This window comes from Primulina eburnea, chromosome 9 (assembly GCF_022965805.1).
Source record: "Primulina eburnea isolate SZY01 chromosome 9, ASM2296580v1, whole genome shotgun sequence".
Taxonomy (NCBI): domain Eukaryota; kingdom Viridiplantae; phylum Streptophyta; class Magnoliopsida; order Lamiales; family Gesneriaceae; genus Primulina; species Primulina eburnea.
The window spans coordinates 30340071-30411271 of NC_133109.1; the positions used below are offsets into that span (position 1 = coordinate 30340071).

The 71201-nt window shown below is 33.1% G+C and overlaps 9 protein-coding genes and 2 long non-coding RNA genes across 17 annotated transcripts in view; 6 read left to right on the plus strand and 5 right to left on the minus strand.

Annotated features, from left to right (window-relative positions):
- Nucleotides 1-6835: 6835 nt before the first annotated feature.
- LOC140840527 (uncharacterized) lies at nucleotides 6836-7645 on the plus strand. Its single transcript, XR_012120014.1, has 3 exons — nucleotides 6836-7120; nucleotides 7210-7252; nucleotides 7387-7645. It is a non-coding gene; the product is annotated as an uncharacterized lncRNA (long non-coding RNA).
- Nucleotides 7646-9813: 2168 nt separating this feature from the next.
- LOC140840528 (uncharacterized) lies at nucleotides 9814-10623 on the minus strand. The gene is made up of 3 exons (XR_012120015.1): nucleotides 10339-10623; nucleotides 10207-10249; nucleotides 9814-10072 (listed from the first exon to the last, which is right to left on the minus strand). It is a non-coding gene; the product is annotated as an uncharacterized lncRNA (long non-coding RNA).
- A 641-nt stretch (nucleotides 10624-11264) lies between these two features.
- On the minus strand, nucleotides 11265-16491 carry LOC140841589 (probable isoprenylcysteine alpha-carbonyl methylesterase ICME). Of its 5 annotated transcripts, none has more exons than XR_012120232.1 (4): nucleotides 16005-16491; nucleotides 15734-15805; nucleotides 14622-14751; nucleotides 11265-11480 (listed from the first exon to the last, which is right to left on the minus strand). XR_012120232.1 is itself a non-coding variant. In XM_073209119.1 (4 exons), the coding sequence occupies exons 1-3, from the start codon at nucleotides 16253-16255 to the stop codon at nucleotides 14651-14653; spliced, it is 429 nt and encodes a 142-aa protein (XP_073065220.1). In that variant the 5' UTR covers nucleotides 16256-16491; the 3' UTR covers nucleotides 11267-11480; nucleotides 14622-14650. The 5 variants fall into 5 exon arrangements, 3 of the variants coding, with proteins under 3 accessions (XP_073065220.1, XP_073065221.1, XP_073065219.1); XM_073209119.1 differs by having other exon boundaries at nucleotides 11267-11480; nucleotides 15734-15810; XR_012120233.1 differs by lacking the exon at nucleotides 11265-11480 and adding an exon at nucleotides 14965-15134 and having other exon boundaries at nucleotides 11496-14751; nucleotides 15734-15810.
- Nucleotides 16492-20207: 3716 nt separating this feature from the next.
- Nucleotides 20208-25070, plus strand: LOC140841591 (uncharacterized). 2 transcript variants are annotated; one of them, XM_073209121.1, is made up of 9 exons: nucleotides 20208-20604; nucleotides 21225-21345; nucleotides 21452-21552; nucleotides 22983-23108; nucleotides 23200-23320; nucleotides 23407-23491; nucleotides 24082-24195; nucleotides 24309-24348; nucleotides 24699-25070. In XM_073209121.1, exons 1-9 carry the CDS (start codon nucleotides 20425-20427, stop codon nucleotides 24849-24851), a joined length of 1041 nt encoding a protein of 346 aa, XP_073065222.1. In that variant the 5' UTR covers nucleotides 20208-20424; the 3' UTR covers nucleotides 24852-25070. The 2 variants fall into 2 exon arrangements, with proteins under 2 accessions (XP_073065222.1, XP_073065224.1); XM_073209123.1 differs by having other exon boundaries at nucleotides 20462-20597.
- A 1055-nt stretch (nucleotides 25071-26125) lies between these two features.
- LOC140841593 (isoprenylcysteine alpha-carbonyl methylesterase ICME-like) lies at nucleotides 26126-30055 on the plus strand. Its single transcript, XM_073209124.1, has 11 exons — nucleotides 26126-26616; nucleotides 26812-26888; nucleotides 27283-27352; nucleotides 27437-27517; nucleotides 28123-28197; nucleotides 28321-28422; nucleotides 28818-28955; nucleotides 29050-29115; nucleotides 29198-29341; nucleotides 29461-29551; nucleotides 29629-30055. The coding sequence occupies exons 1-11, from the start codon at nucleotides 26363-26365 to the stop codon at nucleotides 29788-29790; spliced, it is 1260 nt and encodes a 419-aa protein (XP_073065225.1). The 5' UTR covers nucleotides 26126-26362; the 3' UTR covers nucleotides 29791-30055.
- Nucleotides 30056-30868: 813 nt separating this feature from the next.
- Nucleotides 30869-33788, plus strand: LOC140840529 (protein GAMETE EXPRESSED 3-like). Its single transcript, XM_073207707.1, is given in 10 exon segments — nucleotides 30869-31037; nucleotides 31258-31445; nucleotides 31540-31783; nucleotides 31786-31853; nucleotides 31939-32185; nucleotides 32258-32629; nucleotides 32713-32745; nucleotides 32833-32892; nucleotides 32970-33112; nucleotides 33226-33788. Coding segments are annotated over 10 exon segments (1926 nt in total). The 5' UTR covers nucleotides 30869-30931; the 3' UTR covers nucleotides 33691-33788.
- A 297-nt stretch (nucleotides 33789-34085) lies between these two features.
- On the plus strand, nucleotides 34086-36276 carry LOC140841594 (transmembrane ascorbate ferrireductase 2-like). Its single transcript, XM_073209125.1, has 4 exons — nucleotides 34086-34471; nucleotides 34600-34648; nucleotides 35646-35845; nucleotides 35967-36276. Exons 1-4 carry the CDS (start codon nucleotides 34328-34330, stop codon nucleotides 36270-36272), a joined length of 699 nt encoding a protein of 232 aa, XP_073065226.1. The 5' UTR covers nucleotides 34086-34327; the 3' UTR covers nucleotides 36273-36276.
- Nucleotides 36277-41104: 4828 nt separating this feature from the next.
- On the minus strand, nucleotides 41105-41756 carry LOC140840530 (small polypeptide DEVIL 6-like). The gene has a single exon (XM_073207708.1). It carries the CDS (start codon nucleotides 41580-41582, stop codon nucleotides 41442-41444), a length of 141 nt encoding a protein of 46 aa, XP_073063809.1. The 5' UTR covers nucleotides 41583-41756; the 3' UTR covers nucleotides 41105-41441.
- A 13460-nt stretch (nucleotides 41757-55216) lies between these two features.
- LOC140841595 (calcium uniporter protein 2, mitochondrial-like) lies at nucleotides 55217-57269 on the plus strand. The gene is made up of 2 exons (XM_073209126.1): nucleotides 55217-55852; nucleotides 56539-57269. The coding sequence occupies exons 1-2, from the start codon at nucleotides 55289-55291 to the stop codon at nucleotides 57025-57027; spliced, it is 1053 nt and encodes a 350-aa protein (XP_073065227.1). The 5' UTR covers nucleotides 55217-55288; the 3' UTR covers nucleotides 57028-57269.
- A 5497-nt stretch (nucleotides 57270-62766) lies between these two features.
- Nucleotides 62767-64142, minus strand: LOC140841596 (fatty acid elongase 3-like). The gene has a single exon (XM_073209127.1). It carries the CDS (start codon nucleotides 63886-63888, stop codon nucleotides 62995-62997), a length of 894 nt encoding a protein of 297 aa, XP_073065228.1. The 5' UTR covers nucleotides 63889-64142; the 3' UTR covers nucleotides 62767-62994.
- Nucleotides 64143-70889: 6747 nt separating this feature from the next.
- Nucleotides 70890-71201, minus strand: part of LOC140840531 (vacuolar lysine transporter YPQ1-like) — a 3229-nt gene continuing 2917 nt past the window's right edge. For both annotated transcript variants that reach the window (XM_073207711.1, XM_073207710.1), the window contains exons 11-12: nucleotides 71153-71201; nucleotides 70890-71065 (exon numbers count right to left, since the gene is read on the minus strand). The exon at nucleotides 71153-71201 is cut by the window's right edge. In XM_073207711.1, coding sequence (XP_073063812.1) covers nucleotides 70988-71065; nucleotides 71153-71201 — 127 coding nt within the window. In that variant the 3' untranslated portion in view covers nucleotides 70890-70987. The remainder of the gene's footprint in view (nucleotides 71066-71152) is intronic.

The window sequence follows — 71201 nt, forward strand, 5'->3', positions numbered from 1 at the left end:
TGCTAATTAGCGACGGTTTAACATACCATCGCTACAAGTTGCGACGGTTTGCCATAAACTCCGTTACTAATTTTAACGATGGTTTTTCATGATTTCCGTTGTCGTTGTGCGTTGTTGATTGTAATTTTTCTGGTAGTGACTAGTTCTAGGATGGTCCAGACTTTCGCCAATTCAAAAATGGTCTTGTACAGCATCCGTCGCCTGCTATCTTGTGGGTTACATTCTTTTAGCATATATAAAGCCTTTGGAGTATCTCCTAGAACATGTTCCGTCTTGGATGTTTTATTGGATGGCCAATTATGCTGGTTATCCTGAAAGTTTGTAATTTGGTCAAATCCAAAGTTCAAGAAGAGGCGAGCTATCGATTTAGAGTAGGATTCATGATTTTTCAGCTGGCTCTAATGATTATATTCAATGTCAGTGCTACTATATTGTCCTCGCATATCAAGGGTGAACTTGGGATTTGGACATGCTCACTAATGTTGGCCTCCATCAGCTTGATGAAAATGATGCTGATGGAGGATAATGATTATAGCATGACCGAAATGGTCTTGGCCATTCTTCTTGGTACGACAATTTCAATGGTCACAACTCAATTAATTATGTATCATGTCGTTGCTCTTTGTTGTGTGCGAAAAGTAGCACTCTTCGGTATGAAGGAATACACTGAGATGGGAAGGAATCCACAAGCACGATGAAAGATTTGCGAGCTTTATTGAGATGGGAGCCACTCTAGACCATGTGAGTAATGCAATCCTGAATCTCCATGGAGAAGCAATCGTAATGTCTCTGGAGGTGAGCAAGTTCAAATTGATTGAACAAAAATGAAAAAAAACTATTAACGCATCTTCCCAATTCGCATTGAACATTTTCCATAGAATTTTGAATTTTCGGTAATTGTTGCCTTGAGCTTTTGTTAAGTTGTCATTACTCATTACCGGATAGGTCTCTTTGCTATAGTTTGTTTATGATCGATGTTACTTAACTTCTTTTCCGTTCATATTTCTCTATAAATACATGACAACACAAAAAATACATTTACTAAAAGAAGGTACAAATAAAGGAGCAAATTTGTGTTTCTAATTAATAAACGATGAATATATGTTTTTCTTCAAAGTAATCTTCCCTCACACACACACACACACACATATATATATATATATAATATTCATGTGCAACTCACGTGGGGCACAAAGACAGAGAATATGTTTTACGGATGAAGTGAACACTTAAATAACTTAATGAACCATCTCTTGATTTTTTTTCTTGAATTATCCTTCCTCTAGTAGAAGTAAGCTCAACAATCATTTTAATACCTTGGATCTCTACTGTATATTTCGCATGCTCATAATGTTCTGTTGTTGTTGAGAAAATAACATTTTTAGTCATATATATATTTTTTCAATTTTTAGTTTTCTATTTATGTTATTAAATTCAGTTTTAGTCTTATATCTTCTTCTTTTTTGTTGAAATTCTTAATTATTTTCTTTGGGAAAGATGCTACTCCAATGTTACACGTCAATGTTGTCACACCCCAAGGACGGGGTTGGTCGACATCGGCGTTGCTCTCAAATTCACGTTCGAAAACAACGAACCTCAGAAGTAAAAAAGTTCATAAACCAATATTTTTATTCATAATACTGAAAATTTCATTGTCTGGTACAAACTCAAGTAACTAATATTTTACAGCAAAAATGTAAAAACCAGACATAACAATGTCTTAAAAGATGCAGCATAAAAACATAAATTAGAACTCAGAAACAACAGTCTTATTCACCAACCCTAGAACTGATTTTGCTCTTTTTCTTCTAACGTTTCTTCCTTGTTCTTATCTGAGATGTGTTTGGAGGGTGAGTGATTTGATCGTCAACCAATAAGCGGGGGCGGGAATAACTCCTAGTTTTCAAAACCATTTTCAACAGAAACAATAATACAAATAATATACAGAAACTCTTACTTTCAAAACATGAAACGGTATTTAGGAATAACATGTTTCAGAACAGAAATCAGAACTTAAAATTTAGCAAGCAAGCACTGAGCATGTTTGTGAATTTCATGGCTAAACTGATATCAGTCCCCATATGTTCTCTTCTCTAAGGGGTGAGGCCAGTAAACAGTAATCAGAATTCAGTAATCAGAAATGTTTTAGAATATATATTCCTACCATTAGTTCACTATGTTTCAGTGCTTCAAAAATTAGAGATAAAAAAATACATATACTTTGCTTCAAAACAGAAGAAGAGCAAAATCAGTTCTGGGAAAATCAGAGATAAAAAAAAGTACATATACTTTGCTTCAAAAATTAGAGATAAAAAATACATATACTGAACACCTTGTACTATAATGCTCGTGAGAGCCTAGATTTGTATCCTGTTTTTGGAAGAGCTTTCAACAAACTTCGGGGAAATTAAATCTGCCCTTGATTGAGTTCGCTCACAATAATAGTTATCACAACAATATTGAAATGACATCATAAGAAGATCTTCATGGAGAAAAATTTCAATCACCACTATATTGGGATAAAGTAGGGAAAAATTCTATAACTGGACTCGAGCTGATCCAAAAAAACAGTTGATAAAGTTACTATCATCACAAAGAGACTGCACAAGATCGACAAAAAAGATTCATTGACATAAAGAGAAGATCGGTGGAATTTGAAGTGCGTAAAAAAACACATGTGAAAGTGTCAACCATGAAAGTTGTGAACCGATTCAATAAGGCTGAGAAAGTGAACCTCAGATATGTTGGACATTTTGGAATTCTAGAGAAAGTGAGAACACTTTCTTATAGATTAGCAATCCCACCCGACATGTTTAGAATTCTAGTTTTCTACGTTTCACAACTAAGAAGATATATACATATCCAAGTCATATTCTTGAGTTTGTACCACTTCTGATGAAAGGAAAACTGAATTAATAATTAAGGTACGAAGAAGTTTCCATCGAATCGTGGATACCAAGAGTCAAGTACTTAGGTGACGAAACATTAAAGTACGAGGAAGTTCCCATTCAAATTTTCTTCAGTTCTCTTGAGTTTCTCTCCCCTTTCTAGTCTATAAATACTACCCCAAAGCTGAAGGAAATCATATGAAACACAAAATATTTCTTTTCCTATTTTCGAATTTCCCTACACCAACATTTTTGAGCAAGAGTGCTGCTACTTTCGAGCGAAAAATCTGACCAAACTAGGGTAAGAAGGTGATGTCCATTATATAAATTTTAGAAGTTGATTTCTACCATCTTCGAGCAACCATTTGTAAGCAAAGTTCTGGCCACTTCGAGCAAGGAAAAACAACCACTTTCAAGTTCTCAAAGAATAGTTGTCTTCTAGGAATTGTGTCTATTTTAGCAACCTTTCCAACAACTTTGTTCACGTTATTCTCAACTTAAGATTAAATAAAAAGGCTTGTATATGTATTTTAAAATAATGATGTTTCAGTTTTTAAAACTCAACCGTACATTATTTGTTTCATATCCTCTGATTTCATATATGTTTCCTTCCACATGATTATTTTGTTATGCTATGAATAATAAAAATACACTCTTATGATTCAAATTACAAGTGGTAAGAAAATTTCTGAAACATGATAAAAGAAGATAAAGCCCTGAGGTGGTGGGTTATAATAACGGATATATGGTCTCGCCGTCTTAGAGTAGTAATAATTAGGGACTCATCAGTATCATTGATAAAAAGATGAATAAAAGTGCGAGTTTATTCTTCAGTTATGATATGTTTTGATGTCTTGTTTTGAATTTTGTTTGTCTCATGTCTTGATTCATGTTGCGATATATTCTGTGACGTCACATTTGAACTCATATTACATGTATATTTTGATATTTTTGTGTACGATTGTTCCCACATGCTGAATGTTCTGCGGCACTCCTCCACTTACTTCCCTCCCTAGATAAAGGTGAAAATCAATTGGAAGATGATGGACAACACATGTTTTGGGATTGATGATCAAGTTCGAGACATGAAGTTTCAAGCATCGATTTTATTTTTATTTTCAATTATGTTAACGTTTCCGCATTAATGTTATGTAAAAACAGTCTTGATTTTTGTAATAGACTGACTTTTGGTTATTTTATGTAATACACGACTTGTTGTTGTACAATTTTAAATTGTTAAATAACACCAATATTGTGTCTCGGTTTCAGGGCGTGACGTGTATTACCATCATCATGCTATATCGCATATTCATGATGTTTTGCCCATTTCCGGACAAATATTGCTGTCTGAGTTCTCAAGTTATCGGCGTATGTAGCTGAAGACAAGGGATTGGGCTACTAAAGTCAAAGTCGCCGCCGCTGCAGCTCGTGGATTAACTTATCTTCACGAGGAATGTAAGTTTTAAGCTTCTATCTTCAGAGTTAATACATTTTCATACTATAAAATGTGAGGTAGGATATTATTTGAAAATGATATGCTATATGGCCTGCAATTTCTTTTAAATTTTTGCAAGGAATCACTCGCGTTTTGGTTGTCTTTATCAGTTCAACCACTTATCATTCTACAGAGATATCAAATCCTTAAACATTCTCCTGGATAACAACTTCGAAGCTCGGGTATGTCAATTTCGAACACATAAATACATTCATACATCATAGCCTAGCATTATAAGCGTTTCTGAAGTAATTTCGTTCCACAAATGGACAGGCTTCAAAGCTGGCATTCGAGTTGGATTCACATAACCATGTGTCAACAAGGGTAATGGGAACCTTCGGGTAGGTTGCCAGATGCTTTGTTTTGACTAAAATTTGGAGAGATTGAAATATTTCGAATTATAAGTCCAATTATTCTTGTAATGAATTGGCATACGTATTCTATATTCATTCGTTTTTTCAAAAGTATTTGGATCTAATACAGATACTTGACTCCTGAGTATGCATCAACTGGTAAATTGACCGAGTAGTCTGACGTTTTTTTCATTTAGTGTTGTGCTTCTGGAGCTCATTACTGGTCATAAACCTATCGATGCAGCTAAACCTTTAGGAGATGAAAGCCTGGTTAAATGGGTGAGGTCCATCGCCCCTTCTTGTTCGTTATCTTTTTGGTAAAATGGTTTATATCCTGTTGAATTTCCCGAAATTTGGATTCTTATAAATTTTGTTTCATCAACAGTAAGAGTATAGTATGTTCGAATCTTGGATCATATTAAGCCCTGCTCTTGTTAGCTAGATAGCTTTTCATTGTCTATTCTTCAGGCTTGTCCTTTACTCGCACGAGCACTCGGAGACAAAAGATTTCAGTCACTTGGTAGATCCAAGGTTGGACAAAAACATCCTAGAAACTGAAATGTTCCGGATGGTTGAAGCGGCCTCGGCTTGTGTGCCATTCCGCTACAAGAAGACCTAGAATGAGCCAGATGCAATATGTTAATTCAACTTCTTGAACTTTGTGGATGCCTTTCCAACCCATTCTCTTGGTTTGCAGAGAGTGAGAGCTTTGGATTCAATAAAAATCTGCAGATTTGAGTAACGGGATGAAACGGGGACAAAGTGGCCTTCATGATTCAAGAAATCATTGTTCTGCTCAAATCAGAATGTGCCAAAAGATGATCTTTGGTAGTCTATAAAAAAACGGTAGGAAGACGAACAGCCACCATACAACGTCTAGGAGCTCAGACAATCATCAAAACAATTTTTTTACTTAAATATTTAATTCTTCTTTTTTATCATCTCCATGTTTTTACAATAATTCATCTATATCGGATTCAAACTCAAAATCAATGATATATTCATCTTTTTTATCTATTACAAATTGATTGAAAAATATATGTGGAACAATCTTGAGTGAGTCTCATGTGAGACTGTCTCACGGATCATAATCTGTGAGACGGTCAACCCTACTCATATTCACAATAAAAAGTAATACTCTTAAGTCTTAGCATAAAAAGTAATATTTTTTAATGGGTGACCCAAATAAGAGATTCGTCTCACAAATACTACCTGTGAGACCGTCTCACACAAGTTTTTGCCTTTTCTTTACTATATGTATATTGCTTTTTCATTTTTTTTATAGAAAGATGAGTGAAGTTAAAACAAAACTACATAGCATTAAAAAAATGTTACTCTTTTTGAAAAAGATTACTTTTGATTAAAAAAGTATATTGAATACTATTATGTTAAATATAAATTTAATTTTTTAAAAATTAATTTTGTATTATTAAATAATTTAATAGTTAATATTGCTCAAATGTATAAAATATTTTATTAATAAAGTTTTTGGCTTATTTCCACATTAGTTAAAATAAAATAATATAAAGATATATAGAAATTAATTAACAGTAGTAAAATTTGGTGGACAAAAATAATAATGAGTTGACACATGTGAAAAAGTAATTGACTCAACAGGCATGCATGACTAATCACTCACTCAAGCTCAGCCTAACAAATTTTTGTTCTCACTTCGCCATTATATATGTATGATCAAGGATTCGTTACTCAAAAAACAAGAATGAAGAAGGAACTGGAGGTGGGTGAGTAATATTTACATGCACACACATATATTGATAAATCTTGTTTCCTTTTGACACCGACCATCGATCATAATTTTTGTTAACACTTTTAGCAGTTGAATGGTATTTCAAAATGAGGAGCGAGCTAAGACAAGTAAAGAGCTATATTTTATTTTAATAATGTTAAACTTTTAAAAAAGAACTTTTGAATATATTGAATGATATTATATTAAATATAAATATTAATTATTAAATAATTTAATAGTAAATCTTTTACTATTTATTAAGTTTAAGCACCACATAGAAACTGTCGTGTCTTGGTCTGTTTTCTAATTACCCAAAATTGCCCCTAAACCCACGCACATTCCCTCACTTTCTCTCATTCCACGTCTAAAGAAATTAATTCAATTTCAAAATATCAACCCCATAGGACCACCGGCCCACCAACCACGTTACCGGAAGAAAATGCTTCATTTTCATTTCAATTTCAAAATCTCCATCTCTCACCCTCCTCCACGTTCGAGAGCAAACTGCTTCAAATTTAAAAAACTTCACCCGTCCCATTTTTAAAGAAAGAAAACTGCTTTGATGTCAAAATCTATCTTTTTGAGATATTGGACACTGGAGATTGGACAATGAAGAACAATTTTCCTCTCCAAATCGGTAATTTATATTTCATTTTCTCATTCTCACTTTCTCAATATCTGCACTAATCTTCGCATATTATCTCAATTCTATTTTTGAAATTTCAGTCCAGGTACAAATGGCCCTCTACTCAACTCTGCAGCATCTAAGGTTTAATCTTTTATCTATTGTTCCTTTTATTATATAAATTAGTAATTTTGCATTCTACTTTCCTCTCTAAGATGTAAACTTATCATATTATTGCATAAATTTATGTTTTAATCCTCCAATTTTGCTTTTCATAGTTGCTCATAAAATTGCTCTCGACATGCTCGATGAAATGTGAGAAAGAATATTTAGTAGAAGATGTAAACAAGTATTAGTAAAAACGATGCATTATCCTAGGTATGACATATATCAGAGATTCAGAGTCATTTTCGAAAGTGTTTGTTTTCAATATGATGTATTTAATTATTTGCATTAATATACAGTGTTATTAAGGAAATACATATTTTGATTTAAGAAACTCAAAGATTTTGTGGCGAATTTTATAGTCATTTTGAATGATTTTGTGTTATCTATTTCTTTTTTGTTATAATTTTTTTCCTTATGTTCGCGTTGATCTAATAATTTCTTTAAACTAGCAACTGATGCACATTCTCGAAATTGAGACATTGATAGAATGCATTTCTCCTCGCAAAATATTATTATATATTTATAATTACCTCTTGCTTTACAATATTTCAATATTTTTTTTAACTTTCATAATATAAATTTTGAAATAAATACATTCTTTACCATTTTTTCTACTTTTAGGTACTTCATTTTATTTTTATTACATGCAATTCCCCACTGTCTTTTCGAATTCATGATTTCGTATCATTATTTATATTCTTGGATGTATATCTATTCATCAATTGATTTGGATTTCACACTATATTTAAAGTCACTTGATTTCACAATATATTTAGTACTACATCTTTTTTGAATCTACGATTTTGTATAATTATTTAGCATTAAAATGCAATAACATAAACTTAAAATGTTAGATGACTAAATACAAAAGTCATATTTGCAATGAATAACATTAACTTTACTAAATTTGTAGCCTATCAGGACGCAAATTATTGATTTGGGTTGGAAAATCTTAATCGGGATGAACATAGCAACAATAAGACATTCACTTATATTATCTTACACACTTATATTAAAGTTTATGTATCCAAACAATAAGACATTCACTTATTGTTCAAGTGCATATGTAGCTTACATAAAATATATATATATATATATATATATATATATATATATATATATATATATATATATATATATATGACATTCACTTATATTATCTTACACACGCAACGCGTGTGCATCAGTCGCTAGTATATAATATTGCTCAACTATATAAAATATTTTATTGATAAGTTTTTGGTTTATTTTGACATTAATTAAAATAAAATAATATACAGACATATAAAAATTAATTGATAGTAGTAAAATTTTGAAGAACAAATATAATAATAAGTTGACACATGTGCAAAAGTAATTGGCTCAACAAAAAGAAGTGGAGCAAATTACTGCTGGTCTGAATGACTAATCATTCACTCAGGCTCGGCGTAACAAATTTTTGTTCTCTCTTCGCCATTATATATATAATCAAGGATTCGTTAATCAATAAACAAGAATGAAGAAGGAACTATAGATGAGTGAGTAATTTTTACATGCACATATACAATTTTGATAAATCGTGTTTCTTTTATACACTGATCATCGATCATATTCCTTGTTATCCTTTTAGCAGTTGGATTTTATTTCAAAGTGAGAAGCGAGATAGGACAATAAAGAGCTTGGCACCATCAGTTTGATAACATTCAGCTGCTAAAAAGGTAACAAAGAATATGATCGATGTTATGTGTCTAAAGGAAACAAGATTTATCAATACTAGCGACTGATGCACACGCGTTGCGTGTGTAAGATAATATAAGTGAATGTCATATATATATATATATATATATTTTATGTAAGCTACATATGCACTTGAACAATAAGTGAATGTCTTATTGTTTGGATACATAAACTTTAATATAAGTGTGTAAGATAATATAAGTGAATGTCTTATTGTTGCTATGTTCATCCCGATTAAGATTTTCCAACCCAAATCAATAATTTGCGTCCTGATAGGCTACAAATTTAGTAAAGTTAATGTTATTCATTGCAAATATGACTTTTGTATTTAGTCATCTAACATTTTAAGTTTATGTTATTGCATTTTAATGCTAAATAATTATACAAAATCGTAGATTCAAAAAAGATGTCGTACTAAATATATTGTGAAATCAAATGACTTTAAATATAGTGTGAAATCCAAATCAATTGATGAATAGATATACATCCAAGAATATAAATAATGATACGAAATCATGAATTCGAAAAGACAGTGGGGAATTGCATGTAATAAAAATAAAATGAAGTACCTAAAAGTAGAAAAAATGGTAAAGAATGTATTTATTTCAAAATTTATATTATGAAAGTTAAAAAAAATATTGAAATATTGTAAAGCAAGAGGTAATTATAAATATATAATAATATTTTGCGAGGAGAAATGCATTCTATCAATGTCTCAATTTCGAGAATGTGCATCAGTTGCTAGTTTAAAGAAATTATTAGATCAACGCGAGCATAAGGAAAAAAATTATAACAAAAAAGAAATAGATAACACAAAATCATTCAAAATGACTATAAAATTCGCCACAAAATATTTGAGTTTCTTAAATCAAAATATGTATTTCCTTAATAACACTGTATATTAATGCAAATAATTAAATACATCATATTGAAAACAAACACTTTCGAAAATGACTCTGAATCTCTGATATATGTCATACCTAGGATAATGCATCGTTTTTACTAATACTTGTTTACATCTTCTACTAAATATTCTTTCTCACATTTCATCGAGCATGTCGAGAGCAATTTTATGAGCAACTATGAAAAGCAAAATTGGAGGATTAAAACATAAATTTATGCAATGATATGATAAGTTTACATCTTAGAGAGGAAAGTAGAATGCAAAATTACTAATTTATATAATAAAAGGAACAATAGATAAAAGATTAAACCTTAGATGCTGCAGAGTTGAGTAGAGGGCCATTTGTACCTGGACTGAAATTTCAAAAATAGAATTGAGATAATATGCGAAGATTAGTGCAGATATTGAGAAAGTGAGAATGAGAAAATGAAATATAAATTACCGATTTGGAGAGGAAAATTGTTCTTCATTGTCCAATCTCCAGTATCCAATATCTCAAAAAGATAGATTTTGACATCAAAGCAGTTTTCTTTCTTTAAAAATGGGACGGGTGAAGTTTTTTAAATTTGAAGCAGTTTGCTCTCGAACGTGGAGGAGGGTGAGAGATGGAGATTTTGAAATTGAAATGAAAATGAAGCATTTTCTTCCGGTAACGTGGTTGGTGGGCCGGTGGTCCTATGGGGTTGATATTTTGAAATTGAATTAATTTCTTTAGACGTGGAATGAGAGAAAGTGAGGGAATGTGCGTGGGTTTAGGGGCAATTTTGGGTAATTAGAAAACAGACCAAGACACGACAGTTTCTATGTGGTGCTTAAACTTAATAAATAGTAAAAGATTTGATATATATATATATATATATATATATATATATATATATATATGTGTGTGTGTGTGTGTGTAAAGATTACTCATTCACCTGTATTTCTTTATTCATTCTAGCTTTTTGAGTAATGAATCTTGATTAGATATACATAATAACGAAAAGATAACATAAATTTGTTACGCTGAGCTTGAGTGAATAATCAATCATGCAGTCCAACAATAATCTACTTCACTTCTTTCTGTTGAGCCAATTACTTTTACATATGTATCAACTGATTATTATATTTGTCCTACAAAATTTTACTACTATTAATTAATTTCTCTATGTCCTTAAATTATTTTATTTTAACTAATATCGAAATAAGCCAAAAACTTTATCAATAAAATATTTTATACATTTGAACAATATCATACATTTACTATTAAATTATTAATAATACAAAATTAATATTTAAATTTAATATATTCAATATATTTTTTAGTAAAAAATAGTTCTTTTTAAGAAGTTTAACATTTTAAAAATATAATATAATAATGCTCGGTAACTCTATTTAACTTCACTCAAAGTTAGGACCATCTTAGAACTAGTTCTTAAAAGCGTCTCATTCTTTTTCTTGTTAATCTAAAAAGAAAATATTGATTATGAAATTTATAAATCAATAATAGAAAAAAATCAGAAACATTGCAAAAAGATGAAGACAAGTATATATTCTCATTTAATTGAGAGAATAGATAAATGGCTTAACAATATTATAACCAACCTCTTGCAGGATCTTTTCCACTGACATATTAATTTTACCAATAAGAGTTAAATTATCTTTTGTCATTCGATCAAATTCCATAAGATAACTCAATAATTGTATACATTTTATAAAAATATACGTCATATTACCACACTAATATAGAATTTGATCAAATTGTGTTAAGTGGGAGGAAATCCTGCAGGAGGTTGGTCATAATGTTGATAAGCTATTTATCAATTAAATGAGAATATATACTTGTCTTCGTCTTTCTGCAATGCTTCTAATTTCTGCGCATAATATATTTATAAATTTCATAATCAAAATTTCTTTTTAGAATAGCAAAAAAAAGAATGAGACGATTTTGAGAACTAGTTCTAAGATAGTCCATACTTTCGCGAATTCAAAAATGGTCTTGTGCAGCATCCGTCGCCTTCTATCTTGCAGGTTACATTCTTTTAGCATATATAAAGCTTCCGAGAACATGTTATCTTGTTCTGGGAGTTTTCTTGTATAACTAATTATGTTGGTTATCCTGAAAGTTTGTTATTTGGTCGAATCCAAAGTTCAAGAAGGGGCTAGCTACCGATTCAGAGTCGGATTCTTGATTCTTCAGCTGGTTCTAATGATTGTATTCAATGTCAGTGCTACTATATTGTCCTCGCATATGTGAACTTGAGATTTTGACATGTTCACAAATGTTGGCCTCCATCTAACCTAATGGAAATTATGTTGATGGAGGATAATGATTATGGTATGGCCGACATGGCCTTGACCATTCTTCTTGGTGCGACAAGCTCAATGGTCACAACTCAATTAATTTTGTACCATGTCGCTGCTCTTTGTTGTTTACGAAACGTAGCAGTCTTCAGTACGAAAGAATCCACCTTCCTAGATGATATACCAAGCAACAGAACTTTTATCAGCTTTACGAATAGCCAAGTCCTCCTTTCGAGGACCCAATAGAACCAAGTACATGATGACATCAGTTACGATAAGCACGATAAAAAGTTTGCAAGCTTTACTGAGATGAGAGTCACTCTAGAACGTATGAGAAATGTAATCTGGAATCTCCATGGAAAAGCAACCTGTAATGTCTATGGAGATGAGCAAGTTTAGATTGGTTGAACAAAAATGAAAAAAGCTATTAACGCATCTTCTTTGCATAGAACATTATCTATAGAATTTTGGATTTTCGGTGTTTGTTGCCTTGAGCTTGGGTATTTGTTGTCTTGAGATTTTGTTAAGTTGTCATTACTCATTACCGGATAGGCCTCTTTGCTATAGTTTGTTTATGATCGATGTTACTTCACTTCTTTTCCGTTCATATTTATCTATAAATACATGACAACGCAAAATACATTTACTAAAAGAAAGTATAAATAAAAGAGTAAATTTGTGTTTCTAATTAATCGATGAATATATGTTTTTGCTTAAAGTAATCTTGCCACACACACATATATACAAAGACTACCCATTGACAATTAATTTTATATTTGACATATTCATTTATTCTTTTTAAAGGAATAATTTTTATGTCTTCGGGTTTTGCGAAAAGAATTTCTTGATCATTTGGAATTTTTGGTAAAAAATTTCTTTGGCTTTTGAAAAAATAATGTCATTTATTTGGGTAGTTAATATGCTTAATTTTGTAAGTGGTCTGAAGAAAAATCTCGTTGGGCTCATTACCTTCCCATCCACCCCAAGTTTCCTTTTGTAAATCTATTTTCTTCTTATGGAAACAATTCCACCGTGCGGATCTACTAAGAACCATACTTGGTTTGAATACATAGAGTCCATCTCTGACTACATGGCTTCAAGCCATTTAGATGAATCAGCATCAAACAATGCTTCAAGCCTTGGGACCATTTCGGATCTCCTAGGAGTTTGTGTTTCTTCAACTACTTGTTGGGGTGTTAGTTCAACTATTTCAGAAATGGATGGATCTCGAATCTCTTCGAGTTCTATCATCCCGCATTTTCTATCCAATAGATACTCATTCTTTAAGAATGTGGCATTCCCTGAAACTTACACAGTTGTTTCATTGGGATCATAGAAATAATATCCAACATAATTCATTGGATATCCCACAAAGTAGCAAAATTTGGCTTTACAACCCAATTTATCTCTCGTTGTCTGCTTCACATAAGCAGGGAACCATCATATTCTTAAGAAAGAATATTTGGGTGGCCTCCCTATCCATATCTAATATGGAGCTTTATACACAACCTTTGCTCAACCAATCTAAACTGGTTCATCTCAAGAGACATTACGGGTTGCTTCTCCATTGAGATTCTGGATTGCATCTCTCATACGTTCTAGAGTGACTCTCATATCAGAAAAGCTTGCAAACCTTTCATCGTGCTAGTCGTAGCCGATGTCATCGCGTACTTGGTTCCATTGGGTTCTCGAAAAGAGGACTTGCCTCTTCGTAAAGCTGATAAAAGTTCTGTTACTTGGCATATCATCCAGGAAGATGGATTCATTCATACCGAAGACTGCTACTTTTCGCACACAACAAAGAGCAACGACATGATACAAAATTAAATGAGTTGTGACCATTGAGCTTGTCGCACCAAGAAGAATGACCAAGACCATTTCGGTCATGCCATAATCATTATCCTCCATCAGCATAATGGCTGATGGAGCCCAACATTAGTGAACATGTCCAAATCCCAAGTTCACATATGCGAGGACAATATAGTAACACTGACATTGAATACAATCATTAGAACCAACTGATGAATCAGGAATCCGACTCTGAATCGATAGCTAGCCCCCTCTTAAACTTTGGATTCGACCAAATTACAAACTTTCAGGATAACCAACATAATTGGTCATCCAAGAAAACTCTCAAGACTGAACAAGACAACATGTTCTCGAAGGTTTGATATATGCTAAAAGAATGTAACCTGCAAGATAGAAGGTGACAGATGCTACACAAGACTATTTTTGAATTCGCGAAAGTCTATACCATCTTAGAATTAGTTCCCAAAACCGCCTCATTCTTTTTCTTGCTATTCTAAAAAGAAAATTTTGATTACGAAATTTATAAATCTATAATATCCAGAAATTATAAGCATTGCAAAAAAATGAAGATAAATATATATTCCCATTTAATTGAGAGAATAGATAAATGACTTAAGCAATATTATGACCAACCTCCTGCAGGATTTCCTTCCATTAACATATTAATTCCACACATAAGACGATGGTGTTGATTGTGGCGAGGGTGCTGAAGATTTTGCAGGTGCGGTCCTAGTAGTCATGGTATCCACAGTAGATCTGGATCCTGGAATATAATGTACATCAACTTAGCTTCAAAAAATAAGTATCAAGAACCAGCATGCATAAACATTCTCTTAATGCCATATTCAGAGTAAACATTCCAACTAATATTCACACTGAAAACTCGATCTCCCATTTATGCAAGACCAACTATGATAACGAGGAAAATCCAGGTTCATACACTCCTAAATTTATAATGGCGAACTGGTCAACTGACCAGATCCCATGAAAAAGAATTCCAATAAAACAAAATTCCCAGATTTTCATGTTCATGCTCGTATGATCTTCACCAGCTGCCCATCTAGACCACAAAATGATCTGGGCCAGATAAAACTCGTTTGTTTCGTTGGACAAACACCGAACTAAGCAACTCAAATCATCATTCTTCTGTACATGGGAAAAAAAGGAAAATAATTAAAATAATTAAACTGTATAGATGTAGCCAAGATAAATCTTCAACCTTAAAGAGGGAGTAAGAGAAATTAAATCTCGATGTGATTCTTTCTACAAATCAAGACCTAATTTTGACAACCAAAAACCTTCACCAAGAAACAAATTAACGAAAAGCAAAAGAATATCCATCCATATCAAAATCGATTAAAAAAATGAAGACGTGTCGCTTTCAAATAGAGGGAGGCGTGCCGAAAGTGTCCTTATCTCTAAGACATCTGACTACCAAAAACAGATACAGTCAAAGTACTTGCAGAAAACCGTACCCTATTTCCATCTAAAGAGAAGAAAATATATGAACCGTAAAAGTATCAATTGCAGTTTCCACCGAGGAGATTCGTAAAAAATTAAAAAAAAAAAAAGACAAATGGAAACATTTGCTTATTACTTGCTAGTACTCTACCTAGTTATGCATTATCAAAATGCTTTTCAAGATTTCTGATTCATTAGCATTCCTTAGTAAAAAGGATTCTCTACACGCCCAATTTACAGAATAATTTGAAGAATAGGATAAAAGTTTGACAATTGATGCTCACCTTGGAGAAATCCAGGCAAAAGAAACATGGCATAAAGAGCAAGAGAAAGGAGTCTCGTGATCCATCGGTAGCCTACCCTGAAAACAGATATTATTAGTGAACATTCATAATAAAAATCTCTCCTTGCAACAATCCAACCTTTATTATTATTTTCTCTGAATATACAAGAACTCTTTATTCGAACTACGTTGCATCTAAAACCCAATAAGCTCAGAACTTGCACAGAATCATTGTCCAGAAATAGAACAGTGATTTTGGGAATAGCATATACCCAAGATAGCGAAGGAGCTTGAAGCTGAGCCTGGTAATCAAATAAGTCTCCGCCGCAGCGTGGCCGACCTCACGGCCAAACGACCTCTGGCGAGCAAGCAACGACGACGTTCTCCTCCCACCTCTCCTCCACTGCTGGTCCGGTGAACCACTCGGAACACTAGAGACCCTGAACAGAGGATCCGATGGCGGGTCTTGCTCTACCAGTTCTTTTGAAGAAACATAAGGCGGCAGAGACGCCGTCGCCTCCATACCCGCCGATCCGACAGATTCTAATTATTCCGATGGAGATGATTTTGTACTCTTCGGAAAAATGGGTTCTCACGGGGATTTGCGAAAGAATCCTATCTTTCGGAAAGCTTACACCAACTGTGGGATCTCGCATTGGGTAGCGAGGTTCAAAATATTTATAGAAGATGGACACAACTGTAAAGAAAGGGAGGTTTTTTACAAAGTAATTCAAAGTGTCGTCGTCTCAGAATTTTCGATTTAATATATGTTCCACCTTTCCATCATCGGCCCTAAAACATTAACCAGTCATAGTAGATAGACCAAAAATTGAATTAAATATACATTTATGCCCTTGAAGTGATTTTTTTCAAATATATATTTACTTCTTTTTTATATAATATAATATTATAAATATGAGTTTGGCTTATGATTAATGGAATCTTTCTTGTCATAAAAAATTAATAAAGTTGCTTTTGGTCATTTTTTTAAAAAAATGAAAAGTGGTACCTATTATTTTAATTTGTTCATTAAGTGTTTATTATTTATAGATCAATTTGCTTTTTGAATGCTTAAAATTAAAATTTTACAAACCAAAAAATTCAAAACTTTGGGTTTTTTAATAAAATATTACAAAATTTAAATACCTAACAAACCCTTAATCATTAATCGGATTTCCCAAAATTTGGGTTCCCTTTCTTTGTGGGCCGGTTTAGCAAAAAAGAATTATTTTAATGAAAATTGAACTCGGATCAAATATTTTTTTAAAAAAAATAAATGAATTGTTACTAAAAAAATAACATATATATAATTTTTTAAAATTATATATATAGGATCCAAACAATTTTATATAATGTAGTTTGGCTCATAGTGGTGTACGACATTCAACTCCAGTGTAAAGCTGTCAAAATAGGAGCATCAAATCTCTGAGACTGAATTCATCAAATCTCATTTCTATTGACATTCATGAATAGAGATATTTCATGAAGATTATTTCTTACCACTTTCTTGAATCTCTCACAAGACAATACACCTTAAAAATGCATGAATGTGATGATGATCAATCAAGAGAATAATGATCTAAATCCTTTAAAAAAATTGATGTGATTGATATATTCAAAGCTTATCAGCATAAACGTATCTATGTTGAAGCAAAATTGGGCTCTTGCTCACTACAAATTTCCAAATCCAACTTAGTATATTTATGTGTTTAACTTAATTTAAATACATAAATTATTCATGATGAATTAAAATGTTATTAAAAAATATCAGACACAAACAAGATAATGTAATTTTGTTTATAACAGTCAGAGTGGTTTGCACATCGCAAAGAATCCAGCCTTTCATTACAGTATTAAACACATTGGAATACAATTTCACTTTTTACCAAGAATAATAGATGAATGAAGTATGGTTATGCAGAAGATCCATACAAAAGATAACATAGCTGATGTTCTGACCAAAACTATAGACACTGATAAGTTTGAATGGTGTAGATCCTCAAATGGCCTAACAGAAACGTCAGAAACATAGAATGATAAGATTGAAAAGATACATGAAGATGTGTTTGATTCTCAATCAAATCTCCAAGTGGACATATTTAATTGGTAGGTGGTAGCGGGTGAAATCAAACGGAAGTTGGACAAAATTGTGCAGTTGACAAGTTGCAGATGAATTTGTGAAATCAGACGGAAATTTCTCATGCAATCTAATGTTCAACCATGGAGCTTAGCTATAAATACATGCACAAATCAGAACATTTGAATAATTTCATTCTCAATTCTATATTCTTTCATTTTATAGCTTTTGAATGTATAAATTATATAGTATTTGTCATGTATTTGTTTTTATGCATTAAAAGTGTTTTCTATTTGGAAACATGGTGAAATGTTATAACACACAAAATATTATTGTAAAAATCTTTTTATCATGCTCGTGATTTTTAATCCGATAATTTTTAAGGGTTTTCACGTAAATTTCGGTGTCCAATTTTATTCTTTATTTTCATATTTATATATCAAGATGATGCACATGAAAACCAACAATATTGACTATCAAATGTCATCCAATAAATCGTTCTGATTGGATCATAGCGATTTCTGGAATCATGAATCCCATTTTGTCTCAGTATCATCCCATTGCTCAAATATGCAGATTCGTCCATCAAATCTAAAGCTCTCACCATCATCAAAACCAAGAAGATTTCAGTTGGTAGGAAGTTTTTATCCAACCTTTGATCTACGAAGTCATTGAAATCTTCTGTCTGAGTGCTCGAACGAGTGGAGGACTAGTAAGATGTCTTAATGACAAGCAAAGTTCAATATGATCCAAAATTTCATATATTTTTACAATGGATGAAACGATATTATAAAAAAATATAAAATTCCGAAGAGTCGGTTTCATTTAAAACCATTTTATCAAAAAGATAATGAACAAGGAGGGTGGTGGACCTTGCCCATTCAACCAAGCTTTCATCTCCGAAAGATTGAGTTGCATCTACAAGCTTACGATCAGTGACGAGCTCCAGAACCAGAAGCACTCCAAAATGCAAGAATAATTGGACATATGAAAGCACAAGTAGAAATATTTCAATCTCTAAATCATACTCGAAATGAAGCATCTGGTGACCTACCCAAAAATTCCCATGGCATATTATTTTTCAAAAAAGTATCCTACCACACATTGTATATTCTAAAACCATATTTCAAAAGATTATACAGTTAGGCATAGTTTGGTGTGTTTGATAACTAAGTGATTAATAATTTATCACTCTTCAACATATGTTTGGTTCACTTTTTAAAAGCCCACAAAAATTAAATGGGCCCGTGATATTGGTGGTCCATCATGGAGAAGACATCCCACCAAATGTTAGTGATATCTCCATGATAAAAGAATAAATAATATGAAATGACATTATTAGCCCCCAAATTTTCCATCGGCAACAACCCATAATTTGGCTTTCTTGTTTGGTATCTCTTTGTTTAAATATTTTAAATCATTTCAGTTAATTTTAAATGTTTATTAAATACATACATATATACAAATATATAGATACATATATATACACACAAAAAATACACACACACACACACATATACTTCACTTTGGTTTTATTTTTTTAAATATGCGATGGTTTTAATTTGGCTTTCTTGTTTGGTTTCTCTTTGTTTAAATATTTTAAATCATTTCCGCTAATTTTAAATATTTATTAAATACATACATATATACAAATATACAGATACATATATATATACACACACGCATATACATGTTTGTGTGTGTATTATATATTATATAGCATAATTTAAGAATTGAGACATGCAATTACAAGATCTTGATAAGAATGAAATATAAGTTTTTATAGTAAGGTTAATTTTGTCATTACAATACAATATATAAATTTAATCACTCATGTTAAAATCATACCAAACATTCAACATATTATCTTATCATTATATTTATCTTTGATTTATCCTTATACTATATATCCCTTAGTTATCCTATACTATGTACCAAACTATGCCTTAGAGAAGAATGAGGCTTGAAGATTGTTTTTCATTTTTTTCCCCTTCAATTATCTCTAAGTAAAACAAGATTATATAATAAAATTACGGAGAATTTTGCAACGGGAAAAAAGGAAGCAATCTTTAAGTTTCATTCTTCCCGAACTACGTAATATTTTGAAATCTCTGGTTTTAGAATATACAATGTGAGGTAGCGATAGGATTGATTGGGAGATAATCGTTGACTACAATAGCTCGTTTTTTGAAATATTGAACATCAATGAATTAAATCGCGTTTGGTTTTTAAACCAAGCGGAATACACTTAAAATAATCATTCGTAGAAATCGAATAAACATTTTGGTAAGACATTTAATAACCAAAATTTGTAATATTTTATTAAAAAAACCCGAAATTTTTGGTTTGTAAAATTTTAATTTTAAGCATTCAAAAGCAAATTGATCTATGACACTAAAGTCGTGAATCACACACCAGCGATTTTAAGTCAAACCGGAGATTGTTAGAGCAAAACAGGATAGCAATTCTGGAACTGGTACCAAGGAACGCCGATGAATCTAGTACAAATGTGACCACGTTTTAGTGAAAGAGTGAGGCTTAAATTCCGAATTCAGATTGAGGGTTTCTCTCTTCTATAATAGGCACGAAGAAATTTCTTGGGCGGAGAGAAAATCATGGGTGGCGGAGAAGGAGAAGATCCGCAGAAGTTGAAGCGGATTGGGGCCGCCGCTTACGATTATGAGAACGATACGCGGTGGGCGGATTACTGGTCAAACGTTCTTCTTCCTCCTCACATGTCTTCCAGATCTGATGTCGTTGATCACTTCAAGCGCAAGTTCTACCAGCGGTACATTGTATGCCTTCTTTCTTCATATTTTTTATTTCATCGATTTTGATATGGATGGATATTCTTTTGCTTTTCGTTAATTTGTTTCTTGGTGAAGGTTTTTGGTTGTCAAAATTAGGTCTTGATTTGTAGAAAGAATCGCATCGAGGTTTAATTTCCTTTACTCCCTCTTCAAGGTTGAAGATTTATCTTGGCTACATCTATACAGTTTAATTATTTTCCTTTTTTCCCATGTATAGAAGAATGATGATTTGAGTTGCTTAGTTGGGTGTTTGTCAAACGAAACAAACGAATTTTATCTGGGCCCGATCATTTTTGTGGTCTAGATGGCAGCTGGTGAAGAAATTTTATGTGCTTGACGCGAGCATGAACATGAAAATCTGGGACTTTTGTTTTATTGGAATTCTTTTTCATGGGATCTGGTCAGTTCGCCGTTATAAATTTAGGAGTGTATGAACCTGGATTTTCCTCGTTATCATAGTTGGTCTTGCATAAATGAGAGATTAAGTTTTCAGTGTGAATATTAGTTGGAATGTTTATTCTGAATATGGCATTAAGAGAATGTTTATGCATGCTGGTTCTTGATACTTATTTTTTGGAGCTAAGTTGATGTATATTACATCCCAGGATCCAGATCTACTTGTGGAGCCCATGACTACTAGTACCGCACCTGCAAAATCTTCAGCAGCCTCGCCACAATCAACACCATCGTCTGCTTCTGGAAGTAATCCTCGTCAACGAAGTTCAGGTCTGAAATAGTTTTATTAATGAGACGTGGTGATGATTTGCCAACATATCTTATTCATTCTTTACTTCGATGTTAGGTGATTTTTTTACTTGAACTTGCCATGTAGGGTCTGCGAGTAGAACATCAGGGACACCTGCAACTCCACCTCCTAACACTACATCATTGCGTTGGGATAGTCAGACTATCCAATTTTCTGTCAATGCTTGGGTATGTTGAATTCATTTGAAATTATTTCATTGTTTAACTGCTTTTCGGTAGGTGCAAGAATGACAACTTTTATGGCCAGATTGGAGCTGGCATCATGTCTTGCTTTATTGGTCTATATTTGATTCACTGTCTGCTTTAAATGTTCTTAATGTGTTCACGGCTTTTATTATATTGTGCAATTTCTTGTCTAGTATAACTTCCAAACATTTTGGGCCCTCGTCTTGGAAGGATGGGTCCATTTTATCTGATTTTGATCAAGATTTGCAAAATCAAGTTTACCCATAGTTGTCAAAGGCGAGCGCCTCTCGCCTTGAGGCGAGAGGCGCCACCAGGCGCGGGCGTTGCTACTTGGGCAATCCCAGGCACAACAATTTACAAAGGCGAGCTCAGGCGCGCGCCTGGGCTCGCCTTGGAAGGGCTCTCGGGCGCGCCTTAGGCGCGCCTGAGATTGTGTTTTTTTTTAAATTCAGTAACAGAGAAGTTGCATTTCTCTGTTTTTTTTAATATTAACTTAAAATGTAAAAGGCCCAACCCAACCCCAAACCCTAGCAGCCCAGTTAACAAATTAAATAACAGAAAATGCAACTTCTCAGTTTTTTTTTAATATTAACTTAAAATCTAAAAGGCCCAACACAACCCCAAACCCTAGCAGCCCAGTTAACAAATTAAATGACAGAAGGCGACGAGCTGTGCAGACTGCAACAGAATTACATAAGCCAACAACGTGACAGCGTGCTACTTATTATTATGAACTTAATAATTATTTGTTGTTTTGTGTGACATTGTGACTTAATTATTTCATATTTTAATATTAATATATTATTCTAAGATAAATGTATTTTTTAAAAAAATTAAAAATGTGCGCCTTGCTTCGGTAAGGCTCGCGCCTTGCGCCTCAGGCTCCAGAGCCCTTGTGAGCCTCGGTGCGCCTTGCGCCCTTGACAACTATGAGTTTACCTAGATCTGTAAAATTATTTTACAATAGCACCTCTTGGCATGTTATGGGTGCATATATACATAATACAATTTTTTAGTGTTAAATAATTTTTTGTTATTTTTAAATTCATGCCTTTTATAATATTTTTTTACGTTAGGAGTTGTATGATAATTGAATTTAAAGATTTAAAAGTCTGGATTAAGATAAATAAATATTTAAGTAATTTTAATTTTTTTTGGGAAAGTGGATGAGATGATAGTTATAACTGAAACTCACTAAATTAGATTTTCTGATATTTTTTATTAAATAAAACGGGGTATTTTTGTAATTTAGAGGGTATTTTTGGCATAATAAAAATTACATCATGACACTAAAGTTAGTTTCTGGAAATCTCTCAACGGCTTAAACTTTAATAATGTTTCCCAGGGTTTTTTCTATCTTCATTAAATATTCTATTTTTGGATAATTGAAATTTTTTCCCCTTAATCTGCAGTCATTTCTCGTGGGAGTTCTTTCAGTGTTTCCATTTGCGCCAAATAATCTATCAAATCGGGCATATCGGCTTTCGTTCTTGGGAACTGCTTGTTCTTCTCTGTATTCTCTATATTCATTGTATGGGGTAATGCCACTTAGTTCTTTCTTTGTCTCGGTGCATGAATTGTGTTCTATTTATTGGTTTACTGCCTATGGTAACTGATTGTCGCTTGCAGAAACCAAGAGCATGGAACTTGCAGGCTTTGCAGGTGTGGTTTCAGTCCGTGGTGGCTACCAAAGATTTTCTCTATGCCATTTACTGTATTAACTTTGTTTCCTCAAATGTTTGCCTCAAATGTAAGTATTACTTGTGCACTTACTAATTTCTCAGTCATGTTTCTGAATGCGCGATATTCTGAAAGTACCAAGTTCCATGTTGGCAGTTGCTTTAATTCCCATTCTGTGCCGGGCACTTGAGCATGTTACAAAGTTCTTGAGGCATAACTTTAGCCATTCCACCTTGTACAGGTGAGAAAGTCGGTTTTTGGCTGCGCAGAATATTTCCAAATTCTTATATCGCACTCACTGTCCTTTGGTATTGCTTATTGTCACAACCCTTGATTGAGGATGACATCAAGTGGACTATGTCTAAGCTACAGTCCTTCAAATGTCTAGTATATAGTATTATAGTTGCATCTCTGTTGGGACACTATCAGAAATTTATATACCAAAAAATTGGCTAATTTCCTGGGAATATGGGTTATCTATTGAGTTTTTTTTGGAATTTTATGTATTCATTCATCCTGCTTTGATATATAGAAGGATCGTACGGCAAAAGTTGTTTAACCTATAGATTCTTGAACGATATTTATCGAGAAAAGGGAATCTAAGGTGATTATTAGATTGAAATAATCATATCCACTATATGTTTACCGAATATCTACTTTTATCATTGATGAAGCTCTAGCTTCAGAGCGTGTGTTTAAAGGCTCAGTTTTCCTTTTTCCTAGATTTGTATTAAATTTCCTTTAATAATCATTAAACGGTCATAAATGAAAGCCTAATTTGTGTTTAATTTTGTTCCTCCTATTTGAAACATTCTTGATGATCCTCCACAGGAGGTACTTGGAAAAGGCTTGTGTTTGGGTTGAATCAAACACGACCACACTTGGGGTTTTGTCATCACAAGCTGAGATAGGAATTGGGTTCCTTCTGATAATTTCTCTCTTCTCGTCAGTATCCTCTACATTTCCTTTATTAACAAAATCTGATTCAACTCATTATTTTATAACCGTGTTTGAATTATTCACCAAATTGATGTTTTGTGCCTTGAATTAATAAACAGGTGGCAGCGGAATATCATACAGGCATTCATGCACTGGCAGGTATTTGTTGCTTTTGAACTGAAACTTGAAATTGTTGTTTCCGTGTATCTAATTCTTGTTAAATATTGGCGAGTTTCTGTTAAACATTCCATTATTGTTGTCCACTATCCTGTCGGTATGAACTCGTGCAATTATTTCGAAATTACCGTCACTTGGTCCTCTTTATTATTGCCGTCACTTGGCCTTGACTCGGTACTTATCTCAGAGAATCCCGTGCCCAAAATCCTACCAATACTGTGTATACCTTGAATTCTATGATATTTATGGATATTCCTTTGTCAAACGTTTGATGGACAAAAGATCTCCAACTTATTGAAGTTGATTCCATTCTTGAATTGTCTTCGTGGCAGCTTTTGAAGCTGATGTATCATTCTCCTGTTACTGCTGGATACCATCAAAATACATGGGCCATGATTGGGCGTTCTGTGAATCCATCAATACAGCAGTACGCTCCATTCTTGAACACTCCAATATCTGCCATTCAGAGATGGTGGTTTCGGTAAAAAGTTGGGTCTGAGGAAGAAAAGAGATAGAAACAAGAGAAAAGATTGATCACTGCAGCATACTTACTCTTTTAGGCCACTAGAGGCGTAATCTTGATTCTAGAAAAAGAATTGTGCAAGGTATCTCAGAGTCATAGTTTAAACACAATTAACTGATTGCACTGTATGATACGGTTGGTGGATTCAAATATAACTGTAACCTCACAATACGGTTGTCGATATCGATGACTAATAATCGATCTGATAGTAAAGTCTAAGTTTGCTGATGACTTATAATCGATCTGATAGTAAAGTCTAAGTTTGAGACGAAGTTACAAGTTGGAGATCCAATTGCGAGAAATCGCTTCTAGGTCAAACAAAAAGAAAATACGATGTCAAATTACGTTTGTTAATTATTTCGTGACATTTTTTGTTGATTGATAATTTTGTTAAAGTACTCAACTTACATCGAATCATCGTGTCCAAAACTCATCTAAAACAATACTAAGTTTTATTCGCAGTTCATCCCTTGACTCTATTTCGACATAATTCTAAACGGGTCCTGTTTTTAAGAAAATGGAATTTTTAAAAAAACATTTTTTTGATTCAAAAAAGATTATATATATCAAAATAAATTATTTTTGACAGTTTATAAGATATTAAAAATTCGTTAAGAATGCAAAAAAGTCACTTGTAAATAGGAAAATTCCAAAATTCAGTGAGCAATAAAATAAGTCAGGGAAGTTGACTCAAATATAATAATAGAAACTTAACTTTAATATTCTTCTCGAGAATTCGATGAGAGTTGACAAAATAAACAGACTTTACAAATTTACAATACCGAGGGAGTTACTTAACCGTACGTTTGCGTCTTCCAATATTTTGACAAATGTGTGCACAAAGTGACACGTGATGCTTATTTTAATATTTATTTTATGGTTTTTTTATTCCTATTATTGGCGTGAATATACTTTTCCACCCTCCCATTTTTCATAAAATTTGTAAATACAACTTAATGAACAAATTAAAGTAATAGGTGCCACTTTTTCATTTTTTTACAAAAAAATGACCAAAAGAAACTTTATTTTATTTTTATGACAAGAAAGATTCCATTAATAATAAGCCAAACTCATATTTATAATATTATATTATATTATATAAAAAGAAGTAAATAATATATTTGGAAAAAAAATCACTTCAAGGGCATAAATGTATATTTAATTCAATTTTTGGTCTATCTACGATGACTGGCTAATGTTTTAGGTCCGATGATGGAAAGGTGGAACATATATTAAATCGAAAATTCTGAGACGATGACACTTTGAATTACTTTGTAAAAAACCTCCCTTTCTTTACAGTTGTGTCCATCTTCTATAAAGATTTTGAATCTCGCTACCCAATGCGAGATCCCACAGTTGGTGTAAGCTTTCCGAAAGATAGGATTCTTTCGCAAATCCCCGTGAGAACCCATTCTTCCGAAGCGTACAAAATCATCTCCATCGGGATAATTGGAATCTGTCCGATCGGCGGGTATGGAGGCGACGGCGTCTCTGCCGCCTTATGTTTCTTCAAAAGAACTGGTAGAGCCAGACCCGCCATCGGATCCTCTGTTCAGGGTCTCTAGTGTTCCGAGTGGTTCACCGGACCAGCAGTGGAGGAGGAGAGGTGGGAGGAGAACGTCGTCGCTGCTTGCTCGCCAGAGGTCGTTTGGCCGTGAGGTCGGCCACGCTGCGGCGGAGACTTATTTGATTACCAGGCTCAGCTTCAAGCTCCTTCGCTATCTTGGGTATATGCTAATTCCCAAAATCACTGTTTTATTTCTGGACAATGATTCTGTGCAAGTTCTGATCTTATTGGGTTTTAGATGCAACGTAGTTCGAATAAAGAGTTCTTGTATATTCAGAAAAAATAATAATAAAGGTTGGATTGTTGGAAGGAGAGATTTTTATTATGAATGTTCACTAATAATATCTGTTTTCAGGGTAGGCTACCGATGGATCACGAGACTCCTTTCTCTTGCTCTTTATGCCATGTTTCTTTTGCCTGGATTTCTCCAAGGTGAGCATCAATTGTCGAACTTTTATTCGATTCTTCAAATTATTCAGTAAATTGGGCGTAGAGAATCCTTTTTACTAAGGAATGCTAATGAATCAGAAATCTTGAAAAGCATTTTGATAATGCATAACTAGGTAGAGTACTAGCAAGTAATAAGCAAATGTTTCCATTTTTCGAATTTTTTACGTATCTCCTCGGTGGAAACTGCAATTGATACTTTTACGATTCATATATTTTCTTCTCTTTAGATGGAAATACGGTGCGGTTTTCTGCAAGTACTTTGACTGTATCTGTTTTCGGTAGTCAGATATCTCAGAGATAATGACACTTTCGACATGCCTCCCTCTGTTTGAGAATGCATAGTTCTATTTATGTTTATAAATTTGCCTATTTGTAGTTGGATTTTGTTACTTCTTTTCAAGCCAAGTCCATCGAAGTATTGTTTACGGAGATCGACCAAGAAATAGGTATGTTTTTGCCAAAATAATTCTCCTTCTTACTTTATTTACTTTCATGGTGCCGTGAGGCGTGAACATGAAATAATCTTGCAGATTGGATTTGTATTTACCAAAAAATAGTGATGGCCTAAAGCCTATTGTGATATTTGTAACTGGTGGAGCTTGGATCATCGGGTGAGTAAGCTAGAGGTCATTTCCTCTCATTTATATTCGGGTTCTGAGTTTGAATATTAGCTTGTCCTTGGAGATATCACTTTAGAGTTTCAACATGCTTGTTCTTTTGGTACAATTGTTAAGATTGTTTTAAAAGTAAAGAGGTGTTGCTAATTTCACTATCTTTCGGCTTCTTATGTTATAAGTTGACTAAACTACCATTATGTTTGTATTAATTGCACAATTCAAAATATACATTTTTACGACAGTAGTTACTTGTCAACTATTCAATGCTTGAAGGAAAATCTTGCCTACTTCAAATGTTTTTGTTATCCCATGCATAAAAGCATATATAAAGAGTCAGTTATCTAAATTATGTACATGAACTAAGTTTAAAACTAAGCCGCCGAAGAAAGCGTCTGTTAAATATTCTTTCCACTTAATCAAATTATATGTTAAGTTCAGGGGGTGTATTCTTCGATGTATAAAGTAAAAAGCTAAATGGAGAGTGATCAACATTACATAGAGTGTAACTGGCACTACCATCATAAAAAACATGCAGGCTTTCGTGCTGAACCAAGTAAAACAACTCTATCCAAAACTATAAAAATGATTTATATTTGCAGGTATAAGGCATGGGGGTCTCTTCTAGGATTACAATTAGCAGAAAGAGACATCATAGTTGCTAGCATTGATTACAGGTATCTGGCATGGTTTGAGTTATAGTTAATCCTATTATCCATAATAATGCATTTTCTTTTTGGAATAAATATACCATCTTTGAGTTTACACGATACTTTCTAATATATACATCTGCGATTCAGAAATTTTCCACAGGGGACAATTAGTGATATGATTGACGATATTTCTCAGGGGATCTCTTATGTCTGTAACGATGTTGTTGAATTTGGAGGCGACCCGAACAAGTGAGTCATTTAGTCTTTTACATTTAGATTTAGTTGCTTCTTAATGGGAGAGTTCGGTAAGGATGAAAGGGCTCAAATGGCAAATCCTACTACACTTGATAGGCGATAGCTCGATGTATCATCATTGAAGCCCTACATTGGATAACAGGAATTGATTTCATAATTTAACGGCCAACACATTCTGACCTCAATAGTTGTGATGCTGGAAGCAGTATGACATTACTCTTTGTCTTGTAATATGACGAAAAACAACGATAAATGATAAACTATTTCTGCTCTATTTCTTTGTGTAAAGACCAGTATTGGTGACAAGTGCTAGGCCGAAACACAACATATGATAGATCAGGTACGACCATAGATCTTCTAATACCAAGTTTATCCATTTGATTTCTTAGGATCTATTTAATGGGTCAATCAGCTGGTGCCCACATTTCTGCGTGTGCTCTTCTACAACAAGCAGTCAAAGAGTCCAAAGGAGATGACATTTCTTGGAGTGTGTCCCAGATAAGAGCTTATTTTGGTTTATCTGGGGGGTGAGTTAAATGGGATAATGATAAAAAAAATTACACAATGATAGGCACCGTGCTATTTGGTGGGCATTATAGCTCCTAATTGATCAAACAACAGGTACAATTTACTCAAACTGGTGGATCATTTCCATGGCCGAGGCTTGTATCGCTCCGTCTTTCTAAGGTGCTTGGTTTTTTATCTTAACATTTGGCCTATAGCAAATTTTGTATGTTTATTTCTTCGTCGTCATGCTTTTTTTTCACAGTATAATGGAAGGGGAGAAATCATTGAAGCACTTCTCTCCTGAATTTATTGCACGAAGTCCAAGCTTACATGATGCAGTTTCTCTGCTGCCTCATTTTATCCTTTTCCACGGTACCTCAGATTATTCCATACCATCGGATGAAAGGTTAGATTTTTTAAGAAAGCCGATAATTTTTTTACGTTAAAAACAATTCAATTTCACGCCATCTCTTGTATAATCAAGACGTTCTCTGTTTTGCTGTCTAAACTTGGTTGTGATTACAGTAAAGCATTTGCGGAAACGCTCAGGATAGCGGGGGCTCGAGCTGAACTTATCTTATATAATGGGAAAACCCATACAGATCTATTCCTCCAAGTAACTAATGATTCTATTTCTGCTTTGTTTTATGTAATTCTTGGTCTCTGGATTCTAAAGTAAGTTCCTAAATTCAGGATCCTCTTAGAGGCGGAAAAGATGAGCTTTTCGACTATATAGTAGCCTTCATACATGCCGACGACAAGGAAGCTCTTGCTAGTGATGCTTTGGCTTCTCCAAGAAGACGCTTTGTCCCAGAAATTTTGTTGAGATTGGCTCATCATCTTAGCCCCTTCTGAGATAAAAGCAATATAGAGCTCTTCGGACCGCAACCAGCCGATTTTGAGCCCCTCGAGTTCAAGATTCTTCAACTCGCAGATCCGCAATGAGCGCTCACCTTGCAAGTTGCAACTGTTGAGAATTCTCTGTTCGATGTATTATATACATATTTCATATAAATTGTATAATTGAAAATTTCCATCTTGATACTTCACATAGGATCCACCAAATCAGCCCCAGTGTTTTAAAGATTAATGTAAAAATATGCTTGGTAGATGGAAATTACGAACGTGGATCAAGAGAGTGGAGTGGGAAAAAACTACGAAATCAGCTCCTACCCACAATTTCCCTCTCATTTACAGTTTCCCAATAAGTGTTTCATGTTCTTTTCATTATTGCCGTCTCACTCAACATCGCTTAAGCTTGAAAAGCTTGGAGAACGATATCCGTGCTTCGGAGCGCTTGACGTTTTTAGAACCTTGCTCACTATTGCACACCATCACAAATCATTCGAAGCTCAATTTCTTGCAATATTGTACGAAATCAAGTAGAAAAATAGTTTGTCTAATCAAAATTAGTTTAACACAGAGGACAAGATCCGACAACAAAATTCAAAGTTGATGGCGTAATTTAGATAACTTAAGAATCGCCTTTGTAGACTTCAAAGAAATAAATTTTCTTTTTTTTAACTATAATGTAATCCTTAATTTTAAGGTGATGGTTAGTAACTTCCTGTTGTTTTTAAAAAACCTAAAATCCCCCACTCTCTACATACTATTTCTATACTAGTACAAGACGCACGGTTGTGCTTGTACGATATGTTTTATAATTATGTATTATATTAAATGAGGATAATTTTAAAGAAATAAGTGGTATTATAATTTGATATATCTAAAAATAAATTAAAAAGACCCGCATTGAACTACAAATGTTAGAAAATACTTATTAGATACAACTTTCAAAGTAATCTGCATTTTGTAGGACTTCAAAGAAATAAAATTTTTCTTTATTATTTTTTAAAATCATGTAAATAATGTACATAATTTATTAAGCTGAATCTGTTTCCCGCCATGAAAAAACGGTTATATTAACCGTTTCCGGATAAGGATTTCTTCGTGGGTAATTTTCGGATTTAGTGCTTTCCGAAATTTAAGAAGAGAGATGTTTATTCTTCATCCTTCTGTAATAATCTTGGCCGTTGTTGTCCAATTGCCGCTCGCTGTAACCTATAATTCTCAACACTTCAAGAGACTGGCATTATTTGCAGGTACCCTTCTATCTTCTCCAGTTCGGGTATTTTGTATTTTGCTCGCTTTTCGGTTTTTGTATGTTCGAGTTGGAATTGTTTCCTACCGGAAAATTGAGACAAAAGTGCGCTTTAATGAATTCAGGAGCGAACCTAAGATTCTCAGAAAATTAGATATTAAACTTCTAAGATTTGGCGGATAGAGGGCGTGTAAGTAGTCTGGAGAATTTTCTTGTTTCAGCAGAGAAGCCTTCCAAGAAAGCCGGTGGCCAACTTTTCAAAAACTTCATTGGTGATGACGGGCGGGTTTTTGCATGTTCAGACAAGAGCTTTTTCGCCTTTGAAAAGAATGGATCCATTGCTTGGACAGTACATTTAAATTATACATGCCGTGCTGATATAGCTCCAGTTCATGGGGGTTCAAGAAAGGCAAGGCCCTCCCGATGCTCGTTTTCGTTACATGAAATTTTAATTTTTGTGACGTATTTATAGTGATCACTGATATTTTCGAGCCCAACGGCAGATATATTTGGTTGCTGAGAACAGGGTACTTAAAATCCATCCTTTTAAAAATGGAACTACTGACTCTGCGGTTGAAGTGTTCTTTGGTCCGGTTGAAACAGATATTGTTGGAATTGCAGTAAGTATATCTAGCTCATGTGTTGTTATAAATGTTAAGAACAGAGGCCTCTTTGCACTTAGATTACATGGAAAGCTTCTCTGGAGTGCTGGTCCGGTGCTTTATCGGCATGGCTATCGCCAAGGTTGCGGAAATGTACCACGGATTGTTATTTTACTTCTGTCCCAGTCATTGATCATTGTGAAGCTAGTATATATGTAAGCCTTGATCATCATATATTTTTTATCCTTTTTTTTAGTTTTAAGGTTTGGTAAGTATGATGTTTTCTTGTCTGCTTGCAAGGTCTCAAACACTGTCGGAGAACTCTACTCGTTATCGATTCGTGGTCCTCATTTCAAATGGATCCAAGATTTTAGTTTGTATGGAAACAAATTTACCATCACTTCTGGGAACAACGGTCTATTGTACGTCATTATACCCGATAAGACCCAAATTCTAGCCTTGGAAGTTTCCATGGGAAGCATTGTCTGGGAAGGAAGTATTGGACCTTTAAGTTCAGAAGATTACGAGCCAGTTGTTGATGCTAACGGTAATATTACATAGTACGAGTAAATTAAGTTTATTATGAAGCTTTGAAACCAAAGCTGATCACATAAAGCAGGGTGGATATCCATTGGATCATTGGATGGATTCTTGTACTCATTTTCACCAACTGGATCTCTCAAAAAGTTCCCACAATCAACGCGTGTGAGTTCGGTTATTCAGGTTAATCCAGTACTTGACTGTTCCGGTTATGCAGTTTATGTTTCTCAGACAGAAATGCAGGAAAGAGAAGCCAATATTATAGGAGAGAACACTTATGTTGCAGCAATGAAACCTAGGAATGCTGTATTTACATTGTTGGTTCCAGTTTTGGGGTCCTCGTACTGGTCTGAGAGCGATCATAGTAACTTATTGTTCAATCTGTCACAAAGCGATATGAAGCATTTCTCGACGGATGAAAGAACACTTCTGTCATTTTTTGCTGTTTCAAGTAAGTTTTCAAAACCTCAATCCTAACTCGTTATACTTTCTTAATGATTAGGAGCTCATTATTCAAATCATTTCATCTTGCAGGAAATGGCAATCCATTCCCTTGTCGTTCTACTCGTAATATTCTTCTGTCGGCTGAAATATACTTATACTAAGTAGAAAAAACATACATAAACGTCTTATATTTTGCTGCTGTTGCTCCAGGTCAGAAGCTTGCATCTAGCTGCTCACTGATTAAGCCCAAGAATATCGGTATCTACACAGGTAATTTGGTTTCAAGATATGGATCATATTTGTTGAAGCGACACAAAGCTTCGGTCTGATTTTAACATGTTACACAGGTAACCCAAGCACGATTGTATTGTTTCTATTATCAGAATCAGTACTGCTGGTTTTACTGGCAGCATCTGTCAAGTACTGCTGCGTCTTCTGGAGGAAGAAAAGGCTTCAAATTTTGAATCTTGGAACATTTCTTGAAAAGAGAGTAAGCTAAATTTCTTGCATTATATATGACCACACCGTTTCATGATGTTGGCAGTTTCGTCAAACTAAATTGGGTTTATCGCAGCTAAGTGCAGTACTCTTTTGTTTAACCAGCGTTCGCTACGTGTGCAACAGAAAGAATTTGACAGGGCAATAACGAAGCTTGAACAAAAAGCTTCAGAGGAAGCAGTTACGAATGGAGTGCTTGAAACACTGAACGACTTAGTTAAAGAAAGAGAAGGCATCAAGAGAAAGCTCTCAACGACATATAGTTTGGGACGGGACGGGGAAAAATCAGGGTTGAAAACCGTTCTCCCGTTGTATGATGGGACATCCAGGAGCCATTCGTTTCAGGCTTCGAAGAAAGAAAGTGTTACTATATTTCATACACCAACTGACAGTGTTTCTTCAGGAGACAGCAGTCTCGATGAAATTCGAGGATTTACAGTAAATCCATCGTCGTCGGAGCATTCTTGTGGTGAAATTGAGGTAGTGGGAATGAAAGGTGATGAAATGGAAAAGCGAAATATGGCTGGAAGGAGTCAAAGTTTGAGGAGGAGAACGATGTCATTTCAATGACTGTTCCCGTTTAGAACAAGGTGGCATAGATGTAATGTAAGTGCCATATTCATAATTAGATTATCGTAAAAGACATAATCTTGATCCTCAAAACTAAAGATTTGTTTAATTAATATATTTGATCGATCCATTTATGTTATTGTAATGACATCTTATTAAATTATCATACTAAACAATTGAGCAGGTATCTTTTTAGGCGGTCTCAAGAATTTTTATCTGTATGAATGACTCAAATAAAAGATCTGTCTCACAAAATACTACCTGTGAGACCGTCTAACATAAATCTTTGTCAAGAAAATTATGTTATGTTCATCTTCTTATCTTTCTTAAAACTGCTTAATTCATGAATTAAGTTAGACTATGGTGGAAGCCAAATTGGACATATTCAGTCACTAATTCGAGAGAATTTTATACCGACCTTGTATCTAATTAATCAGCTTTCAATGGTGGAAGCGTGATCTTCTCCGAGTTCGAATCCAAGTCCGAGCCTATTTGACCGAAATAACAATGAATTTAAAAAAAAGGATAATAAAAAAACACAGTAGAAAGTCAAATGTCAACCCCTCTGCCTCGATGAGCTCTTAGGGCTGGCGTAGTCTGTTCTTTTCAGCTTTCATCGGTTGAATTGCATCTTCGAATGGCGGTGCCGGTTGTTCGGTTCCCGATATTCCCTCTCCTGCGGTTAATCGGAATTACATTAGCCGCACTTACAATTATATGGACCCAGCGTTTCAGAGGAGGAATGGCTCTCGTATCCGAGGATAAAGCTCTCATTTTCAACGTAATTTTTCTGTTCATTCTTACTGTTGATTTTGAGTTGGTGGATGAATTCGGGAAGTGGGTAATATTTTGGTTAACCTAAATCGAAATGCTTGATTGATTGAATGGTTTTTCTTATATGATTTTCAGGTTCACCCCGTTTTAATGCTCATTGGCTTTCTGCTCCTGAATGGTGAAGGTAAAAAAAAAATATGTGGGAGAGAATACAGTTTAGCTCGAATCCCAGTGATGTCGCATCGAAGCATTGTTTGCTGTTAGATCGAACTAGAATGACTCAAGTTTTCTTAACTTCTTGTACGATGAATTCGTAAAGAAAATATCATGTTGCTGGTAAGATCAGACAGGGAGAATTGTATCAGTCGCTCAAAATGCACAAAAAAAAAACTTACAACTTCAAGTATTAAAGTATGAACCATCTGATAGAATATGTTAAGTTGATCTTCATCGATAGTTTGGGATTCAATACTTGTAACTGGGGACCTCTGGTTTGTATATGCGGCTTGCTGACAGATTTTTTTTTCATGTTCATATGGATTATTGAGAAATTGGTTCCATTATTTTGTAGATAATTTACTAGCTTTGTGTTTGGTGATTAATTTAGAACTTCCCCGTTGTTCCTTGTTACAAATTATTAAAGCTCAACCATAACAAATTCTGAGGTTCCTTTAAATAGTTTAGAAGTTGAAAAGAACTTACGATGGATGCTGTGGTTGTCTCTGTGAGACATAGGGAATTTTGCACACTGTTATCATTTTAGAGCAGTTTCGCTCCGTTGGATCATCAGTTTGGTCAGAGAAACTTTTGTTCTCGATTCTTTCCGAATTTCAGTTTTATGGACATGTTGATAAAAACTAGTTCAATTTGTTGCGGTCTTTATAATTTTGTTGAAGTGTCTGTTATATCTTGCGGATGTACGGATAAGAGGCAATGTGGAAAAAAAAATGAATATCGTCAGCTGTATATTTCTCGCAATGATATTAACAAGCAAGCACTGTTGTTTTAATGCGCCCATTCTTTCCTCTTCACAAGCCATGAATGGGTTATCTCTTTTTGGCATACTGTATAGGTACAACTAATTTAATTTTTTTCTTGGCTTTGTAGACACACCAATTAGTGTTCTTTTTACACGGAAAACTCTGAATAAGGTTTTGAATTTCCTTAATTGGATTCTGTAGCCATGATAGCATATAAAGCTCTCTCAGGAACCAAAGGCCTCAAAAAAATAGTTCATCTTTTTCTGCAATTTTTGGCTCTATGTTTTGGTGTAATTGGAGTATGGGCTGCTTGGAAGTTTCACAATGAAAAAGGCGTTGACAACTTCTATAGTCTCCACTCTTGGCTTGGCCTAGCCTGCCTTTTCTTCTTTGGAATTCAGGTAGTAATTTTAGATTCTTGACGCTCGCCCCTACTTTTAATTATTTCTTACTATACCAAACATTCTTATTTCTAGAAGCATCAATTCTCCAGCTTGCATCAATTGACAATTTCTTCTGCAGTGGGCTGCTGGATTTGTGACCTTTTGGTATCCAGGCGGTTCAAGAAACAGTCGTGCTGGTCTGCTGCAATGGCATGTATTTTTTGGCATTTATATTTATGCCTTAGCAGTGGCTACATGCACCACTGGTTTTCTTGAGAAGGCGACATTTCTTCAAATGCACAAGATAATATCACGCTACTCAACTGAAGCGTTGCTGATTAATTCTTTGGGTATCATGACCGTTGTTTTGGCTGGTTTGGTGATTCTTGCCGTTGTCTCTCCTTCAAAAGAAAACTTTGAGAAACGTGAGGTTCTAAAAGTATAGGCACGTTGTATAAGTTCATCTTTGACTCTTTGACAGTAGGGCTTCCGCGGTTTATTTCTGTGAGAAAAAGAGTTAAAGGGGTTATAGTTAACCTTTTGTTGTCTGCGCTGGACTTTCAGAAGTCCTTTTCACTTAGTGAACATCATTCTGCGGTCCGAATGTTTCTCTAGAATATGATTTATGTTTTACTTCAATCATTCAACTTTTAAGTGACCATTTCAGATTTTGTATATTTTTGTGGAGCAACAATTTAGTAAGGATGATAATGACTAAACGAGTCAACTTTAATAGCACGATAATTGCTGACATTGGATATTTGATACTGCAAGCTTTTACCAGAGTTTTAAGTTGCGATTCATTCTGTCATATTCGATATGGTATTGGATCTGGAGACTTTTGGTCAAGAAAACAAACATGCTGTTGCACAATTTAATCTTTTAAATCAACAAAATCAATCATATTGTAGCAAAATCAAAGCTTTTTACTTTTCAAATCAGTGCACCATAGTCCTAGTTTAAGTTCAGTTCAACAAAATGTTGTAATTTTAACTTTTTAAGTACTATAATCTCGACGCTTTATATATACTAGCTACCTATGCGCACATGATTTATATCTATACAGTCATTTTTTTCATTACAATCGTTTTTTATAATACTTTTTTGGAGTTACATAAATTATTGTCGTAAAGATTAAGAAGTTGTATTAAAATTATGAATTTTAGGATAAACTTTTATGAATTGTTTGCAATCAGTTAAAATTCCGTCTCATAAATACGACCTGTGAGACCGTCTTACACAAGTTTTTGTTATTGAGTATTTATAAAATTCTTGAGACCAAAATTGTTCTCTAATTTTTCTCTCTAAATTTTTGGCATAGGAGCGATAAAAAATGTATAAATTTCAAATGTATTAAATTTATTTTTGTTTTTATAAAAACAAGATCATAAACTTCAAATTCACTACTTGCATGTTTATATAATATTTATGTTGATAAAGATAAATTTCAAGTCCACTTAATAATGATATCATTTAAATATATTATTTTTTATATTATTGATGTATAAATGAGTAAAATATATATTCAAAATTTAATATATTTTTTATTATAAATAATAACACGTGTCTAACTCCGAATTAAACATCTAATGATTCTAACTACATTGGAGAAGTAGGGAACAGAGTTTTGGGGTGAAACGGGCAAGACGGTGAGCATACAGACATACATGTGCCGGTAATAATGGCCATGGGCAACAGATGGGTGGGCCTTTTGGGCCGCGTGACCCTACCAATTCGAAAAGGGACTGGAAATTACAAACAGATCTGGGCCAACTGGTGCACGTGTGTCCAGTAAAAGCTGACATTTTGACCAATCAAAGTTGCTTTTAACACGTGTCGGATTAGTACCCATTCCAACGTTGCTACGCTACTCGTTCAAGGCTACAGCCTACAGGCTTATTCATTATTCGACAGTTTCTTTCATCCTACCTGCTGATTATACAAATCATGCATACCCATTATCTTTTTTTTTAGACTTCATATATATATCATACATAATTATGTATGATATATATATATATATATATATATATATATATATATATATATATATATATATATATATATATATATATATATATATTTCAAGAGTATGTCTATACGGTCTCAATAATTTTTATCTGTGAGACGGGTCAACTCTATAGATATTCACAATAAAAAGTAATACTCTTAGCATAAATAATAATATTTTTTATTGATGACCCAAATAAAAGATCTGTCTCACAAAATACGACCCGTGAGATTGTCTCACACAAGTTTTTTTCATATTTCAATGCAACAAAGAAAAATATAAATTTAATCGTTTAAATTGGTATGTTTTCTCTTGGTCGTTTGACTCGTTAAAGTTGTTTTTTGTCTTAAAATTATGTTTTTTTGTCGATTTTTAGTTTAATTTTATTAAATTACTGATATCATATAAGAACTCTCAACAAAACAAAACTAAAAAATATAAAATAAAATAAAGGACATGAAATTTCTTGGGACAGGGAACGAACCCACATGCTACACAAAAATCTTTTAATCCTCGTCTCAGGAAAGTAACTCGTCTGTAGAAACATTATCTTCAGCCGAAAAAATATATTGGTTTGTAAAATATTGGGGTTTAGAATTATATTATACTAGTATTATTCTCAAGAACACATGTAAATAATAATAATTTAATTATATCAAATGAAATTTATTATCACATATGTAAAATTTAATATAGTTATATTGAACGTCATGAACACATAAAATATGTTTCTAAAATAATATGACTTGAATAAAAATATTTAGGTTCATTTTAATAACATAATCATCATAAAAAAACTATTGTGCGTAAAGTTATAATTATAATTTATATAAGATTTTTAAATTTTATTAAATTCTTATTTGATGTTTAATTTAAAAATAATTGCTGAAGCTAGTGAGCGGTTTATAGTGTAATTTGATATGTGTAATATTGAAAATAAATTGCAAATTATTAGTGTGAGTTTTTAAATTTTATTAAATGCTTACTTTTCCTTTATATTTAATAATAAAGGATAGAAATGAGTGAGATGTCATAATGCAATTTGAGATGAGTAATATTGAAAATAAATTGCGATGACAATTCTGAGAAAAATGTTGTGTAAAGGAAAACAAAAGATGATGTCTTTTAGGTGACATATTTTTTATATAATAGTATAAATAATAATAAATCAAGATATAGTAAAATAAGATATTGAATAATTAATTTAAATTTTAACCTTATTTTTCAAAAAAATAAGTTTGACATGATGTGTTAAGAGTTGGTGACTTAAGCAGGCGTCAAGAAATAAGTTTGACACGATGTATTAAGAGATGATGACTCACTCACTTCAGTCCCTACAATAAATAGGTCTCAATCTAAGTATTTCATTAGATAAATTGATCAAATTTCATGGGTTTTAGATAGAGAAATAGTGGGTTCGAGAAGAAGCAAAAATAAGAGAAAATAGAGAAATATCAAATCTTGTCCAAATATCTTCGAATTTTAACAAAACAATTTCTTGTTCAGAAATCATCGTGTGCTAGAGATGTAACAAGATCAGGATCCCGTTTTTTTCCAGAAAATTCGAGTTCGTGAATAACAGTTTCTGAAAATTTTTCCAGAAAACTATTTTTAAAGTAGATACATCCAGCTTGCTTTCCTCATTTTTATTAAACTTGTTTTGTTTTGGTCATAATATAAAAATTGTACAAAATATTTCATAGTTTACAAATGTGTCAGTCGATTATCTTTACAGTCATTGAAAAACTATTTTTGGACTTTCGAAACAAGCCAAATAATCATTTTTTTTTTCAAAATCTTGGAAAATTCCAATCAAAATTCAAATTTTTTTATACACAAAAGTTGTAGAGCAAGACAAGACGAGCCACCTTGCAGGCGTGTGGCTGAGGTACACTCACGGATGTTTTACATACTTTTGTGATGGTGAACAACTCTGCACTATTTGTAGACATTCTAGAAAAGTTTGGTAATTTTTTGACATGTACTCTATTTACTATGATTTTTTGAAGCCTTATTCAAAATTATCTGGTGTGAATTTTGTACAAAAATGAATTTCAAAAAGTTTCAACACTTACTACTGCTCTTAACCACTGTAAAATCACTCAAATTATATTTATAAGAAAGTATCTTGACTTAGGGATTAACAACCGAGATAAAAATATAAGCTACTAAGGTGAGGTTTGTACTGTGAGATTCATTGTCGGTTTTTCTTCAATTATGGTCATTTTGGCTTGGAATTTAAAGTAAACTTTCATGATATATATCATCATATTGTGCATTTCATATTTTGTTGATCATATTATTCATCATATTTGATTTTCTGGAATGTTTTTGGTTTCTAACTAGTTAATGATCAGCTACTAAATAAATGAATGATTGAATGAACGACGGGAGCTCTAGACAACAGTCAATATACCTGATAGTTGGTCCATTGGAACGTGACTTTGGTTCGAAAAATGAGTCTAATGAACAATGAGTTTAAACTGGGTTCATAGTTCATCTGAACAACGTGACTTTGATCTGAAAATTTGAGTACATGAGAAAAATTATTAGACCGAATGTTGGTTGGAGCCATCTCATTAGCCCATATTCACTTCAAAATCCTGAACACTCACTACATTTCACTTGAAAAGATATTTTCATAATAATATGTTACTATCGATATAAATATAATCTCCTATTGAATTACTGCTCTGATAAAATACCGTTTAACTTGTTATAAATATATAAGCTCGTTTTATTCTATAACTAAGTCTTCAAAGACTTAACCTTTATTTTTATTCTATTTATTGTAAATTCTAAATACAAGATTTAAGGATTCCGAATAGAAAGAGAATTATGAAAATTGAAATATTGACTTAACAAGATTTGAGATCGTACTGATAGTATTTTGGTTATTTTTTGTAAAGTCAAACATTGTACACGATTATGCTACCGTAAGTTAAAAATGATAATGATATTACAAGTTAGGATTTGATTGCATGATTTGAATTAATTGTCGAATATTTTTTGGAATAGTGTTACATAGGGCATAAAGTAGGAAAAAATATCTTTTGTAACATTCATTATAACATTCTTAATTAATTGGGCCAGAATTTTTTCTGGCCCTTGGATGTACCCCTGTAGGCAGTGCCTGCAGGGGTAGGATGAAATAATCCCTAAATATACCTAAAGTACATTAAGCCAAAATATATGAATTTAAATTCATTATAGATAACCCCAAATGGCCATAATCCTCAATTAACACACAACTCCACTTTTTCCTCAATGAACTTTCTCTGCCATTTTTAATACCACATGCATAATGCTAATGCAAAAGACTCAGCTTGAAAAGAACAAACTAAACAAGTTATAAAACAAATCCAATCATCACGTCATTAATCTTATCATTAACTCATTACATGACACGATCTTAGTACATATTATACATATAACTGAAACAAGAACAAAAAAAAAGCCGAGCCCTGGTCATAAAAAAGATCATTTTTTCCATTCCAGATGGATAAATATGAATGCTTCGTTTAAATATATTTGGGACGATTTATAAGTAAAAACCCTCGAAGGTAATTAAATAGTTAAGATCATCATGAATAATATTCTTGCCTAGTCTCGCCAGCAAAGAAGCATCTCTACACATCTCCTCATTATGTAAAGCCTCCCTCTTTGTTCTTTCAGGAATTTCCCCAGTTTTGTGCTTGAATCGACTCTTCTCATTGATCCTTCTGCTGTAAATTTCATCTCCATTTTCAAGATTACTGACCCTTTAAATTGCTCTAGAAATGGCGATGAATGCAGAACAGAATTAATTGGTGGGGGAGAGATGTGGAAAAATCTGTGGATTTTGAAGAGAATGGAGAAGGATTAGTACACTGTAAAACTTTCGAAGGGATTGGTCTTAAGCAGGTTGATTTATAGCTATAGAGTACTTGTGAATGCGGTGCCTATTTGTACATACATGCGTCCAGCTGTATATATATATATATATATATATATATATATATATATATTTATTTAGTCTTTCTTAATCATCTTTATCTTGAGATAGTTTTTTAGCCTGAGTTAAGTTCAAATCTCAATTTTAACATGATATCAGAGCTCAAGTTCCACCGTTATGTGTTGGACTGCCCATAATTGTACCCCTCGTTCTGCTCATAGTTGAGTCATATATAAACTTCACGCTCCAGATGTTCATTCCGGACGTGAGGAGTTGTGTATTAGTTGTTCCACATAAGTTAGATAAAATCCATGAGAGTTCCATATATAGACTTGTATAATCTTTTTTTCTTGAGCTAGCTTCTGTGGATGAATTAAGTCTAAATTCTAATCTTTAACAAGTTGAAGATCGAATAACAAATGCCTAAATCTTACACGTGCAAGTTTGTTCGAATATTTATGTTTGATGAAATATTGTAATATTGCGTGTGCAGCGTTTAGGGCCATTAATTCAGACATTAGATTCTAAGATTATAAGCTCCTCGGCCAAGTTAATGATAAGAGAAGAAGATGTTCTAAAGTTTCGAGTTGTCTTTTTCTTTTTCTTTCCAATTTTTTTTTCATGTGTATATCGTTTGCAATGAATTTGATTCCTTAATTAGTAAATAATATCAGCATTGTTTTCTGATATTAAATGACATTTGAAGAAAAATAACAATTTCAACCTTTTCAATTTCATTTTATTAAGATATTTAAAATTTAACTGTTACTTAAAATAAGAAAGAACATACAAATTAAAAATAGTGGACTCAACCAGAATTTCCTAATAAATACACAACAACTAACAACACAAACACACGCATACATACATATATATATATATATATATATATATATATATATATAAAACAACCCCAATTTTGCTAAATCCTTATAAGAAAATCAATCGTATGGGAAAAAAAAATTAGTGAATGAAATTAAAAAAAAACATAAAATTTTATATAAGAAAAGAAGATTGATAGATCTTAGGGCATATTTCACATATGACAGAAGGAAATTACTCTTGTGTCGGCGACTAACCTTGAGGACAAAAACTTGTGTGAGACGGTTTCACGGGTCGTATCTGTGAGACCGATCTCTTATTTGGGTCACCCATGCAAAAGTATTACTTTTTATGCTAAGACTATTACTTTTTATTGTGAATCTCGTATCACAGATTATGATCCGTGAGACGGTCTCACATGAGACTCACTCAACCTTGAGATACCGATTAAAAAAGTGAAATTGAATAATATAAAATGAATCCTCCTCCAGATCAAAAGGCGATCACCACTTTGTTCTTCGCCATGCATGCACACACACAATATCATTATTATTCATCATTCGCACATCTTCCCAAAAAATATCATTTCATTAACTTAATTGAGAAGTAGTAAATTATCAATATCTTAGTGAGGGCTTTTTTAAAAAATAAAAAAATAAAATATATTTTTTCTATTTTTTTCAATTAATATTCCCTCGTGCTTGAAAGGCGGTGGTGCATTTGGTCGTCCCCCTCCCTGTTCATTCATTAAATTGTGTTACAGGAAAAAGATCACTCGTCTTGAGATATTTCTAAATACTGACAAAGCCAGTTCATTGCAAACTAATGACTGAAACTTCAACATTTGAGTTATTAATGGATGGCTCCCACAATGTCGTATTTTCGGGGTCTCCTGGTGCAGTTTTCACTTTCGGATAGGATAGGAATTAGGATAGGATCATCGTCGGCTGTGTCGACCGGGAGAAAACTCGACTTCCAAATATATATGAGTGGTCGTTCCATGCTATCTAGAAGCGAATGGTACGTTAAAAGATCTTCCACAACTCAGCATAGCAATTCCTTCGATAGATTATATTAAACGTATTTTTTTATCTATTTTTTTCAATAAGTTCTCGATTATTATATAGTATATTTTGTTTTTTCACGCAGATTAAGAATATTACTGAAAAAACAAATTATATATACAAGCAAATATCCTAATACACCCTTACTTAATGATATTGAGAAATGAAATTTGAATACTTTATGCACATTAAATAGGAGTATATCAGTAAAAGAGTTTATTAAATGTGAAAAGTTGACTATATATTTGGGAAGTACGTGAACTATATAATTGGACCGGAGGGGGTAATATATTTATGAAAACCTAAGTCCCATTATAACCCCACATCATATATCTTAAAAATTAATTGAGATTATTATGCAGAACAATAATATATATATTGTTGAAAATATAATATTAAAATATGTATGTTGAATGTTGAATGTTGAAAATTAGGTAAAATTAGGTGTTGAATATTGAAAATTAGTGTGTGATGATGTATGTAATGAGGTAATTTATTTTGGAATATTTGTATATGAAACTCTATAAATAGAGCACTCATTTGTGAATGAAATAACAATTGAGTAGAGAGAAAAATATTATAAAGTGTGTAGTTTGGTAAATTTTGAGAGTTTGAGATTTTTACTTTTTACCGTAAATTTTTACTTTTTCACAACACGTTATCAGCACGAAGCTCTAAAAGTCCTACATATTTTTCCAAGCTCCAAACAGAAGAAAAAGGTAACAAAAGTAATTATATTTATTTTACTGTTATTTGTTTATTGTGTATTTATTTAATATACAATATAATGTTATTATTAGAAATAATAAAAATAAATTTTTCATAAACTTGTTATAAATCCTGGGAGGATGTTAAGACGACATCCCACACTCCCGGCAAGGGATACGACAAGTATAAAAGCCTATAAGGTTTTTAAACAAAATAAATTATGACAGTCGTTATAATATTATGATATGATATATATAATTATTTAAACATGTCTAATATTATATATACCATATTATTACCATAAAATTATACAAATACATACATTTATTCTTTTATTCACCAACGGTCATAAACGGTAACAAAACGGTTAGTTTTTGCCCTATAAATATGATCTCTCAAACTCATTCAATCACCCCAACTTTCTCTTCTTCTCTAAAAATTATTCTTCATCAAATTTTCGGAGAAAAAAGAAGATGGCTTTCGCAAGGTTATTTTTAATTATTTTAGTTATCATACTCACGAGTCTTGTATTTATCGGAGAATATCCTCCTCGTGTGTTTTCTTTATTTTTACGAATACTTGTACTTGTTGTTTATCCATTACTTTGTATTGCAATATTCATTAACTAATAAAATGCATCGTGATTTTTAGTACCACCATGGCAAACTTGACAAAGCTCGAATCATCGCTCTTGACATTACTGGGAAAAATTATATGCCATGGACTCTAGATGTAGAAATGCATCTTGAGTCATTGGGTCTAAGCGAGACCATTAAAGAAAATGACATATGCACGTCACAAGAAAAGGCAAGAGCCATAATATTTTTACGTCGACATCTCGACGATGGATTGAAATGTGAATATCTGACTGAAAAAAAACACATGGCTTTGTGGAAGGGATTAAAAGAAAGATTTGAACATATAAGAGAAGTTATACTTCCGACCGCCCGGAATGAATGGAATACATTAAGATTCCAAGACTTTAAAAAAGTCAGTGATTACAATTCGGCGATGTATAGAATAATCTCGCAATTGAAATTTTGTGGCCATGAGATTACTGAATCTGAGATGCTTGAAAAAAAATTTTCCACATTTCATGCATCAAATATTACTCTACAGCAACAATATAGAGTACGTGGATTTGCCAGATATTCTGAACTCATCGCCTGTCTTCTTGTGGCGGAAAAGAACAACGAGCTTCTAGTGAGAAATCATCAGTCCCGACCCACTGGATCAACAGCATTTCCCGAAGTAAATGCTGTAAATAAAAATGAATTTAAACCTCGAAACCAAAATCAAATTCAAAAACAAGATTTTGGTCGAGGTCGAGGTCGAGGTCGAGGTCGTGGACGTGGACGTGGACGTGGATTTGGTCGTGGTCGTGGTCGAGGCCGTGGTTTTGAAAATAATAGAGATAGTTATTTTTATAACTCATCTCAAAAGAGCGTCCCAAACCATCCACAGAAAAGGCATCATGAGAATACAAGTGTTAATGAGGATCACTCAAAAAGATATGAAAGTTCTTGTTACAGATGTGGTACTCCAGGACATTGGTCCAAAGTTTGTCGAGCCCCTGAGCACCTTTGTAAACTTTATAAAGAATCATTAAAGGGGAAAGAAAAGGAGACCAACTTCACTGAACGCAGTGACCGTTTGAGTGATTCAACTCATCTTGATGCTGGTGATTTTATGAATGATTTCTCTGGAAATGATCAACATGTTGGTGGGATAGAAATGAACAATTTTGATGCTGCAGATTTTCTAAATGATTTTTCTGAAAATGAACAATATAGTGGTAGAATATAAATGTACAATAATTTGTTTTTCATGTATTCATAGAATAATGTTTTATTGTATAATTATGATATATGTTATATTTAAATATATATTGCCAGTAATTTATTTCATTGCATATTTTTTTTGAAGTTCAAATATGGAAAATGCAATGAGCAAAACTGAAGTTTGCATACCCGATAGTGGTACAACGCACACTATCCTCCGAGATAAAAGATATTTCTTGGAACTAAAACCAACAAAAACAACGGTGAATACAATATCAGGTCCTGTAGACTTGATTAAAGGATGTGGTAAAGCACAATTTTTGTTACCTAATGGTACAAAATTTTTGATCAATGATGCTTTATATTCACCACAATCGAAAAGAAATTTGTTGAGTTTTAATGATATATATTCTCATGGGTATGATACTCAAACAATGAATGAAGGGAATGAGAAATATATGTGTCTTATCACATATAAATCAGGAAAGAAATATGTGATTGAAAAATTACCAATGCTCCCTACTGGATTGCATTATACACATATAAGTCCCATTGAATCAAACATGGTAGTTGATAATTCTTCGATATTAACCAATTGGCATGATCGATTGGGACATCCTGGTTCAACAATGATGCGAAGAATTATAGAAAATACACATGGTCATCCGTTGAAAGACCAGAAGATCTTTCAGAATAATAAGTTTCAATGTAAAGCTTGTTCTCTCGGAAAACTTATTATAAGACCATCACCAGGCAAAATCCAAACTGAATCACCAATGTTTCTTGAACGTATTCAGGGTGATATTTGTGGACCAATCCATCCACCATGTGGACCATTCGATACTTTATGGTATTGATTGATGCCTCCAGCAGATGGTCACATGTATGTTTATTATCAACTCGAAATGTTGTATTTGTAAGATTACTTGCTCAAATAATAAAATTGAGAAATCAATTTCCCGATTATACAATCAAGAAAATTAGACTTGATAATGCTGGTGAATTTACTTCCCAGACTTTCAATGATTATTGTATGTCTATGGGAATTATTGTTGAGCATCATGTTGCTCATGTACATACACAGAATGGATTGGCTGAATCATTGATTAAACGTCTGCAAATGATTGCTAGACCAATGATTATGAAAACAAAACTCCCTATTTCTATATGGGGACATGCAATTTTACATGCCGCTGCATTAATTCGCATCAGACCAAGTGCATATCATAAATACTCCCCAATACAGCTTGCATTTGGTAAAGAACCAGACATTTCTCATCTGAGAATTTTTGGGTGTATGGTGTATGTGCCTATTGCACCACCGCAACGAAAGAAAATGGGACCTCAAAGAAAGGTTGGAATTTATATCGGTTATGATAGTCCATCAATCATTCGATATCTTGAACCTCAGACAGGAGACGTGTTCACAGCACGTTTTGCTGATTGTCATTTTAATGAGGAAATCTTCCCAATGTTAGGGGGAGAACAAAAACATACCGAAAAAGAAATTACATGGTATGTATCATCATTGTTATATCTGGATCCAAGAACAAAACAATGTGAAAAAGATGTACAACAAATTATACACTTGCAAAGAATAGCAAATCAAATACCAGATGCATTTGCAGACACAAAAGGGGTAACTAAATCATATATACATGCTGCAAATGCCCCTGCTCGAATTGAAATTCCAAAGAAACAAATGGAAGATACTCATGATGTCATTAAACGCCTGAAGCGTGGAAGGCCAGTCGGTTCCAAGGATAAAAATCCTCGTAAAAGAAAATTCATAGAGAAACACGATGATCACAAAATAAAGAATGATGTTTCTGAAGAAACACATGATGATCACAAAATAGAGAATGATGTTCCTGAAGAAACACATGATGATGAAAATGTTCTGTCAGAACCACAAACTGACGAGAATCATGAAATCTCTATCAATTACATTAATACTGGAAAAATATGGAACCGAAAAGATATAGAAGAAATTGATGATATATTTTCTTATAATGTGGCAATCGACATCATAAATGATAACGAAGATCATGAACCAAAATCTTTTGGTGAATGTAAAAATCGGCAGGATTGGATAAAATGGAAAGATGCCATCCAGGTTGAATTGGATTCGCTAAATAAACGTAATGTTTTTGGACCTATAGTCCTTACACCTGAAGGTGTAAAACCTGTTGGATACAAATGGGTTTTTATTCGAAAGCGAAATGAGAAAAATGAAATAGTAAGATATAAAGCTCGACTTGTTGCACAAGGTTTTTCTCAAAGGCCTGAAATTGATTATGAAGAAACGTATTCTCCTGTGATGGATGCAATTACGTTTCGGTATTTGATTAGCTTGGCGGTATCTGAAAATTTAGAAATGCATCTTATGGATGTTGTTACAGCTTACTTATATGGATCACTTGATAGTAATATATATATGAAAATCCCTGAAGGATTTAAGATGCCTGAAGCACAAAGTTCAAAACTCAGAGAATGTTATTCTGTGAAATTACAAAGATCATTATATGGGTTAAAGCAATCCGGCCGAATGTGGTATAATCGGCTAAGTGATCACTTGATGAAGAAGGGATATGTAAATAATTCAATATGCCCTTGTGTTTTCATTAAGAAAACAACATCCGGATGCGTAATTATTGCTGTATATGTTGACGATTTAAACATCATTGGAACGAGTAAGGAAATTCAAGAAGTTGTGTCATACTTGAAGGAAGAATTTGAAATGAAGGATCTTGGAAAAACCAAGTATTGTCTGGGTTTGCAAATTGAACAAAAAGAATGTGGAATGTTTGTTCACCAGACAAATTATACAGAAAAGATCCTTAAACGTTTTAATATGGATAAATCAAATCCTTTAAGTATTCCAATGGTTGTTAGATCATTAAACATAGAAAAGGATCCATTCCGTCCATGTGAAGATGATGAAGATATTCTTGGTCCAGAAGTACCATATCTAAGTGCCATCGGTGCCCTTATGTACCTTACAAATTGTACAAGGCCTGATATATCTTTTGCCGTGAATCTGTTGGCAAGATTTAGCACATATCCAACAAAGAGACACTGGAATGGAATTAAACATATATTCCGTTATCTACGAGGAACGACAGACTTGGGACTTTTGTATTCAAAAGATGCTAATCCAAGTATAATTGGTTATGCTGATTCTGGATACTTATCTGATCTACACAAGGCACGTTCCCAAACTGGATATGTATTTACTCGTGGAGGCACTGCAATTTCTTGGCGTTCACAGAAACAAACACTAGTAACAACTTCATCAAATCATGCCGAGATTATTGCACTACATGAAGCAAGCCGTGAATGTGTGTGGTTAAAATCAATGACCCAACATATCCAAATCTCATGCGGATTATCATTCGACGAGAAACCTGTGATACTATATGAAGATAATGCTGCATGTGTTGCTCAAATGAAAGAAGGATACATAAAAAGCGACAGAACTAAACATATTCCTCCTAAGTTCTTCGCATTCACCAAGGAGCTTGAGAAGAATAAATATATTGATGTTCGTCACATTCGATCAAGTGAAAACTCATCAGATCTCTTCACAAAGGCACTTCCTACGTCAATATTCAGAAAGCACATATATAATATTGGGATGCGCAATCTACGAAATTTGTGAAGAACTGTTCATGTCAACATCAGGGGGAGTTTACGTGACTGCACTCTTTTTCCCTTACTATGGTTTTTATCCCAATGGGTTTTTCCAAGTAAGGTTTTTAACGAGGCAGTATAAAAACACGTAATGAAGACAATCATTATGATCATCATCACAAGGGGGAGTGTTGAAAATATAATATTAAAATATGTATGTTGAATGTTGAATGTTGAAAATTAGGTAAAATTAGGTGTTGAATATTGAAAATTAGTGTGTGATGATGTATGTAATGAGGTAATTTATTTTGGAATATTTGTATATGAAACTCTATAAATAGAGCACTCATTTGTGAATGAAATAACAATTGAGTAGAGAGAAAAATATTATAAAGTGTGTAGTTTGGTAAATTTTGAGAGTTTGAGATTTTTACTTTTTATCGTAAATTTTTACTTTTTCACAACATATATATATATACTTTATATTAAATTCATCTCATTTCATTAAACTAGTGAACTACTATAATTTCTCACGATATTTACTGAATTTCATAGTTTTCACATATCTATTGTGGGGTATTGTGGATGCCAACTTTTGTGGGGCTTGGGGAATGGCGTACGTTTGCGCCAATAATTAATATCTTTTTACGAAAATTAGTTCTCTTCATGATTAATGGGACAACTGAGATTAAATTACAATGAAGTGCATATAATTTTAAATACGTACGTGGACCATGCTTACAGAAAGCAATCGATTTATTTATTTTTTTTAAAACAAATTCAGTTAACTAGATTAGGACAAAATAAGTCCCAAAAAAGAGAATTTATAAATACGAGCGACGAGATACAAGCTATACGTGGTGAGACATAATACATGTATATTATATGTGTTGTGTATCGGGGATACCCCATAGGAGCCTGTAACCCAAAACAGAATCAAATATTCAGATCACTTTTTTCATCAGTCGGGCATGGGATCACCCGGGATATTTTCTATCCGGACGGGCAAGAGCCCAGGCTCACATACAATCTTCCGGGAACTTTCTACCAGGGCTACCTCGAGAAGTGCACCACACTCGAGTGTATCGGTTTGGGCTATCTTATTTGTCAGAACAACATGTGTTTGGCGTGTCAGAGATGCCATCAGAAGCACATGGTATGGGCTGCCACCTTACCATACTTAGCAATTTGACACTGAAAGCAAGATAATCATGAGATTTTCCTCTTAAAAATAGCAGATACACTTCTCATTCACAGATTGTGGAATTATGAACTCTAGAGCACCTCACCTATATCACTACATATACAAGCCATTTCATCTTTCTTCTTCACTTGCTAACTTAAACATCGGATCGAGTGGATACGTCGAACACTCCTCTGGCGCCCATTCACGAGTTCATTTCATTGTTTGCAGGTCACGGTAGAAGCCCAAGATTACTGAGATATACCTTCCTCACGAGACATATCATTTCCTTACTCATTTTACTTAAACACTATATAATCATCCGGTAGATCATCCTGACTTTTGCTCACCCGATTTACCCGGATAACATCGTGTATGCATAATATATTTTTATTTTTAACAGCAAATAAACCTTGCTGTTCGGAGACAACAGGCGCCCCTACGTTGTGAAATGATAGCAAGCTGTGGCACCAATCGAGTTCCACCCCCAGCTTCGGGTGTGACAGGAGGCTCTGGAGATAATGATATCGTAAATAAGTTGAAAACGATTGGTATTGGAGGAAGTCGACGAATCCCAGGGCCCAACAGCACAGTTTGTCCAATATGTTATTAAGAATACAATCCCACAGAGACTATGAAAAGAATTGTTAAGTGTACGTGGGCATTGCTTCCACGAGAGCTGCATAGCCGTGGCTGAGGATTCACGGTCCATGCCCCATGTGCAGAGCAATCCCAGGTCAAACGACTTTTGGGCCTCGAACAGTACATTGTTGTCTCGCATTTTTCTCTTCTTTTGTTTGTAAATTATTCAGTCTTGTTTATATAAGTACTAATTATACAACACACGTAACATGCTCTTGATGATCCAATAAATAAATACTTCAAAAAAACATGATGACCCGAGTGCAGAAAATCAAGACTTACTGTTCAGTTTTACTCTATGGATTCCAGAAAGTTGAATTATTCCTATTGCAGCTCCTTTTTATATTCAAGAATCGAATACGTAGCCTCGTTACTTTTGCCATATAACTTTGTCTGCCTTATTTACCAAGTTTAATCGCTAATATGAATCATATATGAGTTTGAGTGCATGAGCGTATTAAATAAAAGTAAAGCGAATAAACCATGCATATTTTAAGACATTATTATATGTTGATTTCATCAATAAATACCAAATATAGGAACGTAATTACTCTCACCTGATGAAATAACATTGTACGTATTTCAGTCCTTCATTTCTTTATGTTAATTATTTAGATTTCTTAGGCAATGATAAACGAGAAAGCATCTCACAACCTTCCTTTTGTTTACTTGATCTCTATACTAATCGAGAACAAAATTTACAGTTGTGAGCTCCAATGGGTCACCAGAAAGATCGATCCTCAAACAATATTCAAAAGACGCTCTCGCTGCGCTTGGTATAAACAAACAAGGACAAGCTTGGCAATAGACCTTAAGCAAACGAGCCTACTTTATAAGCCCAATCCCCCTCCAGGAATTACTCACTTATCAAATTGAAAAAACTGGTGAAAATCGGATTAAAAATACAAACAATTTGTTTATTATACTATGATCCAATTTTGACCAATTAAATGACAATATATATATATATATATATATATATATATATATATATATATGTATGCCAACTTGTACTGCTTATTTTAGAATTTATAATCTAAAGTAATGCATGCAGGATAAAGATATCATGTAAGAGCGAGAGTGCGCGGGAGATCAGAGAAAAACTTGAATTAGTTAATACTTTGGATTGATTGGACTTTGATATTTATAATAAAATATACAACATTAAGAAGTATCCAATTTTGTCATTTGAGCACGAACAATATAATATTTGGAACAAATTAAATCCAACATTAATTTCGTAGTAGACAATTATATCTAACATATGAATTTGAATATATCGCCGCCATCGATCTGGAGTTTGAATTTAATTTTCGGATTCAAATTGCATGGGATTGGATCTAATTTAGATTCAACTAGACCGGATTAAAATGGGAAAAAAAACCATCTCGAAGTAGCTCGGTTCGGTTGATGCTGAATTTTGTTTGATAAATTGTTTCAAGATTGAACTAGATCCATCTTGATATTATACTCTGGCGGAAGATTTCAGATTTGTAGATTTTTGCTATAAAAATGGAAGAATGCTCGTTAAATTTTCGGGTCAAAGCCCCGTTTCTACGCCCCGCATTTGTTGCAACAGAAAAATAATAGTAATAAAGTAACAATAAAGCCCATTAAATAGAACGGATTTTGGTTCGGGTTTCGGATATGTTTTGCCCCAAATGTGATGTGGCGACACGGCTACGTTTACCCATTAATGCGACAACTGTCGAGTCAAAGCATCTCCACCCTTTCCGGGTTGTTAATAAAATACGAACAAAATAATAAAATAATTCGGACACGTCATCTCGAGGGATGCGTGATCTTCTATGCGCCGTCCGATTTTACCACATTGGCGCCGTCCTATAATTGCTTCTCACGATTAACACGTGTAAAGCGTTGTTCATTCGGCGGCCAGGATCGTCGTTCTCTGGTAATCTACGGTCATGGATGCTTTCAATTTTGGGCCAACAACGTGGAAGGTGTTGTTTTAGCTGTCATTGTGTTAATAAATTTGAATATTTTAAATTTTGACTTACAATTAATTAATTAATCTGAAAATATATAAGATGGATTCAATAAAGAGAGAATGGGAGGACGTATATTTTATTTTGAATGAGAGTTCAGATTTTTTTTATCATATTATACTATCTCATATGTCGTATTTTATGAGACAGATATTTTATTTGAGTCATCCATGAAAAAATATTACTTTTTATGCTAAGAGTATTATTTTTTATTATGAAAACTTGTGTAAGACGGTCTTACGGATCGTATTTTATGAGACATATATCTTATTTGGGTCATCAATGAAAAAGTATTATTTATTATACTAATGATATGTTTGGTGTGTGTGATAAGTAAAGGATAGATTATTAAACTCATGTTTGTCTCATTTTTTATGAGTCCAATTAATCAAGAAGTTCATGATAAAAAAAACATACTTGCTTGAAAAGATATCACATTGTTTTGAAGGGATTGTCAATCCAATTGTATATCCTTACATTGAGTTTTGACATCAATCCAATTAATTATCCTATCCTACACACCAAACATAGCATAAGAGTATTACTTTTTATTGTGAATATCGGTAGGGTTGACACGTCTCACAGATAAAGATTCGTGAGACCGTCTTAAAGAGACTTACTCTACTTTTTATTGTGAATATCGGTAGAGTAGACTCGTCTCACAAATAAACATTCGTGATACCGTCTCACAAGAGACCTACTCTTATACTTTATTTTTTGTTATTTACACTCTATTTATGAATAAATTTGATACATATTTTATATAAAGTGCAGATAACACAAAATAGAGTATAAACATCAACTCATCTAAAATTATTATATTTTATATATTCTTGTTTGTATAGCAGAAAACGTGGAACAAAACTTTGGTAAGCTAGGTTGTTTGAGATTCCACGAGAGAGACCAATTTTTTTTTATTAAAAAAATAGGCATTAATTATTTTGGTATAAAGATACATAACGTGACGCTATTTTATAGTAAACATTTGGACAAGAGTAAATAAGTGAAATTAATTAATATTACCATGTTATGCGAATATTCGGCAATATTTAGGGCTTGGCATTACCAACTAATTTCTAGGTTTTTGTGAGATTATATGATAGATTATAATTATTAGTAGGTTTCTTGTGAGACAGTCTCACGAATCTTTATCTGTGTGATGAGTCAATTCTACCGATATTCACAATAAAAAGTAATATTTTTTTATGGGTGACCCAAATAATATATTCATCTCACAAAATACGACCTATTAAACCGTCTCACACAAGTTTTTGTCTATAATTATAATATGAGTTGATTCGATATATATTTAGATTGAATAATAATATATTTTAGATAAAATAATAATATTTTTTTATAAATTTGATCTAGTAAAAGATCTTTCAACGCAAAACTCAGCCTAAAATAATCGAGTTGCTGCGTTTCTCATTTATTTCAAAACCATTAATTTTTTTTAATTAATTTCCCTATAAAAAGTAATAAAACTACGATTACTCCTCACAATCATTACTAATTGTTATTTTTCTTGATAAAAACAATTCGATTAAATTATTTGTTATTTTCTTTGACTGAGTTGTATGGGTGGCTATATATGTATACCCATAATCAATTCCAGTTTACAGCAAGCCATTATTGAAGCTATTCAAACGCAGCAGCAAACACCTTCTACCATCAACAATGGCGTTCCATAAATCATTAATCCAACGCATTTTCCATGTATCAAAGATCACCAGCCCGGCCTCGGGAAATGGCTGGATTTCTTCTCCACGGGCTTCCGCGAGAGCCGCCGCGCTCAATCTCAACGAAACCCCGAACAACCTGGTCCATGATCCGGGAGACAATGGAGTTTACCGGCGGTACTTTTACTCCCACTCTGCGGCTACGTCGCCGCCCGAATTACGATTCTTCCCCACCGGAGAGAAGCTCATGGAGAAGCTTCGGGGGATGGATGTTGCGAGAGAAAGGATCAGGCTTGATGACCTGCGGCCGCCGATGGAGGAGGAAGAGCCGGGGGAGGTGACGGTGGCGGATGCGAGGAAGATTCTGTTGCTGTCGCAGCTTGAGATGGTGAAGTCGAGGCTGCGGCAGATTGAAAAGAGCTGTCTCTCTTATTCGGAATTCTTGCAGATTTGTGTTAAGGAAGCATCGAATGAGGAACAGGGGATTGAGTTTTCTAAATTGTTGGATAAATCTGGGGCTGTTATTGTTCTTGGAAACACAGTGTTCCTCAGGCCTCAACAGGTTGGTTTCTCCTTATTTTTTATACAAAAATCTCAGTTTAATGTTGAATTTGCTTGATGTTCCATGATTCGGTATGGGTTCAGAGTAATGGGTTGGATTAAAAATTTCGAGTTCTTGATTTTTAGATTTTTTAAAATGTTTTTGATTTTATAAAGTACTGATAAGCATTCTTTTTATTGTGTGTGATGTATTTGTTCCACAGGGAAACGAAACAGAAATGGTGAATCCGCACCTTATGCTTTGGCTTTACCACAAATCCATAGTCCCTTCCAAAAAAGACGAACTTGATAGAAATACACCAATTTATAGGCAGAAATTTTCCCAATAGAATAGGAAAGTTTTGAAAACTGGAGATCTTATTTTTTTCCTTTACCGAGTGGAGGGTGAGTTGATCCATACAGATATAAAAAGGAGCGTTTGTTTTAGTATATTTCAGGGAAAAAATGTTTATTTTTTTTAACAAAATTGTAAATAAAGTTTGAACTTTGGTGAACTTGGGTCAGAGCTGGTACCGGCTTGATGGGATGGATTAGATCTTGTGGGAGTGAAAGAACATTTGGAAGTTTCGTTTGTTTTGTGTATAATCTTGAGTCTAAATATATAACCAGATCCAGATTCAATACTTGCAAATGTTTGAAAATGGTCAAACCCATAAAATGTTTTGCCCAATTTTTATTTGATTACAGGTTATGAAAGCCATCCAAGGCCTAATCCCTCTGCCCTCATCCCACAATGCCCCCAATGATCCAAAAATACTAGAAGAATTTCAAGAAATGGAGCAACGAAAAGCAGCCATCGACAAGAAAGCCGAGTCCCTCGCGAAACGCGAGCTCTGGTGTGGTTTGGGCTTTTTAGTTGTCCAAACAGCAGCATTCATGAGGTTAACATTCTGGGAACTGACATGGGATGTGATGGAACCTATATGTTTCTACGTTACATCGATGTATTTTATGTGCGGTTACGCCTTCTTCTTAAGAACAACTAAGGAGCCTTCTTTCGAAGGGTTCTTCCAGAGCCGGTTTAACACGAAGCAGAGGCGTTTGATGAAGTTGCGGAATTTTGATTTGGAGAGGTATAATGAGTTGAAGAGAGCTTGTTATTCCTATTCGCCTGCACCCCGAGAAAGGGATGTGTCGTTTGGTTCATCAGTTCTTGATCATTCTCAGAGAACATAACATTTTAGATGTTGCCTGATGGGAATGGACTTTAACTCTTTTTTACTAATTGGCTTCTATTTAACCTTTTAGCATGTTAGAGATGTATTTTCTTGGCGGCTCACTTTGTAACATACAATTTTTTTGAGGCCTTTTGGCATTTGCTGTATTGTTCTCCGATGAAGTTGTAGATAAGATGCTATCCTTTCGAAGATGTAAGCATGCACAAACACACATGAAATATGAGATTGTAGGATCGATTATTTCCGTTTTATCAAAGTTATAGTTGATAGTAATAGTACAACTCAAATTTTTTAAGTCATACAACAACTTAAACACTACGTTTTGATTGTTATACCCAACACGGAAAATTATTGAATCTCAACAATCTCTCACTCAATCATTGCACTCTTTCTCTTTGTTTTCAACGAGAATCGAAACCGCGATATTGTTTCGTTTATCAATTGTCGGATCGGATGTTTGTTGTTTTACTAAAATAATAGTTTGTGGTAATGATACAACTCAAATATTTTAAATCATACAACATTTAAAATATCACGTTTCGATCTTTCTATCCAGTAAAGACAATTATTACATCCAACAAAATCATTACATGGTACAAGAGAGTTTTATTGTTTCACAACAATATCAAGAATCCACTCGATTTCAAAAACTTATTGCTGTTTTCGATGTTATAATATTTATTCCAAAATCAATAAAATTTATTCCAAAGTTTCAAGATTCTACAAACTACTTTTTTTGTCTTGTTTAAATATTTTCACGTTTAGAGTGCATTCAGCGAGATTTCCAGCTAGATGATAACAAAGTTCAACAGAGACTATGGCACGCATAATTTGTAATAAAGTATGTTTCATGTTAGACGGTTTCACTGATTTTTATTCGTGAAACGGTCAATAATGTCCATATTTACAATAAAATGTATTAATTTTGGTATAAAAAATAATATCTTTTATGTATGACCTAAATAGAAGATTCACCTCAAAAAATTGACACATGAAACCGTCTCATTTGAGTTTTTATTATCGTAAAACTAAAACATCCACGTTTTTCCCCCCTTTTTTCAGGCACGAAATGATGAAATGTCGGTCTTAATTCCCTTAAAAGTAAACAGACATTCATGCTAGTATATATGAACTTTGTTATCTCCGCACAAAATGAAATTCATGCACAAACAAAAATGGCATAATTGATATTTTGAAATCGACTATAGAATAATATTAAAATTAATAATTGATAAATTTATATTTTGGTCAACAGTTTCAATTTGCAAGAAGTTGATATAATTAACTTTGCAACAGGAAAGAATTTTGGAAAAAGTTAAAAAATAATTTACATGGTTGATTCATAAAAGTGAAAAGAAGATCATAATATTTATTCAACTTTTAGATGTTAATTTAGAAAATATTGGAAATAAGTTATTTGTATATTTAGGAAAATAAGAAGATGTGATATTTGGAAAAAGGGTGTATTTTATGATCTTCTTTTCACTTTTAACATCAATTATACATCTCAAACGCGTTATTTATTTAAATCAAAATTAGAATGGATGCTTTTAAATATCTTATGTTTTGTCCAAATATGAAATATGTATTTTTGCTATAATTTCAAATCAACTCTCTAACTTATTAATTTGAAATTCATTGATTTGAAATTATCCCGTAAATCGAAATATTTATATCCAAACGCAATCTGATATTATTACGACGTTATCAAAATCTCGGTACTTTTTTAATATTTAAATATTTAATTTTGGCACTGAACTTTTAAAAAAAATTCATACCAATGTTGCTACATGGATCCCTTGTGTGTAGTGGTTTATTACAATGTTGGTATTATTATTTTTTATACATGGTTTTATTTTAATTTTTTGAGTTATACATGGTTAAGTTTTTTAACGTAAGTTATACATTATTATTACTCGTGACTTATTTGTGACCAATTTGGTTTGAAAGTGGGTTGGTTATTATTGAGTTTGGGCTGGACTATGTCCAATTGGAGTAGTTTTTTTTTTTTTAATTAATAGATTGATTGCCTTTTTAAATTCGAGTTTAATTTATATCATTATATGTGCAAGGGTAAGGTATAAATATAATAAAATTTACTTACTTTATAATTTTTTTATGATTTATTATCTCCTAAATTTTTAAAAATAAACATACAATTCTATGTAGAATAATGCTTAGATATTAAATATGACACATAAAAATATAGTTCTAAGTATAGGACAATGTCCAAAATCGATGGATCATATACCAAAATATTAGTCAAAATATGTATATTATATTCTTACATAATTTCAATCATTTATATCTTTATTGTCCTTACTATTTAAATGCTTCTCAAATTGATTGGTGAAGCCTTCCATGAATGCATGATTATACCCCTATGGATTTTTTAAAACAAAAGCAAAATATAATACAATATAGATTTTTATTTGTTGTATGATTAATTTTAGCATTTGTGATTTGGATTCTGAAATTCAATTTTTATATATAATTTGAGTTTTGAAATTACCTTGGAATTTTAAATTGGCAAAAACTTGTGTGAGACGGTCTCACGGGTCGTATTTGTGAGACGGATCTCTTATTTGAGTCACCAATGAAAAAGCATTACTTTTTATGCTAAGAGTATTATTTTTTATTGTGAATATGGGTAAGATTGACCCGTCTCACAGATTATGATCCGTGAGACGGCTCACATGAGACTTACTCTTTTAAATTTGGGTTCTCAAACTTTTTTTTAATAAATAAAACAGTACATTTGCATACGAATGTTGCTATCACCGCCGTTTTACAAAAAGAAACACTCAATATGATTCATATCACAAACATTTTATCTTTGATTGAGTTTTTTGTGAGATGGTATCACAAATTTTTATTATAAATCAACATTGTCTATATTTACAGTAAAAAATAAGATTTTTTCATGTATGACTCATATAAAATATATGTATCACAAAATTAATTTGTGAAACCGTGTACACATGTATTTATGTTTCAATTTTTTTTAAAAAAAAATTCAACATTCACATAATGAAATATGGTATTCATAATTCATCTATCCATAACTACAAGAAACTCTCGATTTGATTATAATTGTATTTGGTTGTCAGATAGCACACCTCAAAATTCAAGCACGCGCATCGCATGTGTGATTGTTTCTTACAATGAAAGGTCTAACACTAAACAACATATATTGGCTGGTCCAAGCCAATATATACCACTCAAAGGTTAATTATCTAACCGATGTGGGACATTTAACACACCCAGGAATGAACATCTGGCCTAATTATAGGCAGTCCAACACATAACGGTGAAACCCGGGCTCTGATACCATGTAAAGATTGGAACTTGGACCTAACTCAACCCCAAAAACTAGCTCAAGGGGGGAGGATTGTCCAAGCCAATATATGCCACTCAAAGGTTAATTATCTAACCGATGTGGGACATTTAACAAACCCTATCTCATAAAAAATAAGGTTTGCTCTCACACTCTTCAAAGAAGATTAAGGTTTATGATTTGACGTTAACAGAAGAAACTTTTATTTGGAGAGTAGGTCACTTATGAAACGGTCTCACGAATTTTTATCTGTGAGATGGGTCAACGCTACCGATATTCATAATAAAAAGTAATACTTTTTCATAGATAACCCAAATAAAAATTTTATCTCACAAAATACAAACATTGAGACCTTCAAGTTTTTGCGTTATTTGGATCAACCACAAGAAGACAAAATTGTGGACAAATCAAGGATCTTTAAAGGATATTCGTCAAGCATTGGCTCAACTTATACTTTTTTTTTTTTAATATTAGTATATTGTAAGTTGGAAAATGCGACAAAATAGAGCACACTGTGGAAATAGATGTTTTTGAGCTTTAATCCAAATAAAATTTCTATTTTAAATTGAAAACATCAACTATCACTCTCAAGCTAAATTGAAAAAATAACTAAAATTATGCTAGCTTTAGGTATAGATATATATAATTTTGATATCCTGTATACCTACCGTGCACATCTATGTGAGCACCGATTATGTGTCACTCACCCATTGAATGTGATGAAATATAGAAAAATTGTGCATCCAATGGGTGAGTGTGGAGGATATCAAAACTATAGATATATATAGACCAACTATAGTTTTCTCAAAATATAGATGTATACAATAGTTCTTTTGAAACAATTTTTCGGTTTCGGTTCCAAAACTTAGAACAGTACCGATGACTTATGGTTTAGTTCTGATTTCTACGATAAGAAATAGTTTTTTTTTTTTTTTAAATATAATTAAAGCAAAATCAGTATTGTAAAATCAAGGCAAAATGCCAATCCTCTTTTAATAATATTTGAAGAAAAAAAATGGAAGGCTGAATTTAATTTAGTTTATATTAATAAATGAGGTTAATGTATAACATAAAATTTAAGATTATTTTGCGATTTTCGGTTATGATTCAACATGGTTTCGGTTATGGTTATGGATTTTTTAAAAAAAAATTAATAAAGACAACCACATTAATTAACCCTCTAATTTTATTTTAAAAAAATTTAAATTTTGATAAAAATAAATATTTGTAAGCCATATGAAGGGCTTTTTTCTTTTTTTTTTTACTACAACTCATGTCGAGATCGAATCCGAAGAATCGACTAATCGTACAAGAGATGAAACCATTAAACTACAAACCCGAGTTATATGAAAGGCCTTTTTTTTCTATGAAGGGCCTTTTGTGGACAGGTAATTATGAGAGTCGTAAAATAAATCATTCAATTGATTATTTCAAATTCCAATAATGGTGGACACTGAAGTCAAGATTGAACCACTGTAATTTAAATAAGTTTTTCTCGGAAAGTGACTAATTCTCTCTCGGAACCTTATTTTTCATGTGGTCGTACATTTCAAAGCGGCCCATTCATTTCAAAAATTAAAATAAAAAATTAATACACCAATTTTATAAAACAAATATCAAATTAAATTTTATTTATGAAAAAAATATTATTTTTTATGTTAAAAATATTATTATAATTATAAATTTAAATATGTATCAAGTTTACTCATTTTACGAAAAAATGAAATATGAAATAAGTCTTTTGAGAGACGGTCTCACGAATCTTTATCTGTGAGACATGTCAACTATATCGATATTCATAATAAAAAATAATATTATTAGTATAAAAAGTAATATTTTTTCATGGATAACTCAAGTAAACATATTGGGTTTTTATTCCTTATTTAATTGTTGTAGCGAAATCCGCAACCATTACTAGTAATTGTGTTCTGAATAAATTTTCAGACTGAATGCAGTAATCTACAAATAACGTCAATTAGATAAATCACGTTATGTAAACTTTGTGTGATAAATTTGTCTAATAAAATAAAATATTAATAAAAAATAAAATGTGTGCTCAAATGATTTTTTTTTATTTCTAGAACTTGTAATTTCATTAGGTCCAAAGATTCGAATCTTTTAACGGGAAATTGGTCTTCAGTCTTCAGTAGTCAATTTTTTTGTGTTCGCCCCCTGAGTACTTTTTTAGTACCACATTTCCATATGAAGTGTACCACATTTTGTATGATATATTAACACAATTTTGTGGGTAGAGAGTGAACCCAAAGAAATGTTTTGATTGTGGATTTTTCACCAACTTCTGCATGTTTTAACGCATTGGCAGACAATATTGACTTTAACCGATTATATATAAAATAAATATACAAATAAGAATATTACTCGTTCTTGCTTCCAAATTAATCACTGGATAATTTTTTAATTCAGTATATAAAAACTAAATTATATTTAAACTTTTGATACATCTTCTTCGTTGTATATCGCCCGATAAAAAAGTCACTTTTACGACTTTGCCCCTGATATCAATTAAATTTACATGGCATTATCAATAGTTTATTCTAACGACATTGTACCCTACATCCCTACTTAAGGGATAAAAAAGGAAAATAAAGTATCTCAAGACCTCAAATATTACGTACGGCCTTTGATTAGCTCCAACTTATCAGCCTTGTCCACGGCGGCGCTTCGGCGGTCGCCACCGACCTTACTTCCTCGAAAATGCATTTTAACGTAGAAATTCAAGAAAAGAAACAGAATCGCTCCGTTTAGGACAGAATTGAAGATCCAGGCCCCAATCCCATTGCATCCACCTTTGATTATGTGCAGCAGTAGCACCCCAAAATGGCAGACCACATTGCAGCTCAGCAACACCATCTGGCAATTCACCACGAACGGGAAACACGCGCTTCGCAGCCCGATTTCAATCCAGAATCTGTATCCGTACACGACGGAGTAAACCAGCGTGGTGAGGAGGATGGCGAGAACTTGAAACGATTGCGAGAATTCGAGCCAGAGGAAGGACATGAAAATCAGAATCGAATTGTTGAAAAGTTTGAAGAAGGAAAGCTTCCTGCCGCGGATTATGGTGATGAACGTCCGCAGCGCGTGGAGGAATCTGGAGAGGTAGAAGATATACGACCAAAAGAACACGCGCCCAGAGGGCCGCGTCCCCAGGGGGAAACAGAGGAGCCACTGGAAAGGGGTGGTGCGAGACCGCCGCCACGACCACCGCGTATCTCGGATTTCTGCAGCAGAGGAGAGGAATGTCCCGGAGAAAATGGTAGCGGAGATGAGGGCCATGCAAAGAGAGTGCGCAGCTGGGATGGGCCCCAGGGGGAGAGGGCGGCGGTGGCGGAAAAGGAAGAGGAGGAGGAGGTGGATGAACGCAGAGGCGACGACGTAAGCGGCGATGGAGGAGAACAAAAAAGACCAGGTGGAACCCCAGGATTGGGTGTGGCTCCAGCGGAATCCGACGATTGATGGGTGCTCGGAAAGGTAATACCTCAGGCTTTGCAACAACATCATCGGCGGAGACGAAGTGGTGGCGTTGGCCGAAAAGATATCTCGTCGTTGTTCGGACGAGGTAGGCAGTGAAACCCTCAAACCCCACCGGAGCTCCCACAATTCTCTGCAATTACTCGCGTGGTTGATTCTGATAGTTCTATATTCAATTGGGCGGAGAAGAAGGTGAAAGCAACGATAGCCTCAGGAAACAGAAGCAATTTTTCTTAATTTTTTTTTTAACAAAATATGCTGACGAGAGACTATTTTACAATTATAGATATGTGAAACAGATGTTTGTGTGTGCATATATAGGCACATGAATTCATTTATTTGGGCACAACCAAATCTGCACGGGTTAAATTCACATGTATGGTAGTAGTACACGATTTTATAATTTTTTACTTTTTATTATACAAAAGTATTATTTTTTATTTTGAATTTCGGTAGAGTTACGCGTCTGATCACAACAGATAAAGATTCATGAGACCGTCTCATAAGATATCTAATTCTTTAAAATTATAGATGTTATTTGCATTCCTTTTTGGTTATATATCCTCCGAAAATTTTATATGTTAAAATATTTAAACTCCTTAGCTAAGTAGAGTGGATTACATGATGTTAAGATTAGCTCGAGACACCCCCATACGCCTCCACAATTACCTTTTAGAAACCTCCAAGCAAACGACGACAAATCTTCTAAAACTTTTATAGGATATACCAACTGTCAGAGAGTCCAAATGAATAAGTAAAACATACCATAACTCGCAACTAATCAAATCAAAATCCAATATAAAGGTCACTTGTGCTCCCACGGTTAAAAATATCTATGATGCAAACGAGTCGAGATATTACTCGAGTTCGGCATAAATTTTTTCCCAACAAATTTGATCGAAAAGTCAAATTCAAGCTCGAGCTCAACTCGTGAATGCATCGAGAGATGCTCGAGTTAGAATTCGAAATCTCAGATTATTATAATTTAAATAGAAACCTGAATCAAATAAAAAAGTTCGTCCTAAAAAAAAGGATCGGTAAAAACTATAATCAAAAGAAGTTAGTCTACCGTCACGGTACATTGAGCACAAAGGAAATTGTTGTGCGTACTTAAAACTATCTTATACATGTTAGCCTCAAGACAGTCCACACTCCACATAAAGTTTTCAGACATACAACTTGTCCTTGACGCATTTATAAACATAGTCAGCAGAAATGAAAAATCTAAATCCAACAAATTCTACAGGCAAACAACCACATTCATCACATTCTCGAATTCGGCTCGATCTTGGTCATGAGTAGCTTCATTTGTTTTTACTCTTATGCATGAATTACACAAATTTAACTTTTTTTTTGCCTCACACTCTATCTTTTACTAATCCCTAACTCAGAAAATCTGAGTTATTTTATTGGGAATATTCCAGATATTTCCTCACCTCTTTGGTCTTGTTTTTAGGCTCTCGATATATGGAGTCAACAGTCTCTTGGTTTGATGACATGATTTTTTATATCTTGAAGAAAAAAATTATGTTCAAATCACCATAATCATTATAATAATTGTTGCACAATATATGGACTGATATAGTACAGAAATCTTTCGGTAAAGAAAACCAGCAAACAATACAGTGAAGAAATAGTAGAGGCTTAAAATAAACCAAACCGAGGCCTGTATGAAATACAAGGTCTTTAAAACAGATTTGTCTCATCCGGTATGTGCTTCGAGAATGTACTCGGACGTCTGTTTCCTAAGATACAACGGAGCAACTAGCAGTAACCTAACACGAGGCACCACCACGGCGAACTGAAAAGTATCTGAACTTTATCACGAGGGCAGAGGAATAATAGCCGGAGGAAAGAGCAGCAGCCGAGACAAATATAAGAGTGTTGAAGGAATGAGACTGTTGTAGAGTGTGTGAGGTGATTCTGAAGGACTTGAGGCCGCATATATATAGGCACTCGGGTTCCATATGGATAGTCAATGCTGGCCATCTGATGGGCCAAAGGTCAGTCTAGCTGGAGCACCAAAGGTCATTCCAGCCAGACACCAAAGGTCAGTCCATAAAATAATTTTCAAAAATAAAATTAGCAAAAACCAGGTGAACCTTGGTGAGAAATTTTTGTTTTGATCGGTCCGACATTCGACGACCTAAGTCGCACTCGTACGCTTGCACAAAAGTCTTTTTTCATTGCAAATCGGACCCATGATTTGCACCCCTCTTCTGCTGACGTGAGCGAGAAAGAACCTCTTGGTCAATCTTTCTCACACCTTCACAAAGTGTAACTCAATATAACCTCACTAATGCATGATTATTTTCTTATCTGAGACATTTTCCACCTACCATCTATTAGGTCTTTTGCTTGTCCAATTTTTCATTCAAAAAAAACAAGTCCAATAAGCCTCTAAGTCCAACAATAATAAATAAAAAACATACACAAAGACACGATGTGGTGCAAACTGTTGAAGCAACAAATTGCAATTTGATCAATTTAATCATTACCATTATCACTCATTAATTTCATTTTAAAAGTAGCATCAAATGTTGAACTTTTATGGTTGAAACACTTCAAAAGTATAAAAATTGAATTATTTGTGGGTATTGAAATACAATGCATTTCAAATAAAATAGATGAAATACTCTCTATAAAAATATATAGGGATATTGATTTTCTTGATCATAATTTTGTATATACAGTTGGGAGGCGTCGGTTTGAAATGGTCGATAGTGATTGCTAAGGAGTTGGACTTCTGATTGGGCTGACGACTTTTATTTGTTTATTTTATTTTTAAGTTCCAATTGTATGAACTTCTCTTTTATGTCGTCATTCATTCGTTTTTTGGCTGCATTCCAAATTAATTATTGAATTCTGTCAGCCGATTTCGACGTCACAGTCTTTCGCAAATATTTTTATCACGTGTATAAATTTTTTTGTTAAAAAAATTGGGTTTCTCTCTGTTTTAAATACACTTAAAAAACAAGAAATAACAATTTGAAGGTGTGATTTTAATGTTTAGAAGAGTGAGTCTCATGTGATACCGTCTCACGGATCTTAATCCGTGAGACGGGTCAACCCTACCCATATTCACAATAAAAGTAATACTCTTAGCATAAAAAGTAATACTTTTATATGGATGACCCAAATAAGATATCCGTCTCACAGATACGACCCGTGAGACCGTCTCACACAAGTTTTTGCCTGTTTAGAATTCGAGTTTAAATATTAAAAAAAGATTCTTTATTTTATTAAATATAAATGTTCTTAGACAAAAATTTGTGTGAGATGGTCTTACGGGTCGTATTTTGTGAGACATATATCTTATTTGGGTCATCCATGAAAAATTACAAGACCTTCTGAGAAGATACCTATTCATGTTCTTATTGAAAAAAGTTCACTCACCAAAATCAAAATTTTAAATAAAAAGGGTCAAAGATCTTTAATGATTTCGTGGTCCAAGTTGAAGATTCTTGTCCATGGAGCGTATAAAATCAAATTAACTTTATATTATGTTTAGCTTAGAAAACATAACTATATATTTCACATTGAAAACGTTTATTTTGATACTGTGATTTGATCAATATGCACTGAAAAGATAAATATTAGTCAAAAATTATAAATATGACAACTTTGTAGAAATATCAGTCGATAAATATTTACAAGTTCATAATAAAAGCATATCACTTCCAAAATTATTAAGTTGCCATAAATATAATGATTTTTCTATTATATTGTTCTGAACATATGCGTTATATTTTAAAGAAAGTATTATCACCTACCAATTTTAAAGAAAGTATTATCACCTACCAATTTTAAAGAAAGTATTATCACCTACCAATTATCAATAAAGAAAATGGCGTCGTTTAATTTATATATTATATAATATGATCGCCACTGATATCAATATGACGTGTTCTCTCTCTATATATCATATATTATGATTGCAATAATATAATAAAATATATTAAATTTTACACACAAAAAAAACTATACATAAAATAGCTTTTTAAAAAACTATACGTAAAATAGAAATTTAAGCAATATAAACTAAAGATATGTAAATAAGCATGCAATTAATGAATACATAAGAGTATGCTAAAAAAAAAGAGTATGCTAAAAAAAAAGGTAATACGTAAATTAAATGTGTTGATTTAAACAAGCTATGCTATTCGAATTTAATGTTCTAAATCATTTGATTTTGAAATATTCTCCAAGAGAAATGTATAATTAAGTATCAAACTATATTAAAAATATTTTTGTTTTAATTGTTACAAAATAAAAATAAAAAAATTGAGAGCCTACCATAAATAGCTTACCATAAATAGCTTCTAGCTCAAGCTATTTTCAATTTAATTTTTTTTACTAACTAACATGTTTTCGAATACTTTTTTATGATATATAATCTGATATTACTTATTTATTTATTTTTTTTAATGAAAAATGAACTCAATTATTCAAAATCGTACTTCCGGTATTGATCAAATGGAAAATTTAACCGTATCGATCGATGTGATATTATTTAAAATTGAGGGATGAAATATGATTTATACTAAAGTAGCTTAGTAGTTGGTAATGTGTCTAACTATTGTTAAGAAAAAATTTGTGTGAGACGGTCTCACGGGTCGTATTTGTGAGACAGATTTCTTATTTGGGTCATCCATTTTATGCTAAGAATATTACTTTTTATTGTGAATATCGGTAGGGTTGACCCATCTCACTGATTGATATCCGTGAGATGGTCTCATATTAGACCCAGTCGTACTGTTATTGTGATAACTATCATTTCTATTTCTCTCGAGAGCACATTATGACGATATCGGCGAATTTCATGCATATGCATGGCAATTTAGTGATTATTTACAATGGAAATAGTTTTTTTTAAAATTTAAAAAAAATTGATTGGTGTAACAAATTAATTGTAGGTGGCAGTGGGGATGTAGAAAATTATTAATATAAACAAAATTTTACCACTTTAGATTTTATTTCAATACCACAATCATAATGACTCCACTTGCGAAATGTAAACCCTCAAAAGTCAAAACCAAATTGGCATGCATGATTAATATTTCATTCTCATTCATCCACATATGTATTTCCTCGATTTCAAATTCTTTGAACCATTCTTCACTATTGTTTAGTAAAAACACGATGTTTTTATGTTCCGATAGATACATACTGTGTTACGTCCAAGTTGACACGGGAGATAGCCCAACAATTGGGCTACACAACGAAATCAGAACTCGCTCGTTAACCCAACTATATAATACTCGAAAATCTTTAGGCCACAATATATAATGAAATTTATCATCAGATTGTAAAAGCTAAGTTAGAATATGGAATGAATTTTTTTGTCCGCAGCCATTTTGTTTCCGCTGTGGATTATTTTTACATAAAGTTTGTGCCAACTATTACCTATTAGTTTATCCATTTTTACGTATTCGTTTGAATCAACAGTTTTTTATATGACGATCAAACTCTCAGCAAAGTATTTGGTGAGCTTTGTTTGCTCTTTTTTTTTTCTTTTCCCTGGCACTGAATCATTTGTTCCACCAATAAAACATTGACACATGTACAACCTATGTACGGTAGGAACATCAAAGTATCCACCTTCCCAAGTCATGGCCACTCTCTCCCCATCGAGGATCAAAACAACATGATAAATATTTGTACGAGACAATTTCACGTGTCGTATTTTGTGAGACATATATCTTTTTTGAGTTATCAATGAAAAAGTATTACTTTCTAAGTGAAGAGTATTACTTTTTATTGTGAATATCGATATGTTGACCCGTCTCACAGATAAATCGTTTCACAAAAAAGATCTACTCAAATAACATAAAGTGAAATAGTGGTAAAAGGAATGAAATGATTAATTGCATAGTTTTCGCTAGATGTACCCTGTTTGAAAAATAATTCATGAACCAATCAACCAAAAAATCCAAATAACAAGAGCAATGGTGGTGACACGTTAACAGCAAAATTCTCTCGCCTATTATATTCATGGTATATATTAGTAAAAGATGCACATACATTATATGTCTTATTATTATATTTAATTTGATCAAATAATATTAAACAAATAACACGAAATTATTTTCAATTTAGAAGAGTTTTTCGATTTAAAACGAAAATTGTGTTTAATTTTTTTCTATGTAAAATATGGAGTAACTTGAGTAGATTTTTGTAGGATAAGAAGGGTAATTATGAAATTAAATATTTTGGTGTCCTCTGAAATAATTACTTAAGGGTCTCACACTTAATAATATAGTATAAATATTATAGATATATGTGTGTGTGAACAAATTAAGTGCATCAAAATCTAAGGTGAAGTGAAACAAATTTAGTGGGTAGCTCAACAAACAACATTAAATCCCCATGGGTTAAAAAAGGGAATATTGTGCTAAATTTGGAGAGGTTTGGTTATAAATTAAATTTTGTACTCCTTACTGAAAAGAGCAATTGTACGTTACCCTCCTAGGTAATTTTGTGGACCATACGTATATAATATGAAAATACCAAACATATTGAAAATAATTGAATATTTAGTCGATAGTTAAGAATTTGATTTTCTCTGCAAGCAATTGCTTTGACAAATTTGTCACATTCACATGATTTATCTAACTAGCGTGGTTTGCTGTAGTTCAGACTTTAGTTAATATCTATCGAAAAATAAAGACGACGAATTCACACGTAAAAAAAATCTGGTCTTCCAACTTATTATTCGAACAAAAAGAATATTCTCCGCCAAACGACGTCGCGACTACATTTTTCGTATGATTATGTTTCGTTCGTTATAATCGAAAGGCTTATGATTTCCCGGCTGATTCTTGACAACGGTGAGTTTCCCCCACGTGTTTTAGACCATTTTTGTGCGTAGAATTGGGATTGATTTGAAGAGGATCCTTTTCCTGATGTCATTTTAATTGAAAATATGTCGGCTCTTTTAAAAACCTCTATTTTTGTTTAGAGTTAGATCGCACGAGGAGAATCATTCGTATTTTGTTCACACACACAACTACACTAAATCTTACAACTGGTTTAACAGGTAAAGGAAAGATTTTAATAAATAACATCTCTTGAATTTATTACATGAAAAATTCTTTTGAATAACTTAGAAAAACTACAAAATTCTGTTCTATTTCTTGTCTGCTTCATTGCATTCTTCATGTTCTGCTCTGCCAAAGTACCTGTAATACACATACTGTAATATTATCTGTCATCTGTAATTAAGGAGTAACCTCTCTTTTTCCCCTTTTGTTTTGAGAGAAAATGTTAGGAATACTAGAACATGAAAGGATACAAATAAGTCCAGCAGTACGCATACGACAGCATCTAGCAACCATGGCAAG

Coding starts and splice junctions, on each gene's coding strand:
- LOC140841593 (XM_073209124.1), top strand. CDS start 26,363: ATGGAGGCGACGGCGTCTCTGCCGCCTTATGTTTCTTCAAAAGAACTG. Junction 26,617..26,811: donor AAGCTCCTTCGCTATCTTGG/GTATATGCTAAT, acceptor ATCTGTTTTCAG/GGTAGGCTACCGATGGATCA. Junction 29,116..29,197: donor TATCGCTCCGTCTTTCTAAG/GTGCTTGGTTTT, acceptor TTTTTTTCACAG/TATAATGGAAGGGGAGAAAT.
- LOC140841589 (XM_073209119.1), bottom strand. CDS start 16,255: ATGGAGGCGACGGCGTCTCTGCCGCCTTATGTTTCTTCAAAAGAACTG. Junction 15,811..16,004: donor AAGCTCCTTCGCTATCTTGG/GTATATGCTATT, acceptor ATCTGTTTTCAG/GGTAGGCTACCGATGGATCA. Junction 14,752..15,733: donor TTTGCCTGGATTTCTCCAAG/GTGAGCATCAAT, acceptor ATTATATTCCAG/GATCCAGATCTACTGTGGAT.
- LOC140841594 (XM_073209125.1), top strand. CDS start 34,328: ATGGCGGTGCCGGTTGTTCGGTTCCCGATATTCCCTCTCCTGCGGTTA. Junction 34,649..35,645: donor TCTGCTCCTGAATGGTGAAG/GTAAAAAAAAAA, acceptor TGGATTCTGTAG/CCATGATAGCATATAAAGCT. Junction 35,846..35,966: donor TTTTCTTCTTTGGAATTCAG/GTAGTAATTTTA, acceptor TTTCTTCTGCAG/TGGGCTGCTGGATTTGTGAC.
- LOC140840530 (XM_073207708.1), bottom strand. CDS start 41,582: ATGGAGATGAAATTTACAGCAGAAGGATCAATGAGAAGAGTCGATTCA.
- LOC140841591 (XM_073209121.1), top strand. CDS start 20,425: ATGGGTGGCGGAGAAGGAGAAGATCCGCAGAAGTTGAAGCGGATTGGG. Junction 21,553..22,982: donor AATTTTCTGTCAATGCTTGG/GTATGTTGAATT, acceptor CTTAATCTGCAG/TCATTTCTCGTGGGAGTTCT. Junction 23,321..23,406: donor CTCAAATGTTTGCCTCAAAT/GTAAGTATTACT, acceptor CCATGTTGGCAG/TTGCTTTAATTCCCATTCTG.
- LOC140841596 (XM_073209127.1), bottom strand. CDS start 63,888: ATGATGTTGTTGCAAAGCCTGAGGTATTACCTTTCCGAGCACCCATCA.
- LOC140841595 (XM_073209126.1), top strand. CDS start 55,289: ATGGCGTTCCATAAATCATTAATCCAACGCATTTTCCATGTATCAAAG. Junction 55,853..56,538: donor TGTTCCTCAGGCCTCAACAG/GTTGGTTTCTCC, acceptor ATTTGATTACAG/GTTATGAAAGCCATCCAAGG.